Source organism: Sardina pilchardus, chromosome 13 (genome assembly GCF_963854185.1).
Source record: "Sardina pilchardus chromosome 13, fSarPil1.1, whole genome shotgun sequence".
NCBI classification, from domain to species: Eukaryota; Metazoa; Chordata; class Actinopteri; order Clupeiformes; family Clupeidae; genus Sardina; species Sardina pilchardus.
Genome location: NC_085006.1, coordinates 21,650,061 through 21,722,149, shown reverse-complemented (window position 1 = coordinate 21,722,149; position 72,089 = coordinate 21,650,061). Strand labels below are relative to the sequence as shown.

The 72,089-nt window shown below is 42.9% G+C and overlaps 5 protein-coding genes across 5 annotated transcripts; 4 read left to right on the top strand and 1 right to left on the bottom strand.

Moving 5' to 3' along the window:
- Positions 1-1,935: 1,935 nt before the first annotated feature.
- On the bottom strand, positions 1,936-2,931 carry LOC134099174 (olfactory receptor 8K1-like). Its single transcript, XM_062551965.1, has 3 exons — positions 2,715-2,931; positions 2,240-2,378; positions 1,936-1,954 (listed from the first exon to the last, which is right to left on the bottom strand). The coding sequence occupies exons 1-3, from the start codon at positions 2,929-2,931 to the stop codon at positions 1,936-1,938; spliced, it is 375 nt and encodes a 124-aa protein (XP_062407949.1).
- Positions 2,932-15,146: 12,215 nt separating this feature from the next.
- Positions 15,147-15,785, top strand: LOC134099173 (olfactory receptor 2K2-like). The gene has a single exon (XM_062551964.1). The coding sequence runs from the start codon at positions 15,147-15,149 to the stop codon at positions 15,783-15,785; it is 639 nt and encodes a 212-aa protein (XP_062407948.1).
- Positions 15,786-34,153: 18,368 nt separating this feature from the next.
- LOC134099172 (olfactory receptor 52K1-like) lies at positions 34,154-35,095 on the top strand. Its single transcript, XM_062551963.1, has one exon. The coding sequence runs from the start codon at positions 34,154-34,156 to the stop codon at positions 35,093-35,095; it is 942 nt and encodes a 313-aa protein (XP_062407947.1).
- A 4,681-nt stretch (positions 35,096-39,776) lies between these two features.
- On the top strand, positions 39,777-45,119 carry LOC134099170 (olfactory receptor 1N2-like). Its single transcript, XM_062551962.1, has 4 exons — positions 39,777-39,994; positions 40,175-40,513; positions 44,699-44,795; positions 45,045-45,119. The coding sequence occupies exons 1-4, from the start codon at positions 39,777-39,779 to the stop codon at positions 45,117-45,119; spliced, it is 729 nt and encodes a 242-aa protein (XP_062407946.1).
- A 10,740-nt stretch (positions 45,120-55,859) lies between these two features.
- On the top strand, positions 55,860-56,801 carry LOC134099169 (olfactory receptor 10J1-like). The gene has a single exon (XM_062551961.1). The coding sequence runs from the start codon at positions 55,860-55,862 to the stop codon at positions 56,799-56,801; it is 942 nt and encodes a 313-aa protein (XP_062407945.1).
- The last annotated feature ends 15,288 nt before the right edge of the window (positions 56,802-72,089 follow it).

Below are 72,089 nucleotides of genomic sequence, written 5' to 3'. Positions count from 1 at the left end.
TTTAAAAAGCTGAAATCCAGGATTTTATGACTGCTTTGCTTTCTTTTTTTAATATCATACTGTATATTTGACATGTTTTACAAAAACAAAAGTAAAAATTTAGCGATTTTGTTTTACACTCGCTAAAATGGAGGTGATGACAAAGTTTACAAGTTGCAAAAACATCTGGCTGTGCTAAACGTCTTCTCACGAAAAAAGCTAGTGGGCCCATGACGTCGGACTTAACAACTGACAGCAGTTCACCAAAGCACAATGACAAAACACACACACATATTCACAGTGCAGTTTCTGTGACATTTAAGTTTGCTGTATAGGTTATTGTAAGTTCTTCTGATATGATTATTCCTTCAATAGTTGTGCATCAACTCTCTCATTGAAATCCCAAAGTCCGTTTTGTTGCAGATATTGTTGTAGTGATCAGGTTGTTACCCTAACAGGGGAGCTACACCAGATGCGTAACTGAAGCATTCCGTTCGCGACGCGTAAAATCCATTTTAGAAGATGGGTCTATTTTTTTCAAATGTACGCGCGACTGTTGCGTCTGGTGTAGCTACTTCCATTGACTACAGTGATAATTAACTGCTGCGACCGGCTGCAACATACGCGTCGCGAACGGAACACTTCAGTTACGCGTCTGGTGTAGCTCCCCTGTAAGTGTAACCTCACCCTCTTTTTCAGTAGCCTAGTGTAAACTTCACTTGCATGACCTCCAAAGTATTATGATTCTCCCATGGCTAGCAGCAGGGCTGCTTCAGGCTGTCCTGTCACATTTGGCACACTCTCAATAATGGAAGAGATATAAAATAACTTAATTATGAAAGACAATGGTTAACAAAGAAGTTCCCAATAATGCCTTACTGTGTCTTGCCATTCAGATTCTTGGAAACTGATGAGCATGATTGTTGATTGCCTGATGTCACTGAGGTGCTGTTCAATGATGTTAATTTTCAATGGGAAGCTTTTTATGACGTTTGGCTTTTCTATGAAATTGTGGCAGAAGTGAACATTTTTAGAACAGAAGATCAGGGTCAAAAAGTCAATCTGGTGAGAAGAAATAAGTCTAGTTCATGATTTATTACAATAGCTCCACCTTCGGCTGCAGTACCCCAAATTTTGTTTTATGGGTAGTGGGGAATATTGGCAACCACACCTGAACGTTTGAAGTTTCTAGGACTTACATGTTAGCATTATGATTTTTACAGAATTTAGGGCGAAAATGAAGGTTACCGATACAATAAGGGACCTGCTACTGCGTTCCAGACGTGAGTAGCCTACTGATCACAGAGTTTTTTCTCAGCTTTCAGACAATATTAGCCTTCAGTTGCTGTGAATATTGAAAAATTCTTGAATTTAATCATATTCATACAGTTCCCCATCTCCCCACTCATTCACCTCAGTGGAATATTTCACAAACTCTTCATTCAGCACATGCCATATACAGTATCAGGATAAACAACAGACCTTACTGGACACTAAGGTGTAAAGCATTCCCATGTACAGTTAGCCGTTCCAAAGTAATCTGGAGATTGTACTTTATTAAAGTGTCATTAGATCTGGGTTAATATACATGAATCGAATAGAACAGAATATGTCCCTTTTTGATCCCGTGAGGGAAATTCAGTCTCTGCATTTAACCCAATTTAACTGAATCAGTGAACACACACAGCACACAGTGAACACACAGAGTGTTATGTGTGTTGATGCAACCCTATACACTGGCCATCGTGCTCATCATAATCATGGCTCAGCATAATCACCATGCTCTAATTGTGGCACTGAAGTGGTCATCATGAAGGATCAAATTATGAGAAAGAGGTAAATTATACAGTATATAAGTTCCAATGAGGCAAATAAACATGAAACGTGTTAGTGTAATTTAGTATTTAAGACTTGGGTACATGAGTGACTAAAGATGAGTGAAATCAGCCATCAGTATCAGAGTGTTTCTCCGGTGCTGCCAGACACAGACACACTGCTAGTGCACTCTCACTCTCATTCAAACAGTCTGGTACTGCCTGTTATGAGAAACTAGAATCTCACAAAAATAGTCCTTTTTCTTAACTTTGTGAACGTTTGTCTAATTTCTTGACTTTTAAAACCATATATCACTGGCTGGAGAAAGGGAGGGATCAGAATGTAATTTGGAGCAATAAAAAATGCTCTTATAACACTAGCTCTGGCTGGTATATCAGGATTGAGACGATTAAAAGCCACAGAGAAAAGAGACACAAATGAGAACATTATGAAAATGATTAAATGTGGAGAACATGTAGCAAAAGTTTTCCTTCTTGCGTCTGCTGACATTGTCAGGATTATCGATATGATTTTTAAATAAGACAGTATAATAAGAAACACAGGGAGGAAGCCCAGACAGAAAGCTGCACAAACACCAAACAAGCTGCACACAAGAGTATAATTATTATAACAAGACAGATCAACAATGGATAAGTTATCACAAAATATCCTATGTATTGTGTACCTGCACAGAGATAGCCTTAAAGTAAGGTACATTTGAGCAACAACAGCAATTACAGGAATCAAGTTGCCAATTAATACAAGTTTCCTCACCATGTGAGGGTTCATTATGGCATAGTATTGCAGAGGCTTAAAGATGAAGACAATTCTGTCATAAGCCATCACTGTCAGCATTGTGTAATTGCAACCCCCATAAACAGATGTAATGAAAGCTTGCATAAGACAGCCTGCATATGAGCCTGTGTTGTCATCGGTTATAAGAATGTTCATAACTCTGGGCCAAACAGCAGAACTTCCTATTACTCCATTTACAATTAAGCTAAATAGAAATATATACATTGGCTTATGTAGAGCATTATCCAGGTAAATCAACAACATAATAGCTGCACTAGCTATTATAGAGGCAATATAAATGGTGAATACTAAAGTGAAAAATACATTCTTAGCAGGGCCCATTTCTTTATAGGTTATATAAATTAGAGTGACAGTAATGGAGGATTCATTCATCCCTTGCACTTGTTGTAACCAGACATAGAGACAAAAAAAGACGTCTTAAATCATTGTTTCTCCTTGATAATTTAAGTCCAGTGTACTTTGTGACCATAAGTGTGAATACTTACATTGTACCTACCCGACATTAAGTGTATTTAGAGCGAAAGGTCATGGTAATATAACTTTAAGGTACAGAAGAGGTGCATTGCAGGTCATGAAAATCAGGCCATCACATTGAAATTCCCCCCATCTCAGTACTCTTCTCCCATTTTATAGTTTTGTTTTTCAACACAGCAAAATCTTACATCACTGTTAGGTGATCTCCAGAGCAAGATTTCTCTTAGGGGTGTTTGGGCTTTTGGCTAAAAATATTTATTGTGCCATGACTGTCTTTTAACTATGATGTTGAAGTAAACAACCTTTAAAGGTGAGTGAGTGATAACACAGGAAGTCACATTTCTTTATGTTTATGTTTATGTTTATATTTAAATTTATTAGCAGACACCTTTGTCCAAAATAACGTAGGCCTACACTATATTTTAACCAAGGACGAACGAAACACACCAGAGATTTAGCTCACCTACAGTACCTTCAGTATTCCTAGAGAAACTCCATACAGGGTTTTGTTTTTGTTGAAGGGACAGGCCCAGTTTGTTTGTATCCAGTTTTCGGTGCCTGGGCTGCTTTCACAGACCATGTTTTTGACAAAGTACTTTTTGTTGTTCAATGTAGCTAGCATATCATGAGGAGATGATTGCTGAATGTGACAAAAATATTATTCCCTTGAAACCATGTACCATGCACCTTTAAGAGGTAGAGGTAGAATTTGGAATGTACTGTACTGTACATCTGTATGAATTTTTACATTACTGTTAAAAGAGAACAAAGAAGGGAATGATAAGTTATAATAAAAAACTCTTTTTTATTGTTATTATTTTAATATTCAGACTATATACATAGGTTGTCCTTCCAGAAATTAATCTTCTGTTTTATTTTTTTATGATCTGCAGGTATGTTGGGCACAGGGCAGAAATGTACAGCATATTTTTGTCAGCAGAGTCAGACAACTTTTGGACAAATGGAATGCCCAGTTCAGTGTTCAGTCACTTGACCAGCTTGCAGTTCTGTAGGCCCATACATATCTTGGTCAATTGAGACTTAAAGGATTAAGAGTGCATGTTGATAGACAAATTTGTACAATGAATTAATCATGAGTTTAAAACACAATGTTTGTCTAATAATAGAGCTGATCTACTAGCGTTTGTTCACCTGGAGGTGGTATGCATCCTTTCCTTTGGGAAGAATCAGGTACTGTCCATCTGCACCTAATCTTTCGATGTCACCATTTGGCAGTGAATTCTTGAAGGAGCCCTTGATCTGATCTCAAGGGGTTGAGACCAACCAAGGATGGTCAGGGTACGTGATCGTGCCTTTCTTCTCCACAAAATTCCCTCTGCTCTCCATGAGTGTAATGACATGAACCGACACACCGCCCAATGATAAAAAAAAGTCTCTCCTCATGTTACTGTAATAAATGTGATTGGTTCCGATTGGCTGTTAGCTTTTTATCACTCTGAAAGTGATCCCCAACGATACTGTTCTTCATGACGTTATCATATTTGTTTATAGTTATCGTTATAGTTATAACGGCTCTTAACAGTGAAGTACTTTGCATCCTGGTGTCTTCCATCAGTGTAACCACTCAAAGTGCATGGGACACTTTGATGTCGACCTAATAAAAACTTTGTGCACTTTGGACAGGTTAGCGTTGTGCTGTGTTTAGTATGACAGGGTGTATTACTGTGGGCTGGATCACATTTGCTGGGGGCTGTCTCACTGCTGTCTACATTTACTAAGTCTGCAACTTAACTGTCAGGGATGTGAGGGTGACTGGACCTCTAAACAATTTCCCATCCTCACTTTTTTTGTGGGTTCCCCAAGTAGGACCTCGTCCCCTGCCTTGACCGAGCACTGGCACGCCCCTTTCTTTTTCTTGGCCTCAAAGGCCGTTCTTTTGTTTCACCTCCGCCTTTTCAATGTTGTTCAGTACCTTAAAGACTAGATGTACCGCAAAGCGATACACAATATGACCGCCGCTCAGTCCTGCACATTCTCTCCGCAAATATCAATCACGCTTTTGTTTCCATCGCCTACTCCATCCCCTACTGCAACTTTTATGTATATAAATGATTGTGTGCATGTGTGCGCTTGCTTTTCTGTATGAGTACTTCTCTGTCTATGAGTGTGTGTGTGTGTGTGTGTGTGTTTGTGTGTGTGTCACGGCCCTTTAACAATTGCAGGTAACAGTAATCCCCCAGACTCACAAACACATGAGGCTCATAAACAGTTAAGTCTTTTTATTAAATACAATGACTAAAAATTGACACAGGGATCACAACAGCCCAGCTACAAAAGCACAGTCGCATGCACAAGCACCCCCACTCACAAGCAGAACCAAATTAACAAATAGCGAGTAAATAGAATATTTAGGTGAATAAATTACAAATCCAATAGGCAAACATTACCCACAGCAAATCACCCACTGACAGTTCAAATATTGAAAAGAAAAGCACAGCAATTCATAATTCAACCCACACACACCGTCAGATTACTGCACACATTACATTTGGTTCGGCTCACCGGTGACGCTCCTTGTCCATTCGCTGAGTTTTCAGATGGGCCGACGTTTCACCCAGACAGTACAACACGCAACACGGAAGTGAGTCCACTGGTCGGCTTCACGCAAGCCGACCAGAATTAAAAGAAGAAATAATCCACTGGCTGCAAGACCGGCCGGTAGTATGACTGCACCGTTGTCGCGCTGTATAGTCAACGAAAAGTCCAAACCAGAGCGGATCCGAATCCCTGCAACAGACCTCTCAGACACCGCAGTTGACGTTGCCTCCGCCGGGGAAGTTAGTTGTTGACAGTTTCACTGCTCGCTCCAGTCGCGTTGTTATCCCCGTAGTCCCGAGCTGAAATTAACAATGAACATGAATCAGCCACCCCGCCACTTCGCCCCTCACTTACTAACACAAAGCAAGTAAGAGAGCAGAAATATAACTTCCCTTAACAGGGTACTTAGCTGGCGTTGGTGGTGGGCGCTCTGCCGCCGGACTCCTGCAGTCGCGTCTCCCTCTCCGGGTCTCCTGCCTCCTGGTTACCTCGCGCTCCCATAAAAGCACCGAGCCAGGTGAAAGAAGTGCTTAATCAACCAATGACAACGAACATCTCGCTCCCCACAGGTGCACATAATAATTGTCCATTCAATCACCCCATTAGTCCTCTACTGAAGTCAATCAGTCCAATACATGCAGCCCCCATAAAAGTCCAATTACTACAATAGCGCTGCAAACGCTCAACATGCAACACAATAAGGAAGTACACATAAAAATGCATAATATGAGCTGTACCTGCAACATGCATACACGACATTTCTCCCCCTTTAACGCATGGTCGTCCCGACCATCACATGCATACACGACATTTCTCCCCCCTTTAACCATGGTCGTCCCGACCATCATCCCTCATCCCTGTACCTTATTGGCGGGAGCCCCAAGTTGCTCCTCTGGGACCGGCGCGTCTCAGGATCCAGGGGGTGCACCGCAACTACACCTCCTGCTCCCTCTGGTTGTGAGTTGACATGAACGGCCTCCCCTGGGTCCTGCACCACCGGCCCCGCCTCTCTTGGTGGACCTGGGTGCACTGGAAGGGAAGACATTATAAGGGGCCAATAACCTGCGTTACCTACCTCCGGAGCATACCCCTGGGGGCCTCTACCCTCCGTCTCCGGAACCTCTGGTTCTTGCATCCACCCGTCGGGGCAGGGGCGCAGGTTATTCCGATGAATGGTTCGTGTCGGGCCTCCTCCTCCCTCAGGCCGGATCACATACACTGGTTGGTGGGGGGCGACCTGGGACAAAATGACAAAGGGCTGGGGAATCCAGTATGGGGCCAATTTACCCCGGCTTCTCCTCCGGAAGTTTCGTAAAAGGACCCGTTCCCCAGGGAGCAGCGGAAGGGCCCTGGCTCTGCGATTGTAGCGGCCCTGATCCCACCCCTGTCGCTGTTGTGTCTTGCGTCGCACCTGCTCATAGGCCGCGGTCAACCGCTGATGATGTCGCTAGACCCATTCATCCACGGTCCCTCGGTCCTGTGGCAGTGACACGTCGAGACGCACGTCTATTGGCATACGTGCGTGCCGTCCAAACACTACATAGAAGGGAGCCAGGCCTGTACTACTGTGTGGGGTGTTATTATATGCTTGAACTAAAGCTGGAAGCCACTCGCTCCACCTTTCCTGATCCGCCTGGCCCAAGGAGTTGAGGAGGGACAGGAGGGTTTGATTTAGCCTTTCACAGGCGCCGTTCCCTTGAGGGTGGTAAGGGGTCGTCCTGCTCTTAGTACAACCATATAGACCACACAGTTGCCTTACCACTTCAGACTCGAATGCGCCCCCCCTATCGGTCAGGATACGCTCAGGGCAACCCAGGGGCTGGATCCAATGGGACCACAGGGCCTTCACCGTAGTCCTGGCCGTCTGATCACGAGTGGGAACCGCCACCGCGTACCTGGAAAATAGGTCAGTCATGACTAGGATACATGGGTATGAATCATGTTGCCTTCCCAGGGATAGGTAATCTAGTGCTACCACCTCAAAAGGATACTGACAAACTATCGACTGGAGGGGCGCCCGTATTTCTGGACCAGACCGACCCAAGATGCACTCTCGGCACTCCAGGGACCAGTTCTGGGAGTCCTGGGCCATTCCCAGCCAATAGACCCGAGCCTTCAATGCATCCAAAAGTCTTCGCCCCCGAGCATGCCCTAAGGCCTGATGGTACTCTGCCCAGACCTCCTTCTGGTAGGGGGGTGGGATCACTATAGCTGCAGGGACTGACCCCGATTGACCCCCTGGCCCCCAGTGCATCAGCTTACCATCTTGAACTGTGAAATGCTCCCATTCTCCCAATAGCCTCCTTCCGGTCTGAGTGAGCGCCCGTTGATTATCGACAGAGGGCTGGACCTTCTCTAGCTTCCAACTCCGCAGCAACTGTAGGTCACAGTCTTGAGTCTGGCGTTCCGCCCAGTCCACAGTCTCTGAGCTTCCCTCCGCCTCCTGGGTTGGTGAAACCCCGACCATGGAAACAGTCACATCCCCATGCAGTCTGGAGAGGGCGTCTGCATTCTGGTTGGTGGACCCTGGCCTGTGACAGATGGTAAAATCAAAATTAGCCAGTTGAGCAGCCCACCTTTGCTCGGTGGCACCAAGCTTTGCTGTTTGCAGGTGTACAAGGGGGCGATTGTCTGTAAATACCTGGAACTTTGCCCCCCACTAGTAGTCTTTAAACTTGTCTGTAACAGCCCATTTAAGCCCCAACAACTCCAACTTAAATGAGCTATAATTCTGGTCATTACGCTCTGCCGGATGCAGGCTCCGGCTTGCATAAGCGATGACTCGTTCCTGGCCCCCCTGTACCTGCGCTAAAACTGCACCAAGTCCATGTAAACTGGCGTCTGTGTAAAGACGGAAAGGCAGACTAAAATCTGCGAACGCCAAGATAGGCGCCTGTAACAGCTCCTGTTTCAGCACCCGGAAAGCAGTCTCGCATGCCGGGGTCCAGGCCACTCGTGACGTCTTCACCCCCCCAGTCCCCTGCAATAAGCTGTGCAAGGGTGCGGCTATCTTGGCAAAGTTGGAAATGAACCGCCGGTAGTAGCCTGCGAACCCCAAGAACGAGCGCACCTCCCTTACCGTAGTTGGAGTGGCCCATTCCCGGACAGCCTCAATCTTAGCGGGGTCAGTGGCTACTCCATTCTGGCTTACCACATGCCCCAGATATTGAACAGACCTCCGGAACAGTCTCCACTTCTTTGGATGCAGTTTTAGTCCATGTTCCTGCAGCTTTTTAAAAACTTGCTCTAGATGCTCGAGGTGGAGGTCAAAAGTTGGAGAATAGACAATCACATCATCCAAATAAATCAGGAGGTAGTCGTGAACATGGCCGCCCAGGCACCGCTGCATGAGGCGCTGGAATGTGGCTGGGGCATTGCACAGGCCAAATGGCATCCCCTCGAATTCAAAGAGGCCCATAGGTGTCGTGAAGGCAGTCTTCTCCTTGTCGAGCGGATCCTCCCCCACCTGCCAATACCCGCTTGCCAAGTCCAGGGTTGAGTACCAGGCTGCCTGCCGCAAGTTCGTCAGGGACTCCTCAATGCGTGGCAGTGGAAAGGAGTCCTTGTGTGTCACCGCATTGAGCTTACGGTAGTCGACACAAAACCGCCATGACCCGTCTTTCTTGCGGACTAGAACCACCGGGGCTGCCCAGGGGCTGGAACTTTCTTTGACGATCCCACCATCAAGCATGCCCTGTAGGAGTGTTCGAAGTTCCGTATATAAGCTGGGCGGCACCGGTCGATACCGCTCACGTACTGGGTGCGCCTCTCCTGTGGGGATCTGGTGCAGGACTGCTGTGGTATGGCCATAATCCTCTTCATGTGCTGCAAATACTCCAGCCCACCTCTGCAACAGCTCTGCCAGTCTGGTCTGCTGGTGAGTAGTAAGCCCTTCCCCCTGCGATGACAAAGACAAATGGTTATTTTCAGGACACATACTCACTGTACAAACGTCGACCTCCACCTCATCATCTCCCATTCTCCTCAGCACTAGCTCCCTTCGGGCTTGTACGTCGCGGTGGTCCACACAGGTCACTCTGGCCAGTGGTCGTCTTGGAGGCAGCTCCACAGCGTATGGATGGGGGTTACAAATCCTCAGTGGAACTCTTCCTCCGCTCATCTGCAGCACGGCTCGAGCGACAAGCCACTCCTGTCCACTCTCTTGGTGGTCTTCGACCATCACACATTGGTCTGGCAGGCCTGTTGCTTGGGAAACCTGGGCCCACACCAGAGTCTCGGACAATGGGTCCAGTCTTACCGCTGCCTGCAGACGGGCCATTGCTTGGAATTCCTCTCTGCTCCCTCCCAGTTGGACCCGGCGGCAGGTGGTGAATGCCTGTTCCCAGGCAGCTCCTGCTTGTCTGGGGATACTAGCCTTGAATGCGGCCCAGCCAGGATGTTCCCCCTGAAACAGAGCCTCCCAACAATGGTTAATGACATTCATCCCCAATATCGCCTGTGAGGGGGGCAGGAATTTATCTTCTACTATCAGGACTCCCTTTGAGGGCACCTGAACCCCACTAACCTCAAAGTCTAGCAGGGCGTACCCTACATACGGCAGCTGCAGGCCATTGGCCGCCCGCAGTGAGAGCCAGGATATACCCCCCGTTTCCCTAACTGGCTCATTTTGGAAATGTTTCTGAAATAAGGCCCGGCTAAACAGAGTCACCTGGGAACCAGTGTCCAGGATACATAGGATGGGTTGCCCCTGTACAGTCACTTCTACAATTGGACAGTCCCCAACTAATGCGGGCTTAATTGGGACTTCAGTCTGAGTCCCCTCCTCAGTCACCTGCCCGGTGGTGACCGAGGAGGTCAAAAATCCTGAGAGCTGGCTTGACCACGGGGACAATTACGTTGCATGTGGCCAGCACGACTACACCTAAGACAAATTGGACGCCCCTGTTCATCCCATTGAGGGCCTCGCTCTGCATATCTATGGCGCTGCTGCCGGTTCCGTTCGGACCAGCCATTTGCTCTAGGGGTGGTACCTTGGGAGCGTGAGGGTTGCATTGGCTGGCCTTCCCTTTGTGACTGTAATTCACTCAGCAGCGCGTCCTTCATGGCAGACAGTTGAGAACCCACCTCAGTCATGATCTCTGTGCGTAGCGAGCTCCGCATCTCCTGCCAGTCTGTAGCCGGTCTCCCTGATGGGCGTGTTGATACTGGAGCTGTATATGCTAGGGTTGCACTTGCCTCTTCAGATGTTGGACGGTGCTCCCGCTCCACAGCCTTGGCTTCCTTACAGATGTCTTCGAACGATAGCCCTGGCTCCCTGCGCAGTAGCCTCTGCAGCTCCGTCTGGATAAGTCCTGGTCGCATTCCTAGCACCAGCTGGGACTTAAGCATTTCCGCATCTGATGCTGCTGCTCCTGCCTCCTTGGATCTCCATCTGTAAAGACATTCTCGAAGACGGAGGGTAAAAAGCCCCACCCCTTCATCGGCCTGTTGCCTACACGTAAAAAAAATGTGTTCGTAACTGAGCTAGAGAGCTACGTTCCCCATACAGTTTTTCTAAAGCTGCCAGAATTTTCTCTGCTGTATTCCTTTCTCCTTCAGCTAGAAGTATCATCTCCCGTCGTGCCTCCCCTTCTAAAGCATTAAGGACAAAATCTTTTGCTCATCATTTAGTTGCTGTGCTCGCAAGAATGTCTCCATTTGATTACGCCATTCGTTAAAAGGCTGCTTTTGATTTTGGCTACCACCAAATTTAGGCACCCAGGAGCCACCAAGAAACCATGGCAACATCAACATATTAGACATACCTGCTGGGGGCGCTGGCTCTTCGCCTTCCATGCTGTTTGTAAGTGTGAGGGACCCTGCTCGACTACGCCAAGAAAGATGTCACGGCCCTTTAACAATTGCAGGTAACAGTAATCCCCCAGACTCACAAACACATGAGGCTCATAAACAGTTAAGTCTTTTTATTAAATACAATGACTAAAAATTGACACAGGGATCACAACAGCCCAGCTACAAAAGCACAGTCGCATGCACAAGCACCCCCACTCACAAGCAGAACCAAATTAACAAATAGCGAGTAAATAGAATATTTAGGTGAATAAATTACAAATCCAATAGGCAAACATTACCCACAGCAAATCACCCACTGACAGTTCAAATATTGAAAAGAAAAGCACAGCAATTCATAATTCAACCCACACACACCATCGTCAGATTACTGCACACATTACATTTGGTTCGGCTCACCGGTGACACTCCTTGTCCATTCGCTGAGTTTTCAGATGGGCCGACGTTTCACCCAGACAGTACAACACGCAACACGGAAGTGAGTCCACTGGTCGGCTTCACGCAAGCCGACCAGAATTAAAAGAAGAAATAATCCACTGGCTGCAAGACCGGCCGGTAGTATGACTGCTCCGTTGTCGCGCTGTATAGTCCACGAAAAGTCCAAACCAGAGCGGATCCGAATCCCTGGAACAGACCTCTCAGACACCGCAGTTGACGTTGCCTCCGCCGGGGAAGTTAGTTGTTGACAGTTTCACTGCTCGCTCCAGTCGCGTTGTTATCCCCGTAGTCCCGAGCTGAAATTAACAATGAACATGAATCAGCCACCCCGCCACTTCGCCCCTCACTTACTAACACAAAGCAAGTAAGAGAGCAGAAATATAACTTCCCTTAACAGGGTACTTAGCTGGCGTTGGTGGTGGGCGCTCTGCCGCCGGACTCCTGCAGTCGCGTCTCCCTCTCCGGGTCTCCTGCCTCCTGGTTACCTCGCGCTCCCATAAAAGCACCGAGCCAGGTGAAAGAAGTGCTTAATCAACCAATGACAACGAACATCTCGCTCCCCACAGGTGCACATAATAATTGTCCATTCAATCACCCCATTAGTCCTCTACTGAAGTCAATCAGTCCAATACATGCAGCCCCCATAAAAGTCCAATTACTACAATAGCGCTGCAAACGCTCAACATGCAACACAATAAGGAAGTACACATAAACATGCATAATATGAGCTGTACCTGCAACATGCATACACGACATGTGTGCTGATGATGAATGGTTTTTGGGTGTCTAAAGGCCTATTCGGACGGGATTAGTTTTATGGGGGGACGTAGAGTAATGCAGGTTTATCATATGACCTCTGTAATATAAATGTCCAATTCGGACGGGACTAGACATCTCTGTCATTTTACTTGACATGGGAGGAGTAACTTAAGTTTACGTTCTGCCGTCACATCTTCGTCGCCGTGCACGTGATACTTTGCGTCAGGTACGTGCGGCATTTTCAGATTTGAAAGACTACACAAATTGGTTAAACTAGCAAACGTTAGCTTTATGTTATGCCATAAGTAGTTTTAAATGGCTAACAATATCAAGCTATTAGGCAAACTAGCTAACGTCCTATTAGAAGCTGCACAGCATGTTATGTTTTCATTCAGACTATGGTGGAATTGTTTTCAAATCAGGATGTGACGAAATATTACAGACATCTTTACAGAGGGTCGCGTTCGCACGGGATTAATATTACCCAAGGTAATTTCTCCGGACCGTTTTACGGAAGGTAAAAGTGTCTGTAAATGTCACCGACATACTCCGTTATGTTTACTGACATGGCGCGTCCGGACGGGACTACATTACCTGGTAATTATTACTTTACCTGATGTCACCCCATAAAACTAATCCCGTCCGAATAGGCCTTTAAGGTGCCTCTCATGTAAAGTTTATACGTCCTCCCTCACTCCTCGGGCCTCGATCCTCACTGATCTGCATAAAGAATGATGGGGCGGCAACAGCGATAGTCTATCCCTTCGTCTATCTTTCTTTATGTAGATCAGTGAGGATCGAGGCCCGAGGAGCGAGGGAGGACGTATTAACTTTACATGAGAGGCACCCCCAGTGCCATGTGATATTACTTGGGCATTAGCAGCAATAAGCTAACTATGCTAACAATCAAAAAGTTTGAAGGTGGACGCTTGTCTGAGTTTGTGCAATTGGGGCTAATGCTGCGTTCGAGTGCAATGGGATGTTGGACTTATCCTACCTGAAGTGTAGCTCCTACTTCAAAGCGTTCCAGGTAATTGAAGTGGAATGTAAACAGAAAGCATGGACGCACTGGGTAGCCTACTTGGTAAGTTGGCAGATAGCGATCTATTAACATATTCACCAACTGTTCTGGAGCTGTAAAAACGCTGCATATCGCTATGTAGGGTAACTGGGTATACTTTTACCCATATATTTTTCACTCTAACAGGTAATAATAATAACATTTCACGCTATAATATGAAAAAAACAAGTTGTATTAAAATTGCACTGTTTAAAACAACACTACACGTAGAGAAGTCACGTTTATAGCCGATTCGCTGAAGTTTTTATCTCTCATGATGTCTGACTCCATGGGTGCCGCCATTAACCTCCGATTTAATTGGGTGAGGTTGGGGTAGGTCCAGCTCCCCCGACTTCGCCGGTAGGAGGTTCCACTTCAACAGGCATTCCAGTGCACTTTTCTTAGTTGGAGGTATAAGTCCCATGTCCCATATGCATTCGAACGCAACATAAGCTGATGCGCTTGTTTGCATTTGATGGGCAGGGCTAGGGATCAGGCAATTTTCTCAGAGAAGAAGGGATGGATCTTATGGTTACCAAAACTAAGACCTCGTTCACACAAGTCTTAATGCTCAATTTAAAATTTGCTCAGATCCAACTTTTTGTTTTGCTGTTCACATTATATTTAAAAATGTGGCCTATATCAGATTCCAGTGTAAACTGTTTGCGGTTTCGAACTGACCTGCATGTGCAAAAGAACAATAACAATGACATCAAGCAACGCGCTGTTGTGTTTGTTTAAGTTATAAGCCTATTATAAACTAAACAAATCCATGGTTCATGGTTTGCAAGATTATCATGATACTGTATTATCGTGATAGCCTTTATATTTCCCCCCTATATGGTTCAGTCTTGTTTTAGACTATTTTGTTATTCTGTAAATTAATTGATACTGTATAACAACCTGTGTTCAGGCCTTGAGGTCCCTCCTCCTTCAGTTGCTATGGTTTCTGTCAATCTGTAAACCCTTTAAAATGGAAGCAGGCCAAGCAATGAAAGGAGGACAGCAAGGAAATGATAATCACAATCAGTAATGATGTTGTGCTGCTGTTTATTTATCCAACAAGGGATGTGTAATGTAAGTCTTTGTTTTAACCTAAGAGATGAATGTATCTTCATTCAGCGTCATCTTCATTTTTACACCTTATGATAATATGGGCCTATCTAAAAATATATTATTCACGCTTGTCTTCACTCTCTACCTTGCCTCTATCATAGCAAATGTAATTATGTTGTTGTTAATTTGTCTTGACAGTTCCCTCCATAAGCCAATGTATATATTTCTCTTCAGTTTACTTCTGAATGGCCTAATTTGTAGTTCAGCTGTTTGGCCAAAGGTCATAAATATCCTCTTGACTTATGACAATACAAGCTCATACGCAGGATGTATTGTCCAGATGTTTCTCATACGATGTTATGCAGGTTGCAACTATTCAATGCTAACTGTAATGTCTTATGACAGATATGTGTGTATCTTCAAACCTCTGCAGTACCATATCATTATGAACCCTTACATGATTCGACTACTTGTGTTTATTGGCAACCTATTGCCCTGTAGTTTTGCACTATTTGAGACATATCTCTTCATGCAGATACCTTTGTGCAGGTACACATTAGATAGAATTTTCTGTGATAACTTGTCAGTTTCAGATCTTTCCTGTGACAACTATTATAGTCAGGTAGCAAACACCTTTACTTTATGTGGGGTTATTTGTTTTGTCGTAGTTCCTGTGTTTCTTTTCATACTGTCTTATTTGAAAATAATATTGTTAGTCCTGAAGCTTTCAGCAGAAGCCAGAAAGAAAACATTTGCCACTTGTACCCCGCATTTAACTTTCTTTTCCACTGTTTTGTTTGCTGCTTTGTTTTCCATAATTTTTAATCGCGTTAATCCTCATGTACCAGCAAAGGTCGCCGTGATCAGAGTCTTCTTTCTGTCTACCAACTATATTCTTATACCCCCTTTAGTGCATCCATTGATATATGGCATTAAAAACAAAGACATTAGAACAGCCCTCCTTAAAATGAAAAGAAAGGCGATTTCTACTACTAAGCGATTTATAGTCCAGGCATAACTAACCTCTAATGGTGTTAACCATGGCGTTAGCAGTATATCTGAGTTTGAATCCTGAAATCCAGATATTGTTACACAGTGCAACAATGGTCTGCCATAGGGACCTGAGGCCCTGTTCATTTTCCTTAATATCTGTCTGTTGAGAAATATTACATGGCTGTCTTTATCATTATTGAAAAATAAATAATAACTCCTTTGGCATGTGCATGTTTTCAGAAACTGTATGTTGTAAAGAAATGTTTTAAAATAAACATTTTGATGTCAACTCATTTTGTTCACAAAATAAACACACACGGCCAATTGCTCTGTCAGTTAGCTGTGCTGCGCTTTAAAACCGTACTCCTCAAAACAGAGGTTTTTGGAGTTTAACACGCAGCTGTGCACAAGAGTGAATGTGATTGCTGTGTAACAACTCACACAGGATCAGCTGATTCCTAGTTAAGCACAGCTTAAACAGCCGGAAGTATTGAATTCGAGTTTTACCCCAGCAGATGAAGTCTTGAAGGAATAGTTCAGAATTTTGGACATAGGACCTCACTTCCAACTTTGCCGAGGTGATATCGGTCGGTGGAGACAGTTTTTATCGCGTTTAAAGCCTACCTTACATTGCCAGACTTTGCAAAGATTTGGAAAAGATTTTTGAAAGACTACAGTCTCACATCTAAAGACAATTCATTGAGTTTTTAGTCACAGACTAGTCACAAGCCAGTCTCAGATTAGGATTTTGCAAAGACTGTGGTCACTATTTACAAGACTGCTGCTAGATTCCTTCAAATTATTTCCATCGTGCACTAGGCTATACGTCATCATCAACAGGAACTCACATGATAGGCTACTCATATCAAAGTATTTTTTTCGCGTTTCTGCAGCATTGTTTGATAGTGTGACATCACTAACAGGCATACAGTTGTTCTGTCACGTAGAATAGCCGACTAATAAATGATAAGAAATGAAATAACAAGTAATCATACAGGCTACAGCTGTCGCCTATTTTGCCCCTTCCGTTTTCGTGTTCGTCGACCGAGGTCACTATTGGTTTTCAATGTTCACGTCACTATTTGCATGAGCCACGACTGAAAAGACTTACGATAATATCAAACATGTTTGATATTGTCGTAACGGCAAAACTAGAAAAAGACTGACTCCGACGGACTTAAAACCGATTAAAACGATTTTGGAAAAGTAGTCGCTGACTGTTAAAACAGACCAAAATCGTGCAATGTAAGCCAGCCTTAACCCCTTCCTTAAAGTGTAAGTTTGGCGGAAATTGAAAATAAAGCTATTTTCTGAATGAAAATACATCAACTAAGCCGTGGAGGAAGTAATTTTCGCTCATCACGCAGTACAGAGCTAGCACGGGCAGGAACGACAGCCCAAAATCGCAAACAGTGGGTGTGGATGGGGATTGGAGCCACACGCTTTCAAAATCGCATTTTTAAACCACTAACATTGCTCAAAACAGCGCCAAACCTCATCAGTAGCTTGCTCTAGGTGTCTACACATAAAACGAAGCACCAAACAGTCTGTAAACTTTGGAATAGTCAGTATACACGTAGAATCAATTCGAGACCGCAATTCCATCTGAAGCACAGAAATGTCTCGTGAGATCTCACACGGAAGCACGGGACCTATTCCTACAGGTAGTCAAAATCGCATTTTTAAACCACTAACATTGCTCAAAACAGCGCCAAACCTCGTCAGAAGCTTGCTCTAGGTGTCTACACATAAAACGAAGCACCAACAACTTGGCTCATGAACCCGACGTTTATAAAAGAAGACTGTTATGAATATAACCCCTTCCAGCTCCTCACGAAGGAAAGTCCACGACCTCTCGTGTGAGATCTCGCGAGACATGTCTGTGCTTCAGATGGGGTGTTGCGGTCTCGAATTGATTCTACGTGTATACTGACTATTCCAAAGTTTACAGACTGATTGGTGCTTCGTTTTATGTGTAGACACCTAGAGCAAGCTACTGATGAGGTTTGGCGCTGTTTTGAGCACTGTTAGTGGTTTAAAAATGCGATTTTGAAAGCGTGTGGCTCCAATCCCCATCCACACCCACTGTTTGCGATTTTGGGCTGTCGGTCCTGCCCGTGCTAGCTCTGTACTGCGTGATGAGCGAAAATTACTTCCTCCACGGCTTAGTTGATGTATTTTCATTCAGAAAATAGCTTTATTTTCAATTTCCGCCAAACTTACACTTTAAGTTGCAGCGTTCCCCTTTGCTACTGTAAGCTGGTTCTGAGCTAACGCATTTCAACGGTAACATCCAAAACAGTCTTACTCACTCCACAGCACACCCGAGACAAGTAAATTAAAATGTCAGACTATCGATGTACATGTCCGTGTTGATAGAATAATTTTAGAGATAAAACTAACCTTGCAACTCAATGATTTATTAAATTTTGAGGGACTAGTTTCTTAATATCAATCCGCTACATAGGCTATACAGGGAACAAAGTATAGGCTATTGCAATGTGATGTATAGTTAGTTTTATTTTATTATTATTATTATTATTATTATTATTTTATTTCTAACATTGTTCCATCAACACAGACATGTGCATCAATAGTCTGACGTTATAATTTATTTGTTTCGGGTGTTCTGTGGAGTGGATTAAGACTGTTTTCAGTGGATGTTACCGTTGACTTGTGTTATCTCGGCACCAGATGAACGCTGCAATTTAAGGAAGGGCAGAAATTCACTGAAAATGGTCTCCACCGACCTATATCACCCCGACTAAGTTGGAAATGAGGTCCTATGTCCAAAATTCCGAACTATTCCTTTAACTCAACAGTCATAATGCATTTCAGGATCTTGGGGGGAAACGTTTATGACTGTTGTGGCTAAATATGCTATAATTGCCAAAAAAACGTAGGACATGTGAAGCAGCCTAAATTTTAATAAAATGAAAATAATGTTGAAATATAATAGCCTAGTCTAGGCTAATTTGTGGAAATCTGGAGTCTGCATAATGCATTTTCAACAGCAGCCACCTAATAGTGTGAGAGCCTATGTATCCGATTTGGGGGCCTGTGGGATTTGGATGTTAATTTTTGGAGACATTCATATCTTCATTCTATAGGGTCTAAGGAATGAAAAAAAACATGTCTCCATTTTTTCTTTTGACTTTTAGTGCCTTAAACCCCTTAACATTCCTGATGATGTGCCTGAAAAAACGCCTGAAAAGCAATCCAAATTGAAATTGTAACTGCACCCCAGCCCTTTGTGCTATTGACAAAATAAGACCACTTTTGTAAAGCAGACATTCTCTATTTCCTTCATATATAGTCAGATTCACTGTAAATTGTTCTGGTGAAACCTGTAGATTAAGAATTATTGTAATTTTTTATCATTTTTGTCCCTCGCCTAAAAAAAATAAAATGTATATCTATTAAACAGACCTTTTACTGTGAGGAAAAAGGTTTTAGACATAATTAAACAAAGGCAACAAGTCCTAAGAACTTTAATTTCAAGTTTCATTACAATATCTCAAAATTTGTGCTCTCTACACCATTTTATATGTGGGCATGCCTAGGCGTTTTTGCAAAGTACCATTTGGAGTCTCCAGCTGGACACTTTGGGAGACTTATAGGTATGCTAATGGAAAACAAGCCACTTTAAAACTTCATCTAGCGACTTAAGCGTCTTTTTGGTTAATCTGACGACTTTTAAAAATATGCCTTTTCAGTGACAGAATCATTGTTTTTCAACATACCAGTAATTATAACTCTGTGCCACCGTCAGAAGCGTTTCCCACGGTTAAGCAGGGCTGCAGATTAGCTCTGATCTCCTAAAAATAACTAGCGCTGCCTGTTTGTATTATGAACGTAGACATGTGGGCATATTCGTGCTGTACGTGACTATGCGTAACGTCATGATGTCATCTAGCGACTTTTAGCGACTTTTCAGCGAGCAAATAGTGACTGATTTTTTTGCCAACACTGCCTGACTGCAATAAAATATCTTTTTATCCGACATTATAGATATTCATGTTTCATGTTTAGTCTACTATTACCAGTGTTCCAGTCATAATTGACCGACATGACGGGGTTTTTTTGCTGTTGATGGTTACACGTGGTTCAAAAAAAAAAGAGAATTGACTGATTATCCTTTTTCATGTTACGTTTTCATGTTAAGCATTTAACTTGCTTGGATTCATTCCATTAGTATATTTTTCTGTAGCTGTCTTACAACTCAGTCAGTTCAGTGCCTGTTTCGAGGTACAGTATTTGATATATAAAGGATTAGTGACTTCAGTTTGATGCATTGCATGTTTCGAGATGGCAAGCAAGATATTCTCTGAAGCAAGATCAGAAGTCGACTTTCAGCTATGTATCCAGTGTCAGAAAGCAGACATGTCTGAACTGGTACATCAGCCCTCACTGGAAACATATTCAAAATGTCTGTCTTTTGTCCATGAGAGAGGAAAATATGGAGATGCCGATTACCCACAGATAAGTAAACAGCTACAACCATACAGTGCAAGTGATCTGCAGCAGAATAGTGCTGTATGGCACAGGAACTGTTACAAATCAACCTGTAACAGTCAGCATCTGCAGCGTGCTAAGATTCGCTACCAAAGAGCATGTGAGGAGGGTAAGCTAGAGAATCTCCAGACACGGCGTGGTAGGCCATCGACAGGTCCAGCAGAAACAGCTGCAACGCCATCATGCTCATCCGGCGAGACTTTATACACTCGCTCAGCAGCAGCTGCAGCCATTAAGGAAATGTGTTTTTTTTGTCAGAAGCAGACCAAAGATAGTCTTCATGAGGTGTCCTCTTTTAATGCAGGCAAACAACTGAAAGAAGCTGTGCAAAAGAGCAACAACCAACAGTGGAAAGTACAGCTAAGTGCTGCCATCACTGCAGATGATGCACGCGCAATTGATGTCAAGTATCACCTAAAATGCTGGGTGCAGAATGTTCAACGAAATAAAAGGACATGTGATGAAAGTAAGGAGTTTGAAAAGGTGGAACATAATGTTGGGGTGGTAGCATCAGATATTGAGTTTATTGGCTTAGTTCGATGTGGCTTGCAGGCTGGAGAGGTCATCAATATGACTGACCTCAAGTCAGCCTATTCCACCATTCTTGAAACAAATGGTGTACATAATGTACAGACAACTACAAAGAACATTAAACAGAAACTTATCTCTCACATTCAGAATGTCCAGTTCATTAAGACAAAGGCTCGCAATGCTTCTGATCTTGTATGTTTGTCTAAAGTGTGTGATGCAGCGGTGGAAGAAGTGACAACTAAAACAACTCATGATGACATACACAAGTTGTTTGAGAGCGCATCTATTCTGCGAGATGCCATTGCTGCTCATATCAAACAACCTTGGAAATTTGAAGGAGAGCTTAGCACCGTTGATGCTGAAAACAGCGTCCCCAAAGAGTTGTACACATTTCTCCGCTGGGTACTTGAAGGACCAACTTCAAGCATTAGACAAGAGACTATGCGCACAGCCTCTGCTCACAGAGATGTCCTTGCTTTGAGTCAGAATCTCATGTACTCTTTCAAGACAAAGCGTCAAGTAATGTACACAGAAAAACATCCCAACGCACCATTCCGCCATCACCTAGAATGGCCACAGCAGCTAGCTGTAGGCATAGCAGTTCATCAATCAACAAGAAGTAAGAAGCTTCTTGACTTCCTCCATGGTTCTGGTTTGTCTGTTGATTATGATCGGATCCTCAGACTTGAGACACAGCTGGCTAACTCAGTCATGGAGCTGACCAGGGAGCAGGGTGCCTACTTGCCTGCAAACATGAGAGTGGGAACATTCATATTTTTTGCTGTGGACAACAGTGATTTCAATGAAGACACATCTGATGGTAAAAGGACTCTACATGCTACTGCTACTGCTCTTTACCAACGGCAAACAGTGTCCACAGACCTAGCCAGCAGGACCAGAACAAGGCTGCTTAACCAGAAAGCAAGAAATCGCTCCTTGAAGACACTGACAATGCCAGACTTTGTCCAGTGTTGTGCACCCAAGACACAGACAGTCAAAAGTAGCTCATTTCCTGACTTTAAGCCTGGTACAAGCTTGGATATAATCAAACCCTACTTTGCACAGGACATGGTCTGGCTTCTTTCACGTTCCATGATGCGAACAGATGAGGCAAAAGATGAACAGGAATTTAGAGCAGACCACATACTACCATCTGGGGGACTTGAGCCAGATCCTGCAGAAGGTTCAGTGGTCACAACTCCACAGTTGGCTGAAAATGAACAAATTCCTGTTTTAGAACCTGCTTCTGATACAGAGGCAACAGCTCCACAGCCACCATCTGATCATGACATTAAGCATCACAATATCCCTACCTGGTCAGCATACAACTCACTCATGAGAAGTCAATGTTATGCCTTTGATAGCTGCACCAGCACACGAATGGCAAACACTGATCACAGTTTTGAAGCAGACACAACAGATAAATTGCACAGTCATGGGTCCTGGCCGAAAGACTGTAATAACTCTGGATATGGCACTCTATGAACGTGCAAAGCAACTTGAAATGACCAGAGATGACTGCAAGGGAAAGTGGGTGCTGAGGCTGGGTGAAATGCACACTGTGATGGCAGCACTGAGGGCTGCTGGCAACATCATTGAAGATAGTGGGCTGGATGAAGCCTGGATTGAAGCAGACATCTATGGTCCTGCTACAACAAGGCAGATCCTAGAAGCAAAGCATATGAAGAGGGCTCTAGAAGCACACATGACTACAGTCCAAGCCCTGTTTGACCTCTATCTGGAGGAATTCTTTCAGGAATATTCAACACTGAAGAGTGTATGTGCAGAATCAGCAAAGCTAGCTGACGGAAGCTGTGTTGGACAGATTCATGCAAAAGTGCTGGAGGGGCAGCAGACCATGCTGGCTACATTAGTGTTGAACAAAGTACTTGAGGCTATGGCACAGTTTGACAAGAAGAAAGAATCCAGTCATCCACTTTTCAAGTTTGTTCGGCGCTACATGCACATGATCTTACTGATATATACATTCATCCGTGCTACGCGTGATGGCCTTTGGGAGCTTCATCTGTCCTCACTTGATGAGCTGTGCAAATACTTTTTTGCTCAGGACAAGCTCAAATATGCCAGGCTCGTTCCACTCTACCTGGCAGAAATGAAGGCATTGCAGACCACTGATCCTGACATATACCAAGAATTTATGGAAGGGAATTTTTCTGTCAATAAAAATGAAATCCCATTCTGTGCCATTGGGGTGGATCATGCACTTGAACATGTTAATCGCATTCTGAAGGTCACAGGAGGACTTGTGGGGATCACTCAAAATGCTAGTGCAAGGGAGAGATTCTTTCTCACTGCCCCTGAGTTGAGCAGGCTTGCTGAACAAGCACATCAAATTACTGGCACACCCACGACTAAACGGAATCAGCACCACGAGCTGTCCATGACTGTCTGGACAAGGCAGGAAAAGAATGTTGTACGACTCAAAGATGTGATCAGATCATCCTTGAATCCCATGACGTATGATGGTGAAGATCTGCCAAATGTTATAACAAAGGCTGTGATGCCACCTCATATTCAGAAAGATGTATGCAACCAAGATGAGATTGGGCAGCAGATGTATGCTACTTTTGTGGACGAGCGGATCAACAAAAGTGAAATTAGTGTCTGGGCCAGAATGAAGAAGGCTCAACTGAAGATGTGGAAGTGTGCGAGAAAAGTAGTAAAACAAAAACTAGCTGACCAGGTTGTAGAATTAAAGGATGAGAGGTCACTCTTTGCTCGTATGCTGATAGTTGCTCGATCACGACCAGAGATTGACCTGAAGGAAGCCATTGGGCAGCATGAGTTTACACCCCAACCACGTGCCCTGTTCTCAGTGACTGGAGACCTTCTGCCATGTACGGACAAGAGCAAGCTCATGACCATACTTGAGGAGCTGCCCAGTCAGACCATTTGTGATGACAGTGACCAAAATGATCAGGATGTTGTAACTCATAGTTGTCCATTGCCAACCAAGAAGGTCATTGTAATTGATGGAATGGCTGTAGTACAAGGAATGGGAAAGCCACCATTTATCACCACATGTGCCCAATGGGCCAGCCACTTCATAGCCACCCTGGCTGTAAAGACCAAAGATTATGATGAGATCCATGTAGTGTTTGATCGCTATGACCTTCCTTCTTCACTAAAGGAGGCCACACGAGAGAGACGCCAAGGTGGAAAGCAGCCAACTGCTTACCATGTGCAGGACAGCACCCCAATGGGGAAATTGTCTGCCAAACAGTTCCTATCAAGCATCAGGACCAAAGATGAGCTGACGGTCTACCTTGCCAGGAAAGCTCTTCAACACTTTACGGGAAAACCACAGGTTTTCATTGTCACATCAAGGCAAGATGTTCTCTCAAATTGTATGAATGTGCAACATCTTCACAGCTCCCAAGAAGAGGCTGACACAAGAATAATTCTTCATGGTCTGGATGCTGTTAAAAGGGGTGCAACAAAACTCTATATAGAGTCCCCTGACACCGATGTGTTTGTTCTTGCAATTCGACGGTACCATCAGCTATGTAAAGACACCTACTTTATCACTGGTGTGGGTAATAAAAAACGGATCATCTCTCTGGAACCAGTGGTTAATGCACTTGGTGAAGAAAGGACCGCAGCCTTGCCAGGCTTCCATGCTTTTTCTGGAGCTGACCAAACAGGTCGATTTGCTGGTAAGGGAAAGCTGACATGTTGGCAAGCATTTAACAGGAGTTCCCCAGATGTGTGGTCTGCATTTGCTGGTCTCGGAGATACAGAAAGAATAACTCCTGATATGGAAAAGAGCATCGAAGAATTTGTTTGCCAGCTGTATGAGCCTGGCACTACCCTGACAGATGTCAGTGAACTCAGGTGGAGGCTATTCACCAAACGACAGCTGGAAGCTCAAAAGCTGCCCCCGACACGAGGGGCATTGCATGAAGCCATTGCCCGTGCACATTTCCAGGCAATAATCTGGGATCAAGACCATGTAGCTCATCCGAAGTTACCATCACCAACGGATAATGGATGGGAAGAAGAGGGAGGCCAACTGGTACCAATAACAACTCGTGTTCCCCATGCCCCAGCCACCATTACACAGTTAATTAAATGTGGCTGCAAGAAGAGCAAATGTATGTCACACTGTTCTTGTAGGTCTCAGGGTATCAACTGTTCAGAGATGTGCTTGTGCGGAGCAGACGAAGAGGTTTGTGGAAATATGAGCCAGGGAGATATGGTAGGAATGGATGATGAGGAGGAGGATGGAGATACTTCTGTTTAATATGATTGCAAATCTGAAGTGTCATTGTAAACAGCAGCACATGAACCATGAACCATTCCAGAAAATGTTTTCTATATTTTGTTTTCATATTGTTGAAACTGGTTAAAACAAGTATTAAACAGAAAGTTTGGATGTTAAGTGCCCTGTGTTAAGCATTTATTTAGCTTGTATGTTAGAAAAAAAATAGAAAAAAAGATACAAAAAAATACCAAAAATAATGCAAAAAATATAATAAAAATACTAAAAAATAAAAAATATATATTTTTTAAATCCTAAAAACATATAAAATAATTATAAAACAATTATGCATGAAGAAAAACATAATATACTAACTCTTTTAATTAAAATAGTAATACAAGCCATATTTCAGGCGTCAATTGCAGTAAAATATCTAAATCGGGGGGGAAATGGTAAGAAACTGGGGAAAAAAATGGAGACATATTTTTTCTCGAAGTTCAATGACCCTAGAACACATTTCAAACAGTCTCCAAAAATTAACATTGAAATCCCACAGAAATACATAGGCTCTCACACTATAAAGGCTCTATTTGAAGAAGGGGCTTACCATGGAGTCTAACCATTTCAGTTAACTGTATAGCATGGCCAAATGACAATTTACCTTTTATGTTTCGATAATTAAAAAAAAAAAACTCAGTATAGGCTAGTAAGGTTTCATAGCGCACATTGAATGAATGAATGAATGAATGAAAGCGCCTCCCGCAAACAGCGAGTGGAAATCCCGACACTCTTTCAACAACATGAAATTTAAAAGTGAACTTTCAAATACCCCCCATATTTCAGTGCCCATCAGTCTCAACATTTAGCAACATCACCAAACAGTCCAAAAGTACATGAAATCCCAAACTAAACTGAAAACCTTCTGCTTTTGATAGACTACCGGTGCCGCTAGAAACTAAACGCATGTCTCTCTGGTCTCACAGTAAAACATAAGAAATAGGGCCTGCCTGGAAGTCTGCCTCACATAAAGGCCTGTGCTTTGCGCAGTCTAAGTAACCTAATTAAAGACCATAATTGAGGATTGACGGTATGATCTACCGTGCGTTATTTATTTTACAGATAATCTGTTCTTAATCATTTTTAGTGAAGCATTTGTTTATTTAAGCAACTCCTATTGTGTAGCCTTTAATGTAACCTACTGTGTATGTTGAAATAAGTCCAAACTAGCCAACAGTGTGTGTTTGTGTGTGTGTGTTAGTGTATGTGTGTGTGTGTGTGTGTGTGTGTGTGTGTGTGTGTGTGTGTGTGTGTGTGAGAGTGAGTGTGTCGGCTTATGGAGCGTAGGCTGTCTACCTATCCTGCAAAATATGGTTTAGTCTCTCATAAAACCATGTCCGTTTCGAGATTAGACTAACACACACTAAATGCGCCCTCTAGTGGGTGATTTGAATTTCCTTGAAGACACAGCAATTGAAGTCAAGGTAAAACACAGCAGCAGGTTAAACCACAGGTGCATATGACACAGCAATGGAGCTTAAGTCGTCACGTGACTTCTTGCGTCATGGAGGAGGTAAGTAAAAGCACAAAAAAAGGGCCTGTGAGGCACTGTTGAGACAATGTGTTGTCATACAAGCTGTTAGTGTAATGTCCATTGAGTCGGGGCTCGACATTAATGGTTTTCCAGTTGCCTCAGTTGCTACCAAATTGTTACATGTGGCAACCAAAACTCATGCCTGGTTGCCAAGCTGGCAAATACTTAACCCTTATGTTGTCCTTGGGGTCAATTTGACCCCAAGCAGTGTTTAACATCATAAAATATATGGTTCACTTTTTTTGTTTTGCTTCAAGTTTCATGACTTTTCCTTATTTGAAGGGTACAACAGAGTAAACATGAAATTTGCACAAAAATATGTTTCCAATGTCCTGTAAAAAAAAATAGTTACGTTGGTGGTATTGGGGTCAATTTGACCCCATTTTTATGAAACATGATGAAAATGAATATTTGACAAATTATGGATATTATTATTGTAATAGTATGAGAACATGTAGCTATTATCATTATTTCATATACAAGTACATATTACATATAAGTTATTTTGGCAGGTCTGAAAAAGTCCAAAAAGTCAGCCTTTGGGCTGTTGACACTGGATTGGCCATATTGCCAGTCAGGGTTCCAGGGTTCATAAAGGGGTGTGGGGGGGTGGGATTGTTTTGTAGGGCTTTTGATAGTGGTTATTACACTCTTGTTAAGTACCTACCACAAAATAATAATTTTAATCATTTTTGAGAGTTTTTTGTAGCTGGGGTCAGATTGACCCCAAGGACAACGAACGTCGTAAGATTTTAGGACAACATGAGGGTTAAAAAAGTTAATGCTGAACCCTGTGTTGTGTGTTAATTTAATGACCTGAAACAGAAACACAATAAACTTCAGTGACGCTTTGATACTCCTTTTTTTATGTCCTTAATAGTAATACAAGAAGAAGGCTAGTTGTTTCTAAGCACAGTACCTGCGTTGTCCCTCAAGGGTTAGCTCCTGGCATTAATGTTTGTTATTGTAGGAGACTTAGGTGCTCTCTAGTGAATGCCTCCAAATTGCCCATCAAGGAATTACGCCACATGCAGTGGACTAATGACCTACCCCATAGGCATCACTGTCTGGATAAACAGATTGGTGTTTACTCAGATGGATACAGTATGTCTATCATTGTGTTCTTGGCTGCAGTCCAGTAGCCTGGATGCCAGCCTAGTTTTTGATGACATCGAGCACACTCTTTGGTTTGATGACGCCACACGGTTGACACGGTTCAGGTTGACATGATTATTTTGATGAAGAACATGAGGATGACCAGATACAGTCATCACCAAGTCGTTTGGAATCAGCCCAGCAAACAATTTTCAGTTCAGGAAACATTCTGCAGATCTTCACTGAAAGTTTTCTTGATAAATAGTGCTGGAATATTCCTTCATGGTTAAATCCGGGAATGTGTGCGGAACATTCTTTCAACCATGTTTACATTTTGAGCAGAGAACAATTGTTGCCTAATAAGCAGGCACTGAGTATGATTTGGTTTGGGAGATATATTAGTCTATGATAGGAGAGAAACTTAATCTAAGCCTGACTGAGAAAGTGGGTTGGGTCGTCCAGAATCGTATGTGCCTCCCTGAGCACAGATTTTTCAATCAGTGACTGTAAGTAGCACTGTTCTTGGCAGCCTACAGTTTTAAAAGCTGTATTGATCAGCCGCCCCAACTTGGATTTAAACTGAACTGATAGATTACCATACCAGGTCTGCATGCTATAGTGTTGCACTCTCTGAAATCATTTGGAAAAACAGAAACAGTTTGCTGTGAAGTGGTAAGGTCTTTCTTAAAGTGTAACTGCACCCTAAAATATGTTTTTTGAGCTGTTGATTGATTAAAATTACTCATAAGTGGTGAACTACACTATTACCAGGGTTAATATTGACGAAAATCGTGTTTCCTGAGAAAAGTAACATTTCGTATGAGTTTGTATTGGAGATATAGCTCTTCGCGCCCTCTACAGGTTGAAACATGCCATGGCATTTTGGTCCAAAATGCTATTGGGCAGCAGGTTATGGAGGAGCTCACTGCAGAGTTGTGTGGCGTGCCACTGAGTTTTCAGCTCCAAAAGGCTCCTGTGCATTCGGCTGGAGAGACTTGTATGCCAGTTTGTGGGATTGAGCTCAGCATTCATGGGAATAGGGCCAGTGAAGGTTGCAGAGGCTTTGTGTACTGCAGACTGCAAAGAAAACCAACACAAACTCAGAGGAAGTGCAGTACATACAACGTCTACCTACCGTTATGTTGCTTGGCATCAAGATAGGAACTGATCATTTCAGGTGAAGATTTGTAAGGCGACATGTTTGAATTTTTGCAGCCCTTTCCTATCCAAGCTCTTTTTTTTCAACTCAATCTAAGCTCTTTAGTTTCATGTGACTTTACACTTTCCTGAGTATCTGGACAATGACAGCCAATGACAGATGGGCAGCCATCGACACATGGACAGTGACAGTGGGGAGGGAGCAGTTACAGGTGTGATACACCCAACTAATCAATATTCATTTGAAAGAGCCACTGGCTTCAGTTAGTCTGTCTGTTTTTCCAATTAGTAGTAAAACTACACACAATTTCTGAATGTTCTTTTTACTTTTTTGTAGTCAACACTTATGTTTACAATGTTCAAATGTCAACAGTCTTGGGCAGATATTTTAAAAGTGTGTGTTTTTTTACCAGGTTTGAAGACCTTTGAAAATAGGTTTTTGTCTAGTTTTGTTTCTACTAAATCTTAATAAAAAATCATTTTATTACATTCACTGTACTCTCATATTATTATTGTTGAGGTCTTCACTATATAATATATAACTATATATACTATAATATATGTCACTATATAACTATAATATATGTCACTTTTGTGTAGATGTTTTTAGTTCGATGAAGAACTTAAAAAGGTGTAGAAGATTGCCTCAAAGTGTCTGAAAAGCCCCGTAATTCTGAGTGGCACAAACGAGTTCTAACCATTTGGAGTCTATTGTTAGCCTGGCAAGCCAAAATATACAGAAATGTATAGTCTGGGGTCAGACCATTCACAGAACTGAAGCCTGTGGGTGGGATGAACAGTTGTCTTTCAAACTGCCTCTGCACGTAATAGTCCAGCATTTGTGACCAATCGTAGCCGGTCGGCGAAACGTCAAATACATCCTTCTTTAAAACGAATGACTTGAGTGCTTCTTTCTGCTCAACTTTCAAAGAAAAGCCCAAGTCTAACTCTTCCAAATCCGATTAAAACGAGCGCGCTTCGTTAGCCTCATCCATCTTTCGTTTTTCTCTATGGTTGTGCAACATGGTCTCACACCCAACTCGTCGAACGAGGACGCATGCAGAAGCCCAATGTGAGCGGGCTCAAGGCGGGCTCAAGGACTCCGCACACAGATAGAGCGTTCTGATTGGCTAGGCTGGCCTGGAGCCTAGCGCAGGCTTGGCCTCAACGGTGCGACCCTAGACCATCCCGCTAGGCAAAAATATTTTTGCCCGCCAGGGTGCGTCTAGATTTCTAGGCTAGTCTATTGTTCCTTCTGGGGAGACTGAGGACTGTTGCAAACACACATCTGAACCTCTGCGAGTTTTTGTCCTAGAAACATACAAGTGACACCATTAGAAACCTTGAATCTTCTAGTTTTCAAATACACTGACATTAAAGCATGCTTTACTCTTAGTATGTTAAGGGTATAATGTTGACATGGGTTATTTGAATTCCAAAGGCCATGGGGACTTTATCAGGGTGCATAGTGTCCTGGATCCATGAAATAACTGGCCTTTAAAAATAAAAATAAAAATAAAAATCCCCTATGGGAATTTAACATGGGCGTTCCAATACTTATGACCCCCTGTATTTTAAGGAAAACATTTATTTATTTACAATACATTATTCATTCACAAAGAAAATGAATGTCCTTAAAGGTTGAATAGTTACTCATTGTTTCATTTAAGGCATTAAGATACATTTCCAAAAGATGATTTTATATTTAACTTTAAGCATGCGTTCTAATACTTTTGGAGGGCACTGAGTGCGTTTACATGGACATTAATATTCCGATATTAACCTGGTTAAGACCATATTCAGAATAAGATACTCCCATGTAAACATAATTTTCCGATTGCCTTAACCAGAATAAGGTCATTTTCGGAATAAGCATAACCGGAATGAAATAGGTGGAGTATTCCGATCATATTCTGGTTATTTAGGTGCATTCTAGACATGTAAACACCTTATTCGGAATAATGACGTTCTATTGGAATATTCACGGTATTTCGCGACAATTAAACACAGCATTATGGCAAATAACAACAAACTGTTTGACAGCCCATGGTATTTTTCTGTCGCGACAGTAAAAGAAACGAAAAAGAACTTCTGGCGGCAAACTTTTCAAAGTTATTTATAAGCGGGGCCTCAGAAAAGATGTCGAGAATGAAGAAGAAGGTAGGCTACACTTTGAAGCGAGGAAGAAATACGTTAGACAGCATAGTAGCGACATACAGTAGGCTATGTGGCAGCATAGCTAATGATAAAGTTACTATGGAAACATTCAGGGAAGGCACGTTAGAACTTTCCTTAATCAGAGTATGCTGCGTGTCATGTAAACGGGAATATGAACGGAGTATTCTTTTAATAACTCATGTAAACACCTTATTCTGAATATTGTCAATATTCAGAATAAGGTCCATATTCGGAATATTAATGTCCATGTAAACGCACTCACTGTATATGTTTTTAGAACATGTAGCCTATCAATGGTATCAATCAATTGTAGTCAATAAAAGTGACAGTGACAGTGGGGTAGTTTAAGGATGAAGGAAGAGCAATCGAGCGCAGATATACAGGACTCCTTTTTGGCCAATCAGTGCCTAGGCCTACATCCTCAAGCACGAATAGGCCCCTCGAGATGATGGACTGTCTACGGGAAGAAAAACGTGGACTACTAGTGGTTTAATGTCACTGTAAACATGGTTTGTTTAAGCCCGCTGACAAAATGAAAATGTCTTTACAGGATGGTTATAACAACAACAAAAGAATGTTAGTGTATGTTAAATTACCTTATTAATCTCTGCCGAAGCCATGGTCGAGCCAGTCTCGTTTTTCTTTCCGTAGACAGTCCACCATTAAACTACCAGGTTTGGGGTGAGGTGTGCCTGTAGCGTCCTTACCATATTTGGCCGGGGTTAAAATCCCAAATCCCACCAAAATCCCAAATGGAAATCACCAAATCCCACTAAACCCCACCATATCTCTCTCCCACTCACTTCCTGTCGCTTTTAGCTGTCCGATCAAAAAAAATAAAGAGAAAATGACATGAATGAAATTAAATGAAACATCAAAAAACATCACAATTGAACAACATTCTTATTTTATTATATATACTATATATAATCATATTATACTCTTTTAATTAATTAATCTCATGATCTGAGCATTTTGGTATTACTTTTTAGACAATCACAGCCAGATAAATGGGTCATTATCTGTCATATAAAGTTAAAATAACAGAGTTGAATGCTCGGTGGGACCTACGTTGGTTGCTATTGGTACAGCGTTAGCTACGTTACCTCAACTGTAAGGAGCAATTCATATAAAAAGTTGAGGGAGGACACACACACACAAGACAGGAGAGTTTCAGTGTGAAGAAATGGTGGTCTTGTCATGAGCATTACAGGTACAGAGGTGCTGTTACTTGATTTCTTATGACATGTACAATAAATACGGTGCTGTTGCACTGTTACTTGAGAATCTTATGACTGTATACAAATTATACAGAGGAAAGGTAGGTAAAATTCAGAATAGGCTACTGTAGATTATTACATAATGCATACAGTGCCTATAGAAAGTTATCATACCCTTTTGAAATAGTTACTTTTTTTGTCTTACAGCCTGAAATCAAAACCCATTTTAAAAAAAATCTTTTCCAGTTTTATTTACAAATGTAGCTGTACAACATCAAAATAATGAAAAAAAAGTCAACAGTTCTGAAAATTAATAAAAAATTAAAAACTAGAATAACAGGGTTGGAAAAGTCATCATACCCCTGACTTAATACTTTGTCAAGCTTCCTTTTGCTTTCATTACAGCCATCAATCTGTTTGGATATGTCTCTATTATAGCTTTGTATACCTAGATAGGGGAATATTTGCCCAATTTTCCGTGCAGAATTGTTAAAATTTAGTCAAATTCTGTAGGGAATGGCGATGGACTGCTCTCTTCAAGTCAATCCACATATTTTCTATAGGATTTAAGTCAGGGCTCTGACTTTGCCACTCAAGGATATTCACCATCCTATCCTTAAGCCACTGCTTTGTTCTTTTGGCAGTATGTTTAGGATTTTTGTCGTGTTGGAAGGCGAATGACCTCCCCATCCTCAGCTGTTTAGGAGAGGGACGCAGGTTTTCCTCAAGAATTTTGGTGTACTTGGCAGCATCCATTTTCCCTTCTATCCTGACCAATTGCCCAGTCCCCGCTGAAGAGAAACATCCCCAAAACATAATGTTGCCCCCACCATGCTTCAAAGTAGGTATGGTGTGTTTTGGGTGTGTTTGGGTGTGTATACTGTGTTTGGTTAGCGCCTGGAGCTCAGTCCAAAAACTTCAATCTTAGTCTCCAAAAAGTTCGATCTTAGTCTCATCTGACCATATAAGCTTTTTCCACATGGTAGCAGAATATTCCAGATGTGTTTTTGCACTGAACTCCAAGCGCAATGTTTGGCGAAAACCAACACAGTACACCACCCAAAACACACCATACCTAGTGTGAAGCATGGTGGGGGCAACATTATGTTGTGGGGATGTTTCTTTTCAGCGGGAACTGGGCAATTGGTCAGGATAGAAGGGAAAATGGATGCTGCCAAGTACACCCACATTCTTAAGGAAAACCTGCGTCCCTCTCCTAGACAGCTGAGGATGGGGAGGTCATTCGCCTTCCAACACGACAATAATCCTAAACATACTGCCAAAAGAACAAAGCAGTGGCTTAAGGATAGGATGGTGAATATCCTTGAGTGGCAAAGTCAGAGCCCTGACTTAAATCCTATAGAAAATATGTGGATTGACTTGAAGATAGCAGTCCATCGCCATTCCCTACAGAATTTGACTAAATTTTAACATTTCTGTACGGAAAATTGGGCTAATTCCCCTATCTAGGTGTGCAAAGCTATAATAGAGACATATCCAAACAGATTGATGGCTGTAATGAAAGCAAAAGGGAGCTTTACAAAGAATTAAGTCAGGGGTATGATGACTTTTCCAACCCTGTTATTCTAGTTTTTCATTTTTTATTAATTTTCAGAACTGTTTACTTTTTTTTCATTATTTTGATGTTGTACAGCTAAATTTGTTAATAAAACTGGAAAATATTTTTTTTTAAATGGGTTTTGATTTCAGGCTGTAAGACAAAAAAAGTAACTATTTCAAAAGGGTATGATGACTTTCTATAGGCACTGTACATACTATTATGGTTATGAGTATGTCCTATAATATGGTACATTTGACCAGTGTTCTACAACAGCTGAAATGTTCTGACTTTCTGTTGACAGAAAGACAATTGAGCTGCAGAGATGAATGGGTCTTCCTTCAGGGCCACTTTAACCTTCACAGCATACAAGGACATGGATTCAACCAAAAATGTGTTTTTCACTGTAGTTTTCCTAATGTACACAGCATGTATAGTTACCAATGTAACCCTCATGTTGTTAATTTACTTGGACGCATCCTTGCATAAGCCAATGTATATATTTCTCTTCAGCTTGATTATAAATGGGTTGGTTGGAAGTACAGCTGTTTGGCCAAAGGTGATGGCCATGCTTTTATCATTTGTGAATACAACCTCATATGTTGGGTGTCTTATTCAAATTTGTTTCACTGTAACGTATGGGGTTTGTACCAACACATTGTTAACAGTGATGGCTTATGACAGACTTGTGTCCATATTCCAACCTTTACAGTATCACACCATAATGACTCCACAAAAAGTAAGGCAGTTACTGTTAGCTGCTGACCTTGTGCCAGTCCTTTGTGTAGTTGGTCAAGTATTCCTTACCTCCCGCATACCCATGTGCAAACATACTCTGCATAAGATACTTTGTGATAACATATCTGTCTCTGGCCTGTCGTGTGGTGACAGCATTCAGAGTCGTGTGGCCAACCTGTATGGATTATGTCTCATCATTGCTCTAGTAATTCTTCCACTGCTACTGGTTCTGTTGTCTTATGTCAAAATTATAATGTTCATTTTGAAAACTTCAGGAAAAGCTAGACAGAAAACATTTGAGACCTGCTCTCCACACATAATTGTTTTCGTTAATTTTTCCTTGGCCTCACTGTTTTCTGTCATCTATAACCGTGTCAATCGTTATTTGCCCAGTGAGGTTCATATTTTTTTTGCATGTATCTATTTCCTTGTCCCTCCACTGTTGCATCCAATCATATATGGCATAAAAAATCAGGAAATAAGACACAGCCTGTCAAAACTTCAGAAAAGAGTAATCCGGATAATTTAAGTGCCATTTCTACCTATTCATTCCATCAAAAGTGTTTTCAAGATATCAATGTCAACTGCAGTTAAACAGGTGTAGGAGCTAGCCATATGCATTGCAATAGCCACAAGCTATTTTGTTGATCATTTTCTTAAAAGTGAAATAGATTATGTATAGCACTGCATCACAACCAGTGGAGGCTAAATGCACATAACTGCTATTTACACACCGTTGATTTTTGCTACCCCAGAGCTAACCTGCAATGCAACTTACAGTATCATAGGTACAGTAGCTTTTAGGGGCATTTCAGAGGTCTGTAAACTACTACAGAAGTTTAATAAGTAAAATTCAGGATGTAAAGTCAGATAGATAACTTGTTATTACCTCTATGAAAGAGGTTATGTTTTCATCAAGGTTTATTTGTTTGTTCGTCTGTCTGTCCGTCTGTTTGTTTGTCTCTTAGCAAGATAACTCGAAAGGTATCGATGGATTTCGATTACATTTTCAGGAAAGGTCTAAAATGACCAAAGGAAGAAGCAAATTTTGGGAGTGATCCGGCTCACCATCTGGATCCAGGAGGCTAGGAATAGGTCTGCACTCTCTGAGTGCTTTTCTAGTTACTTAATGCATTCTCTGCCATTTAAGCCACTGAAAGTTAGTGACAACCTTCCTTTGCTAGACAGCTAGTTAACCACTGAAAGTTAGTGACAAGCTCCCTTTGCTAGACAGCAGTTAATGTTAGGCTATTATAATGTTAACCAACCACGGGAAAACGCGTTTGCGATGCAGCTTGAAATAAAGTTTAATTTCTCATAATTAGCCCACCAATGAAATACAATCTTGGGTATCTCATCACAGCTAACTGTGGATGATGCTACATTGCTTCACATTTCAGATATAATAAAGTCCTTAGAGGAATAACTGGGCAAGTTTACTCTGACAGGCTGGCATATGAAATGATAGAGGGGAAGTCCCGCCTCCCTTTTTCAAAATGCTACTTGCACAGAGACGTGTGAGTCAGGATTAAGTTAAAGGTGTAGGTAAGTAGCATTCAGATTAGACTCCTACACATTTAACGCATGCTAAATAAATTGTTATTTTATTTCGTTATAGTCTGGAAGAATTTTTTTTTTTTTTTTTACTTGTTATGTCTATTTGATACTGATTACATTCAGACATTTTTGTTCTCTCTTTATTGTGATTTAATAAACTTTATAAACTTCAACCGTATTTATTCCTTCTTATCTGGAGTTAACAATGTATTGTGTGGCCTATGAGGGAACACCAAGTGATACCCTTGGTACCATCAAATGGTGGCCTAAAGCGATGTGGTCAGGATGGGAGTCCACTAGAGCTGTTGCCCGTGAATTGAATGTTCATTTACGTATCTACACTGTTAGACATCAGCAATTTCTACAGTAGCCTACTTTACTTCATATCTCACAGTAAAATACTTTAAATTATTATTCCAGTAAGTTACTGTAAACATGTGAATTTTTGCCTGATAAGTGTGGTAAGTCACCAGGTTTTTTAAAATTGTGGTAAATTACCAGGTTTTTCAGAATTGCGGTAATCTACTGTAGCCTACGTCACCTGCGACCCCACACAAGTCAGTGCGCTTCCTCTACAACGGCTGCTTCCCCACTCCACTCGAGAGAGAACTGGACAAAAAGGTAACTGTACTTTAACAAAACAGCCACATGAAACTCTGACTCTGTCCATATGTCTTTTTTTTGGTAATGCTGTAAAACAGCAGCTATCGATAGTCTATTAAATGACACCGTCAACTTTCTGCCAACAGACATAATCACATTAACGTAAAGCTACAGTAGCTAATGTATCGGTAGATTCTAGGGTGACTAGCTTGTAGTGCTAAACGTGCCCGTTTTTGGGAGTCTGTCGTGTCCTGAAACTCAGTTGGTTTCCGATGTTTTGTTAAAATTGACAACTGCTATGACTGTCATCTTGTCAAGTTTAGCAGCTGGGCGTTTTATCATAGTAGGCTAGTTAGTATGGTGAGATAGCTAACGCTAGGTTTAGGTTAGCCCATTTGACAGGTTGTTATCAGAATTATACCTGTGGGCGTACGTGTAGCAGCTTGTGGTAGGCAATGTTTATTTTGTTCCATATTAAGTGATTATCACTGGTGATAAGTGTTTTTGACGGGATAGCGCCGAATAGTTTACAGTGTTGCATGTTAAGTTAGCCAGCAGCTAGCACTAGTAGAGGCTAGTTTGCAGGAGGGCGGGATCTCTCTGTAACGTTATCTTTGCTTCGATCTGTCTATGGTTGTAGCATGTCCAGTGTGGGTGTACAAAGCTTCACCTTTATCAAACTGATTATGTATCTAATGTTTTTTTTCCATCTGCTCTTGTCCAGATTCTTCTTGATGGAACGAAATATACCTCCAAAAACAGGAGGAAACCAGGATAGGTGGTGAAGAGCAAGCAGAGTGACTTTTTTCGTTTTTGTCAAGTCTGAAATAAACTTGTGATATTTTGCAAAGTTTGGCTGTGCTAATTTGATCAGCAGTAGTCTACTTCTATAAGATACATTTAAAAGGGCAAAGACATACAATGTCATAATAATGGGCTACACTTAATAATTATTAATAGTAATATTAACAATATAGTGCCCAGGGGATTTACAGTGCTGTTACTGTAAATAGTGTCTAGTACAGTACTGTATTTACCTGGTGGATTACAGTACCAGAGACGGTTCCTAAGGATCTTTTACAGTACTATTACTGTAAATTGAGATACAGTATTGATACTGTAAATCTGAATTACAGTAATTTACTGGCAAAAGTGTTGCCAGTTAGTTACTGTAAAAACCCACTGAAATGTCTAACACTGTACTGTAAACGATTTCTGAAGGCGTTTCAAATAATTTGCCAGCGCATCCAACCGGAATGACTTGAGTGCTTCTTTCTGCTCAAACTTCAAAGAAAAGCACAAGTCTAACTCTTCCAAAGCCGATTCAAACGAGTGCACTTCGTTAGCCTCATCCATCTTTTGTTTTTCTCTATGGTTGTGCGATACGGTCTCAAACCCAACTCGTCGAAGGAGGACGCATGGTCCAGCCCCCTGGCGTCTTATTGGAAGCCGAATGTGAGCTAAGGCGGGCTCAAGGACTCCGTACACAGATAGAGCGTTCTGATTGGCTAGGCTGAACTCGAGCCTAGCGCAGGCTTGGCCTCAACGGTGCGACCCTAGACCATCCCGCTAGGCAAAAATATTTTTGGCCGCTAGGGTGCGTCTAGATTTCTAGGCTATCAGACCCGTGCAGTTAGTAGCGGTTCTTATTGACTTTGCAAAGTGAAAAAGTGAAGGGGAAAGGAGTTGCAGCTAATGGCAATATTAGACACACTACATACCCGTGCGTTTTTGCTGTTATTGGGAAATTGCTGTTGTTGGGACATGGCCATGCCAGTGCTTAACTCAGAAGTGATGTTTGAATGAATGTTATAGCCGATGTCCAGATAGAGTCAAGAACGGCTGTTTTAAATGCAAATTGTAACAGAATGCTACCGACGTGGGTGTGTCGGCATATTTTTGCAAGATCAGCAACCTGATCAGGCAACCGAACCACTAGGGCAGTAGGCAAGCGCAGTTGTTGATGTAGTAGCCTAGGCCTTTGCAACATTACGTGACTTTAACAGCCTGCTTACCAACATGGGTGCATGTGAGTCGGACTGAGCATGTTTATCCAAGATCAACAATCTTGAAACGGTCCGTTGTTTCAGTGAGACATCGTAATTTCCATGAGTGGCAACACGTGAGTTTGTCAGCGAAATGGGCTTTTTTGTTTCTATGCTGGAGTGAAAGTGAGATGAGAAGGGAGAGTGCGGAGAGCGGTAGAATTGTGGGATTGCGGTAGAAGTGTATTTTGCTTAATTTAACGATATCTTTGTCATTTGTTGTCCGAACACAACCAAACTTTGCACTGCACTCAGCAATTCATTAGCAATACATGTGCCACATTTTAGGGCAGTCTGATGAGTGGTCCGAGAGCCACACACAGACAGACGTTCCTTGCATTAATAGATAGATTATCAAGTTCTAATAATAGAGTTGCTCAGTGGGACCTACGTTGGTTGTTATTGGTACAGCGTTAGCTGCGTTACCTCAACTGTCAGGAGCAATACATATAAAAGTAGAGGGAGGACACACACACACACACACGAGACAGGAGAGTTTCAGTGTGAAGAAATGGTGGTTTTATCATGAAACAATACAAATACAGGGGCAGAGGCATGGTTACTTGAGAATCCTATGACATGTACAATAATTACACAGGTTCAGTCACACTGTTATTTGAGAATCAAGACATGACTGATACATAAGACTAAAAAGAAAGGTAAGCAAAATTCAATGTAGGCTATATGTCATGCATTATGGTTATGAGTATGTTTGCCACATTTCTCCTCTAAGGTCATAATAATTCCTTTATGCGATTTATATGACACAATATGGTACATTTGAAAAGTGTTCTGCAAATGCTGAAACTTCCTGTTTTAGACAACTGAGCTGCAGACATGAATGGATCTTCTTTCAGGATCACCTTGACCTTCACAGCATACAAGGACATGGATTCAACCAAAAATGTGTTTTTCACGGTAGTTTTCATAATGTACATAGCATGTATAGTTGCAAATGTAACTCTAATGCTGGTAATTTACTTGGACGCGTCATTGCATAAGCCAATGTATATATTTCTCTTCAGCTTGATTATAAATGGGTTGGTTGGAAGCACAGCTGTTTGGCCAAAAGTGATGGCCTTACTTTTAACAGATGTGAATACAATCTCATATGTTGGGTGTCTTACTCAAATTTTTTTCACTGCAACCTATGGGGTTTGTACCAACACATTGTTAACAGTGATGGCTTATGACAGACTTGTGTCCATATTCCAACCTTTACAGTACCACACCATAATGACTCCACAAAAAGTAAAGCACTTACTGTTAGCTGCTGACCTTGTGCCTGTTCTTTGTATAGTTGGTCAAGTATTCCTTACCTCTCGTATGCCCCTGTGCAAACATACACTGCATAAGATACTTTGTGATAATTTATCTGTCTCTGGACTATCGTGTGGTGACAGCATTCAGAGTCGTGTGACCAACATGTATGCAATATGTCTCATTATTTCCCTATTAATCGTTCCTCTGCTTCTGGTTCTGTTGTCCTATGTCAAAATTATAATGTTCATTTTGAAGGCCTCAGGAAAGGCTAGACAGAAAACATTTGAGACTTGCTCTCCACACATAATTGTTTTTGTAAATTTTTCATTGGCCTCACTGTTTTCTGTCACCTATAACCGTGTCAATCGTTATTTACCCGGTGAGATTAATATATTTTTAACATTTACCTATTTCCTTGTCCCTCCACTGTTGCATCCAATCATATATGGCATAAAAAATCAGGAAATAAGGCACAGCCTGTCAAAACTTCGGAAAAGAGCAATTCGGATAATTTAATTGCCATTTCTAATAATTCCATCAAAAGTGTTTTTAAGATCTGTGACGTGTTTGTTGTGTGTAAGCAAATTGTATATTAGAGTGTCAGCTGCAATTGAAGGGTTGTGGTTAGGTGAAATAGAGTATGTGTAGCACTGCTTAACTCTCAGAAATGTAATAGTAGGTAACGTCTGAAGCATTTCTACTATATAACTTGAAACCATATTTACACCACAATACCAACCAATTGATTAAATGCTCTGACAATTGATTAAATGCTATGTGTGTGTGTGTGTGTGTGGGGGGGGGGTGTAAGTCACCTGTGGAAGTGTCAGTGTCTCTGATGTAGATGCCTTCAGTACAGAGTTTACTTTTTAAATAGCATCTCTCATGAGACAAAATCACCTTACTGTGCCGCCCTGTACACATATAGTACAGAGTAACATTAGCTTGAAACGCTAGTGTGTGTTAATAGCCAGTCCAGTTTTAATCCAGTATGAGCACTGTAACTACCCACTGGCTATAGCTTAAAATCAGTGACTCCACGTCTCGTACTGATGTCCAATATCCATTTATTTTGTCGTTGGAACACCGTGAAAACTAGGACAAACAAACGGACAAACATACAAAACAATTTTACGCATAACATCACAAAAAGCAACACATACTTAATCCTTAAAAGTATACATATACATAAAACAGTTCATTACCGTGTGCGCCTGATAACCAGCAGTAGAATTCGACACTTGAAATTCGCATTCATGCGGTCTCATACTTAGTCCATTGTTTAGTCCATGGCGAACGCTAATGCGTCCGGGTCAAATAAGCAAAGGTCACATGAAACACACCTTCCCAATTAAGAACATTACACATTATGAATTCATTCTTCCTTATCAAAATACATACATGATACATACATAATACAACGACCCAACTCTTACATACAATATATAATGAATTTGTTTAAAATATTTTATTGTTTCCCCATGCTCCTAATTGATCAGCATCAGCGTCAGCTACACTCCCACCAAATTACCTTGATTCAATGGAACACAAACATTAATTGCATATCAATGGTAATTTCCAGGCAAGGGCTCATAGCACGAGACATTGGGACTACAAGATTCACTAAACCAATAATGCATGTTCCCTATGCTCCTTGGTTAAAACTGACATGACATTACTATGCAACTACGAATGTCAGTAATTTAATAGTTTTATTGATAAGGCATGTATGTAGAATGAAACACTCGCTCAGTCTATAAAAAGGGGATCTTAACTTTTAGCCACAAGAACCACCAGCTTTTGAATAGGGCGTTCAATGCTTGAGGGCTTGGTGAGGCGCTCGCCCTTTTTCCCCAACATTCGTTCCCCAATCTGTACTGTGGCCTTTCGCACCAGTCCATCATCATCTTTGCTGACTTCAAGCACTCTGGCCAACTTCCATTCATTCCGAGGGACTTCATCCTTTACAATCACAACATCACCAACTTGGATGTTCCGTCTTGGAGTATGCCATTGTTGCCTTAGAGAGATATTGCCGAGATATTCTTTCCTCCACCTACTCCAGAATTGTTCACACAAATATTGCACTTGCCTCCATCGTTTCCGTGTGTAAAGGTCCTCCTTAACAAATGCACCTGGTGGGGGCAGGGGAACTGAGGATTTCATGGTGAGCAAGTGGTTAGGGGTTAGTGGTTCTAAACTTTTGGGATCACTGATGGCGTCTACAGTGAGAGGGCGGTTATTGACTATGGACATAGCTTCATAGAAAAATGTACGCAAGGAAACATCATTTAGTCTCCCGGCACATTGTGCCAAAACTGAAGTCATCACACCTCTCACTGTTCTAATCTGACGCTCCCAAATGCCCCCCGCATGGCTTGAACCAGGTGCATTGAAATGAAAATCACACTGCTTGGTTGTCAGATATGCAGCCACTCTCTCTTTACTGACACCTTTCATAGCTCTCTCCAGTTCATTTCTTGCTCCCACAAAGTTGGATCCTTGGTCTGATCTAATACGTCTGACTGCTCCACGGATGGCTATAAAACACCGCAATGCATTAATGAAGGCATCAGTTGTCATGTCTTCCAACATCTCAATGTGAACAGCTCTGGAACAAAGACATGTGGAAAGGAGGCCGTACCGTTTATACACCTTGCGACCTTGCTTGGTATGGAAAGGGCCAAAGCAGTCCATGCCACAATAGGTAAATGGCGGGGATGGATCGGTACGGTCAACAGGGAGGTCTGCCATTCGTTGCTCTTCTAGTGGTGCACGAGCTCTCCTACAGGGGACACACTGTCTGATATACTGGGCTACTGCCTTGCTGCCTCCAATTATCCAGTAACCATTAGCTCTTAATTCATTAAGGGTCTGCCCTCTACCTTGATGCTGAATTATTTCATGATGGTGTGCAAGAATTAGTTGAGTAACAACACTATCTTTAGGAAGGATTGCAGGGTGTCTCACTTCAAGTGGAGCAGATGCTCTTCTCAGTCGTCCTCCCACCCTCAATATCCCATCTTGCAGGAAAGGGTCAAGCTGGTGCAGTTGGTGGTTGCGAAGCAGCTTTCCAGACTTGTGGGTCAATACATCCAATTCTTCCTTGAAGGCATAGTTTTGTGCAATCTGGATAAGTGTGTATGAAGCTTTCCTTCTTTCCTCCACACTGAGAGGTTCTGATGTCTTAATTCTCCTTGCTAGTCGTTGAATCCGGGCAATTACATTCACAACCGTGGACCATTTCGAGAACCGTGACAGTTGCTTTTGAAAATCCACCTGCATTGTGGCCTCCGTTAACAATGTGTGAACCACCTTGACCTCAGGATCTCCCACCACTAGCTCTGATGTTTCTTGGTTGGCGACTATTTCTCTTTCCCAGAGGAATTGGGGTCCAGTAAGCCAAGTCGAATTGATAAGCTCCTCTACCTTCAAGCCCCGTGAAGCATGGTCCGCAGGGTTCTCCTCTGTCTTGATGTAATGCCACTGTCTTGGATCTGTAGATTCACGAATTCTCTGGACACGGTTAGCAACAAAGACATGAAATCTTCTGGCTTCATTGTTAATGTAGCCAAGAACTACTTGCGAATCTGTCCAAAAGTATTCCCTGTCAACTTCCACTTCCAATTCTTGATGCAGCATATTGCTTACAGCAGCAGAGACCACAGCTGCAGTTAGCTCCAGCCTTGGTATAGTGACAACCTTTGTGGGTGCAACTCTTGCCTTCCCCATGATCAAAGCACAGTGGATCTGATCCTCACTCACCAATCTGATGTATGAACACTGGCCATATCCATGACTGCTAGCATCAGAAAAATGATGCAGTTCTGTTAGCAAAACTTTCCCAAAATTTTGAGGCATAAAGCATCTTGGGATCTGTATCCGTTCAAGGTCTAGTAAGTCCTTCAGCCAGCTCTCCCACCTTGGCCTCAACTCACTGGGTAGTGGCTCATCCCAACTGGTTCCTTTTTGGCACATTTCTTGCAGCACCCTCTTTCCTAATAGGACAAATGGGGCCAGAAATCCCAGTGGATCGTAAATAGAGGCCACGATTGAGAGAATACCGCGTCGTGTGGACGGTTTATCAGTGAGCGAAACTTTGAAGGAGAAGTAGTCATGCTCTACATTCCAGCTCACTCCCAAAACACTTTGCACTGGAAGGCTGTCTTGATTCAGATCAACATTCTTAACTTCAGCAGCACGGTCCGCCACACAGATGGACTCCAGCACCTCTCTATTGTTTGAAATGAATTTATGAAGACGTAGCTTTCCCTTGGCACACACAGCTTGAGCTTCTTTCATCAGCTTAATTGCCACGTCAGTAGATTCCACACTTATTAACCCATCGTCCACATAAAAATGATTTCTGATGAATTTGGCAGCCAAGGGAAACTTTCCTTCATTTAAACTGGCAAGGTGCTTCATGGCGTAATTGGCACAGCCTGGAGATGAGGATGCACCGAAAAGGTGCACTCTCATGCGATATTCACTAGCTTCTATGCCCGTATCTCCATTTTCCCACCACATGAAACGCAGATAGTCTCGGTCTTCTTTGGTGACATGAAATCTGTGGAACATTTTTTCAACATCACACATGATGACAATTGGATGTTTGCGAAATCTGCAGAGTACCCCAGTCAGCCCGTTGGTAAGATCTGGCCCAGTCAAAAGATGGTCGTTCAAGGCTGTACCTTCATATTTAGCAGAGCAATCAAAAACTACCCTGATCTTTCCTGGCTTCTTCGGGTGGTAGACCCCTTGGTGTGGAATATACCACGTACGTCCCGCTTCTGGTTGCAACTCTGCTCTTTCTGCATCATTATCCTTGAAAACACCTTCCATGAATTTCACATAGTCATGTTTGAACTTAACGTCTCTATCCAATTTCCTCTTGAGATGCTTTAGACGGACTTGTGCAAGTTTTTTATTGTCTGGGAGGAAGGGTCTTGCTTTAAAGGGAAGGGGCATCTCTAGGTGGCCGCAATCATTTTGATGAATACCTCCCTTTAGAATCTCCAGGAACTGGATGTCCTCCTGAGAGATGCTCCTTTCACCTGGTCTGGTATCTGCAAAGTCCATCTCTAGCATTTTAATGGCAGCAGATGGCGTCATAGAAGGGAGTTCTCTGACTGACACTCTGTGGCACAGACCTGTTACATCCTTAGAGTTCACACCTTGTGATGTACTCCCTACAATACTCCAGCCCAGATCAGTTCTAATTGCATAAGGCTCATAGTCGCCACCGGTGATGACTTGCCGAGGCGCCAGTGCTCTGGAGCAATCATAACCAATTAAGAGCCCAACACCACAGTCCATCAACATGGGCATTTCATCAGCTATGGCTGCAAGATGTGTCCATTTTCTAGCTGTTTCACAGGTGGGGATATGTGCACGTTCAAGAGGAATAAAGTCCTTTGAATAAGCAGGGGGCAAATAAATAGAGTCATTTGAGGAGAATCCTCTAACTTTGAGTCCTTCAACTCTTTGGCTCGACACAATCGCTTCCTTTCCCATCATGGTGGAGAGTTTTAATTTGACAGGCTCCATTACTGCATGCAACACTTCACATATTTCCTGATCGACAAATGTATGGCTGCTTTGTGTATCTAATAGGGCATACACCAAGATTTCAGACTCTGTATTATGTGATGAGAGCCAGACTGGAACAATCATAGAGGTACTACCCCCTCCTCCCCCATTCACACAGCATGATGTGGAAGCACCTTCACCTTGTGAGACTCGTTGTAAAGCCAGCTTGTCTGCTACGGGACGTTCTTCATGCAAAAGGGTTGGGTGACGTCTCTTGCATAATGCACAAGTGGCTCGGTTTCTGCAGTCCTTGGAAGTATGTCCCCTCCTCAAGCATGCAAAACACAGTTTATTGTCAAAGACAAACTTTTTCCTTTCATCTGTAGATCTTTCTATCAATTTTTGACATTTATGTATGGAGTGGCTTTCTCCACAACACACACATTTGACAAAACTAGGATCATTTGTCTGGGAGGTCTTACATTCCCTCAAATCTCCAAAGTCATTGGCATCATTTGAGTCAACCGTAGCACATGCTGCATCTGAAGCCTTAACATTGGTGACGAATGTGTTTGCACGTGACTGTTTGGTTTCTCTTGACAGCCTTTCATCAGATGTCTTTAAAGCGTACAGTGATGATACTGGGTTGCATGCTATGCGTGCCTCCCTTGAGATGAAGGATGCAAACTCGCTGAAGTCAGGATATTCCTTGGCTTGGTCCAAGTGCTCTGTCACACGGCGGTTCCATCTACTCGTCACCCAGTCAGGGAGTTTGGCCAGCATCCTTTGGTTTTCCTCACAATCATTTAGCACTTGAAGACCCTTAACATGAGGCATAGCATCCCTGCATGACTGCAAGAAGTCACTAAATTCTCTTAACTTAATATACTCCTTTGCACCAATTTTTGTCCATCTATTAAGCCTTTCTCTGAAGGCGCGCTGCGTCACAAAGGAGTGACCATATCTTTCATTTAACTTATCCCAAGCTTGTTGATAGGCCTGATCATCTTTCCTGTAAAAACTGCCTTCCAGAGCCGATTTTGCATCGCCAGCAATATATTTCTGTAAATAGAACAGTCTATCCGCTGGGTCCGAGCACCGTCTTTCTATAAGAGCCTTGAAGCTTGTACTCCATTCAATAAACTTAAGAGGGTCCCCAGAAAATACAGAGGGTTCAGGAACAGGAAGACGTGTTAAAGACATTGACTCTTTGAGTGCTTGTAATAAAGAGGTTTCATTTTTTGTGACTTGCTCTTGCAGACTTGACATCGTATTGGCAAGCCGACTAGGTTCAGCTGTATCACTGTGTGTTTGACGACCTTGCACACTTTTAACCTTTGGCTCTTGCTGACAAGATTTATTATTGCCAGGCAGACTGGAATCAATTATATCACTACATGCTTGACTACATTGCACACTTTTAGCCTTTGACTCTTCTTCTGTATATACTTTTAGCTTGGCTTCCATAATCTCGATGTCTCTACGATTTTCAAGCTTTTTCAGTTGTTGCCGCTGTATCTCAATTTCTTCATCCATTCCAGCTTCCGCTTTCCTTGCCGCCAATTCTGCAGCAATCTCTGCCCTTCTAATGGAAATGCTTTCTGGCTCTGATAAAGGGTTGGAGTGATGACTAACAACTGTGGCTCTAGAAACTGTAGATCCAAATATGGACCTAGCATATTTGTTATCAAGCAGCATGCGTAATCTTGCCTTCTCTGCCTCAGGTTCAAAATCAATGTCATCTTCTGCTAAACGAACATTCATTAATTTAAATAGGTCTGCAGTCACCGCAACACATGCATCAATTTTCCTCCTGATATCTTGGTTTGGTGGTGCCTGGTCTCGCACATCGTTATATAAATCCTTCAATGCAGATTCTTGCTTCTCAACAATATCCATCATATTACACAGATCACTCTCTGAGCATTGTTGTTTTAAGTTTGAACGAACATTTCGGACTTCCATTTTCCATTTTTCATATGCAGACGTAAATTTTCTCTCCCTTTGACAATGTTCCTGCTCTTTCAATTCTTGCATCTTTGGTGTCAGACGTTTCTCACGGACTGATTTCCTGGTTTCATCATTTGTCTTAGCTAAAGCTAAATTGAGCTCCTTTTGCCTTGCTTCAGATTTTGCTGTGCATGATGTGCAAGATACATGGCGATCCCTCACAACACCATCTACATTCTCACTTTCTGGTACAATCTCAGGGTTAATTATTATGTCTTCAACTAATGGGGAATCATGTTGTCCTACTAGTTCACCATCCTGAGACGTTGATTCACGTACTGACATTTTACTACTTTAAAATTTAAATTGACTGGACTTTTCATACAATTGTAACAGACACTTAAGTGTAAACTAAACGTGCAGTAAAACAGTAAATGTCAGCAAAGTACTCTTAGATTGAATAATATTGAACCAATACCTCCACATTCAACCATAGCAGGCTACTGGAATGACAACATAATTTGTACCAACATTAAACAAAGAAAACGTATTCATTCACAATAACAATCTTCACAGCAATCAAGAAGCAGTTGCAATAAGAGCATTGACATTTAAGTTCTTATTTTCAGTTCGTATCACTTTCTAAGACACCATAAATCTTTTTATCAAAGTTGCATTTTTGTAAGACACAGACCTGGAAATCCACGGCACCGCCTGTTGTTAGTAGAGGAGACTCCCACCGCAGCTGTAGCGCAGCGGCACGCTGAACTTGAGAGTCCGATGTAAACGCAGACGATGAAGCTTGTAGTGTACCACGAATGAACACAGTCCGTAATCCACGAGAGCAGGGTGTAACGAGTGCGATAGTCTGTAGTTCACCACGAGGAGCAGCCAAGTCTTTTACGAAGGTCCAGGAGCAGCGCAGCAAGGGGGCACGTTGAGCTTGGTGGGCTTCGTCACAGAAGCGGAGCAGGGCAGGCCTCGCGGTAGGAAGGAGGTAGCCTAGGACGTTTCCGACGGCCTAGCTTTCCACATTCAGGCACGTTTTCACTGTAACTACCCACTGGCTATAGCTTAAAATCAGTGACTCCACGTCTCGTACTGATGTCCAATATCCATTTATTTTGTCGTTGGAACACCGTGAAAACTAGGACAAACAAACGGACAAACATACAAAACAATTTTACGCATAACATCACAAAAAGCAACACATACTTAATCCTTAAAAGTATACATATACATAAAACAGTTCATTACCGTGTGCGCCTGATAACCAGCAGTAGAATTCGACACTTGAAATTCGCATTCATGCGGTCTCATACTTAGTCCATTGTTTAGTCCATGGCGAACGCTAATGCGTCCGGGTCAAATAAGCAAAGGTCACATGAAACACACCTTCCCAATTAAGAACATTACACATTATGAATTCATTCTTCCTTATCAAAATACATACATGATACATACATAATACAACGACCCAACTCTTACATACAATATATAATGAATTTGTTTAAAATATTTTATTGTTTCCCCATGCTCCTAATTGATCAGCATCAGCGTCAGCTACAAGCACTAGTAGGCTTTCCTTTCCTCCTGCAACATACTGTACAGACGGAGATCTTATTTAGTGGCAAGTTCACTCAATCACCCCTGAGTCAGAGCGTGCTGTCAGCATGCATCCTAATTGGGTGCCTGGAGTGAGTTTAATCAGTGTGGGATTCCTTTGTTGGGTACTTTCAAAATCTATCTTCTCTGGCTGCATTTTCCGGGATCTCCAATTATACCTATATTCACTTTTCTATTTCTATATTGTTGTCTGTTTTGTTTTACTGTGTCAGGTTTATTGATTGATATGTAGAGGGTGTATAATTCTGTGAGACTGGTTATACATCAACAGAAAACATTATTCTGAAAGAAATAAATAATGAATAAAAAACTGTGTTTGATATAATACATTTTCTTTGGACTATGTACTCGAGCAGAGAAACTGTTTTTATAATGTCTTTAAAATCATTTCAGTCAACGCCTGATATCCTCTGCAATATGGAAAAGGTTTTTGTATGAATAAATAAACTTCTGCCAGTCAGCCATGGATCATACATTGACAGAGAGAGCGTGAATACTGGCAGAGAGTGGAAATTATGGAGAAATCTTATTATTATATTTTATGTGACTCTCCACTTCAAAACTGAGGCCAAAATAAATACCTGAAAATTTAGTAGTATGTCTTCTGGACCCCAATATGTCCTGACAGATCATGTTAGAATTGGGGAAAAAACTTCTTCAATATTATGGTCTTTTTTTTTTTCTAAGCAGGCCGGATTTGAGCCTTGGTCCCCATGGGCACTCGGACCCGTATATGGTGCAAGTGCTGTAGTCTTGTATTTCTTTCATTTTGGATTATTTTGTAAACACATAATTCATTTCACTGAAATCAGCAAAACTGTAAAGACGAGACAATAAATATTAAAACTAGATGCACCGCATAGCGGTACACAATATGACCGCCGCTCAGTTCTGCACATTCTCTCCAAAACGAATTACGCTTGTCAACTTTCCTGTATATCTCCGATTTGTGCAATATACTGTATGTATATCTCCTACTCTTGCAGCTCATGTGTATATGAGTGTGTGCATGTGTGAGTTTGCTTGTATAAAGATGTGTGTGTGAATGTGCATGTGTGCGTGTGTGTGTGTGGAATCCGTGGAAGTGTGTTAATCTGTGCGTGTGAATCTGTTGATGTGTGTGTGCGAACTTAGTTACTTTTTAAACTGAGCCCCCTGCCGGCTCAACATAAAAATGTCAATCGGTTTTGCCAATAGCCTACTCACTATATTGGAATTTAACAGTTACGCCATTTTAACAGTAACGTCAGAACGTATAGAAGACATCACAACCTGCAAAAAGTAATTTCAGGGAGGTATCTAAAAAATACTTTAACCTACTGAGATACTGAAATACAGATGAATAGCCTATGTTTGTTCAATAATGTCTAGTCAGTATACCAAATAAGAGAGGCCTATAGATAGAAACTGTGGTAATAAAATATGAAGATTTTGGTAGTTTGGGCTTTTCGTGTATCCTTCTACTGTAGCCATTTAGCCATCTACTATAGGCCTGAATTATATGCCAATGAAATTACACTTGTTAAACTCACCTCAATAAATATTTTGCAATCATTTAATCCACCATGGGCAATGCTAAAGTTACTGTTACAAACCAGCGGCAGAGTTGGCGGTCCAACGGCGGTAACCACCAGTGGCCCGCTGGAGTTTTGCTCATCAGTTCTCTGGCTGTCCACCGGCGGCTCAGGAGCGGCTCCAGATAAAGGGCCACCCTTTTGCCGCTTACTACCCACCAGCTTCTAATTGGCCTTATTTATGGCCATAATAATGAAAATGATGCACTAAAATAGCAATAATACATTACAGTATAACACTTTCCATTTGCCCTCAATCAGAACAATTTACAATTATTTACAGGACTTACCAAAGTTACCAAATTTACTAAGGTGAAGACAGTGCCTGCTGATGAGAAACCTATAAATGTATTCTGTAATTGAATAATCCAATATAAAAACATTTATCCTCAGCAACTATCACACAGACTCACCACACATAGTATTAGGTTCAATACATTTTGTTTATTTATTTATTTTACTTGCTTTTGTTTATTTATTTTACATGCTCATTTACATGCTTTATTTATTGTACATGCTTAAACAATTTGTTAAAATTATTTTTAATAATGATATGCAACACACTCTTCAGATGTAAGGAAAGTAAAGATGCAAAGAAGTTGTGACAGACATTCATGGCTTGTTTCTCCCTTGATATTGGTGCCAGATTAATGAAAATGCAGTTCTACCTTGCTGGGGTGTTACTGGCAGCATTGTGAGCGAATTTGACAGAGGCGAAGGCCTATGTCTGACTGGTAAACTCTGTTGAACAGATTAGAAATGAAAAGGCGTATTTAGTGAGATGATTACTGCAATGGCAGGGTTCATACAAAAAAATTGAGCTGAATGTACTACCTTTTCACTACCATCAACATGTTTTCTACTACAAAAGCAAAAGGTGAAGAGTAATGTAATGCAATACCTTTCCAAAACACAACAACACATTTAAGAACAACAGGGATTTAACAATGGACAAAGCTACTGGCATTTGAACAGGGGTGTGTAGGCTGTCAATAGGCACTGTATTTACCGGCATGGCTGGAGTTGATGAAGCTTGCTGGGTGGTGCTGCTGGCAAAGGTGTAGTGGTCTGACTGGCAAACTCTGTTGAACAGATTGGATATGAAAAGACGTGTTTAGTGAGATGATTACTGCAATGGTATGACACCTGGCACGCTAACTAGCGCCTAAAGTACAAACACTTCTAAAGGATATTTCCACTTAATTTTCAGACAAACCAAGCAAGGGACCACATGTACAGACTCTACAAATACTAACCATTATATCCATTTTTTATTTAAATGACTTGAAAGAGATCGTCAGGTATAAATTCACCATACAGTAGTGGCCAGTTCATTCATTAGATGCTGTTACATGCTAACTAGCGCCTAGAGTACAAACACTTCTAAAGGATATTTCTACTTAATTCTCAGACAAACCAGGGTAGGGACCACATGTACAGACTCTATAAATACTAACCATGATGTCAGTTTTTTATTCAAATAACTTGAAAGAGATCGTCAGGTATAAATGCACCATGCTAGTGGCCAGTTCATTCATTCACATGCTGTTACATGCTAACTGGCGCCTACAGTACAAACACTACTAAAGGATATTTCCACTTAATTTTCAGACAAACCAAGCTAGGGACCACATGTACAGACTCTATAAATACTAACCATGAGGTCCGTTTTTTATTTAAATTACTTGAAAGAGATCGTCAGGTATAAATGCACCATGCCAGTTCATTAATTCAGATGCTGTTACATGCTAACTAGCGCCTAAAGTAAACACTTCTAAAGGATATTTCCACTTAATTTTCGGGCAAACCAAGCTGGGGACCACATGTACAGACTCTATAAATACATTTTGGAAACAGGTGTTGGCTAGAATTACGCTTTACATACAGTTTTTAAAATGAAAATAGTAGAGATATAGAGAAGAGATGTTTTACTTACCTAGTCCTAAGCCTGCTACTGGTGGTTTGAGTAAGTAGACATTGTAGGCTATTCGCATCTGCTTGGATGAGTTTGCTTGATTACGTTAAGACGTAAAGACATTTACCAACTTCTTTATCAGTCTGACGGTTACACAGTTACGTGCAAGAACAACAAGTCACGAGATGAAATCGTTTAGCTTACTGCAACATGATAAATCAAGTAGTGTGAAACTAGCGACAGTAAAGAAAATTCCAATATGGCCGCCATTCGGAACTGAGAAATCACAACTCCATCTTCTTCGTTTGTCTTCTTCTCTCTGATCTGATCTATCATTCACTGAGCAGCGCCAGCGCCACACACCAGTGGCAGCAGGCTGCAGTGTTTGAACGTTGTTGCATTAGTTCTGCTTTTGACGTTCTCATATAAAATCGTAATAAATACATAATTGTTTTATTTGGTAAGCACAGGGTAGCCACGGGGGTGGCCAGTGACACAGCTACATGGGGCACGGGCCATTCTAGGCTTCAGTGTAGAGCAGCCACGTTGAGGGACCATTCACTAAATGCACACATAAATACATTTATTATAGCCCCCCATGGATGAAATTCCACAAAACTTGGCATACTCCCAAAGGGTGTCAGGTTAATCATACACATGAAATTTGGTGCAGTTCATAGCATCTCATCTGAAGATAGGGGCAATTAAAGCAATATTACATTACATTTTCAATTTTTACCATGGGGGTGCAATTCACAAATGACTGGTTATAAGCTAACTTGATCCGAGCTCTTGAGACCAACATACCATAAAAATTTTGTCATCCTCGGTGCCACGGTTCAGGTAGTTATATAGGAAAAACTGCAATTTTTGGCCTTCGGGCGGGGCCAGCGCGGGGGGGGAGTGACCCCCGGGGACGAAACGAAATTTTTCCGTAAAAGTCTACTGGGGCTACATGCCCACCAAGTTTCATGTGCCCCGGTGTTACGGTGTCCCGGGAATCGTTGACCAAAAATTCAGAACCGATGACGGAAAAAAAAAAAAAAAAACTTTGACAACAACTATATGACCGCTTCGCTAGCTATGCTAGCGGCGGTCATAATTAGAGATGCAATTTCTCTCTCAACAATGAACATATCCGCAGCCTCTCCAAAGTGTCAGACGCCATCGAATGTGAGCATTTGCCCACTTAAGTTGATTACGAAGACCAACTGCTGACCAGAAATGTTTTGATTATGCAAACCGATAGTTTCAGCAGCTGTCCGGGTGGAGGGACTCTTGGTGGTGAAGCTGCTGGATGTGGAGGTCCTGGGCTGGTGTGGTTACACCTGGTCTGCGGTTGTGAGGCCGGTTGGATGCGCTGGCAAATTATTTGAAACGCCTTCAGAAATCGTTAACAGTAGATACGTAAATGAACATTCAATTCACGGGCAACAGCTCTAGTGGACTCTCTTGAAACTTGCGACATCTGTGACATTGTGCTGTGAGATGGAACTGCACATTTTAGAGTGCCCTTTTATTGTGTCCAGCCTTAGGGACATGTGCAATAATCATGCTGTATAATCAGCCACTTATGAGGTGGATGACTTATCTTAAATTATCTTGTGTGCTCACTAACGAAGAACTGACATATCTGTCTACAATATTTGAGAGAAATAGGCCTTTTGTGTATATAAAGAAAGTCTAAGATCTTTGACTTCAGGTCAGGATAAATTGAGGCAAAAACAAAAGCTTTGCGTTAGTTATTTTGTTCGATGTAAATTTGGTACAGTAATTATCCATACTAGTGCAGTGCCCGTTCAAACAATGTTTTCAAAGAAACATGCGTTTTTGCTGTTGTTGGGAAATTGCTGTTGTTGGGACATGGCCATGCCAGTGCTTAACTCAGAAGTGATGTTTGAATGAATGTTATACCCGATGTCCAGATAGAGTCAAGAACGGCTGTTTTAAATGCAAGTTTTAACAGAATGCTACTGACGTGGGTGTGTCGGCATATTTTTGCAAGATCAGCAACCTGATCAGGCAACCAAACCGCTAGAGCATTAGGCAAGCGCAGTTGTTGATGTAGTAGCCTAGGCCTATAGCCTGGGTTTCCCATTCTGCCTTGCGCGGTGATTTCTTTCACGCTGCTAAGGCAGTCTGGAAACTAACACCCCCATTTTCGCCTGATGTTGGTGGCCAATCACAGAACAGGGGAGAAAGCAAGACCATGATGAGCTATGCAGAGACGCATTTGATTGACATCCGTGGCGCCCAATGAACGGATCTGGGCATTTTTTCAAATACGAGAAAATGAACGTCTGGTTGCCAGACCACGTCTCATTTGAGAAGTGGGAGGCGTAAGCCAGGCTACTTGGCCTATCCAACGTTACGTGACTTCAACAGCCTGTTTACCAACATGGGTGGATGTGTGTCGGACTCAGCATGTTTATCCAAGATCAACAATCTTGAAACAGTCCGTTATTTCAGTGAGACATCGTAATTTCCATGAATGGAAACCATGAATTGTTTCTATGCTGGAGTGAGAGTGAGATGAGAAGGGAGAGTGTATTTTGCTTAATTTAACGATATCTTTGCCATTTCTTGTCCGAACACAACCAAACTTTGCACTGCACTCAGCAATTCATTGGCAATACATGTGCCAACTTTTAGGGCAGTCTGATGAGTGGTCCGAGAGTTATGCATGCCACACACAGACAGTAAAACACAGACAGACGTTCCTTGCATTAATAGATAGATAGATTATCAAGTTCTAATAATAGAGTTGCTCAGTGGGACCTACGTTGGTTGTTATTGGTACAGCGTTAGCTGCGTTACCTCAACTGTCAGGAGCAATACATATAAAAGTAGAGGGAGGACACACACACACACACACACGAGACAGGAGAGTTTCAGTGTGAAGAAATGGTGGTTTAATCATGAAACAATACAAATACAGGGGCAGAGGCATGGTTACTTGAGAATCCTATGACATGTACAATTATTACACAGGTTCAGTCACACTGTTATTTGAGAATCAAGACGTGACTGATACAAAAGACTAAAAAGTAAGGTAAGCAAAATTCAATGTGGGCTATATTTCATGCATTATGGTTATGAGTATATGTTTGCCACATTTCTCCTCTAAGGTCCTAATTCCTTTATGCGAGTTATTTAAGACACAATATGGTACATTTGAAAAGTGTTCTGCAACTGCTGAAACTTCCTGTTTTAGACAACTGGGCTGCAGACATGAATGGGTCTTCTTTCAAGATCACCTTGACCTTCACAGCATACAAGGACATGGATTCAACCAAAAATGTGTTTTTCACGGTAGTTTTCATAATGTACATAGCATGTATAGTTGCAAATGTAACTCTAATGCTGGTAATTTACTTGGACGCGTCATTGCATAAGCCAATGTATATATTTCTCTTCAGCTTGATTATAAACGGGTTGGTTGGAAGCACAGCTGTTTGCCCAAAAGTGATGGCCATACTTTTAACAGATGTGAATACGATCTCATATGCTGGGTGTCTTACTCAAATTTTTTTCACTGCAACCTATGGGGTTTGTACAAACACATTGTTAACAGTGATGGCTTATGACAGACTTGTATCCATATTCCAACCTTTACAGTACCACACCATAATGACTCCACAAAAAGTAAAGCAGTTACTGTTAGCTGCTGACCTTGTGCCTGTTCTTTGTATAGTTGGTCAAGTATTCCTTACCTCTCGTATACCCCTGTGCAAACATACACTGCATAGGATACTTTGTGATAATTCATCTGTCTCTGGACTATCGTGTGGTGACAGCATTCAGAGTCGTGTGACCAACATGTATGCAATATGTCTCGTTATTTCACTATTAATCCTCCCTCTGCTTCTGGTTCTGTTGTCCTATGTCAAAATTATAATGTTCATTTTGAAGGCCTCAGGAAAGGCTAGACAGAAAACATTTGAGACTTGCTCTCCACACATAACTGTTTTTGTAAATTTTTCATTGGCCTCACTGTTTTCTGTCACCTATAACCGCGTCAATCGTTATTTACCCGGTGAGGTTAATATATTTTTTTTATTTACCTTTTTCCTTGTCCCTCCACTGTTGCATCCAATCATATATGGCATAAAAAATCAGGAAATAAGGCACAGCCTGTCAAAACTTCGGAAAAGAGCAATTCGGATCATTTAATTGCCATTTCTAATAATTCCATCAAAAGTGTTTTTAAGATCTGTGACGTGTTTGTTGTGTGTAAGCAAATTGTATATTAGAGTGTCAGCTGCAATTGAAGGGTTGTGGTTAGGTGAAATAGAGTATGTGTAGCACTGCATAACTCTCAGAAATGTAATAGTAGATAATGTCTGAAGCATTTCTACTATATAACTTGAAACTATATTTACACCACAATACCAACCAATTGATGAAATGCTGACAATTGATTAAATGCTCTGTGTGTGTGTGTGTGTGTGTGTGTGTGTGGGGGGGGGGGGTGTAAGTCACCTGTGGAAGACTGTCAGGGTCTCTGATGTAGATACCTTCAGTGCAGAGTTTCCATTTTTAATAGCATCTCATGAGGCAAAATCACCTTACTGTGCCGCCCTGTACAAGTATAGTACAGAGTACCGCTAGTGCGTGTTAATAGCCAGTCCAGTTTTAATCCAGTATGAGCACTAGTAGGCTTTCCTTTCCTCCTGCAACATACAGACGGAGATCTTATTTAGTGGCAAGTTCACTCAATCACCCTTGCGTCGGAGCGTGCTGTCAGCATGCATCCTAATTGAGTGCCTGGAACGAGTTTAATCAGTGTGGGATTCCTTTGTTGGGTACTTTCAAAATCTATCTTTTCTTTTTCGGTTCTTTTTACTGTGTCAGGTTTATAGAATGATTTGTAGAGGGTGTATAATTCTGTGAGACTGGTTACACATCAACAGAAAATATTATTCTGAAAGACATAAATAATGAATAAAAAACTGTGTTTGCTATAATACATTTTCTTTGGACTATGTTCTTGAGCAGAGAAACAGTTTTTATAATGTCTTTAAAATCATTTCAGTCAACGCCTTATATCCTCTGCAATATGGAAAAGGTTTTTGTATTTCATCTGAAGATAGGGGCAATTAAAGCAATATTATATTGCATTTTCATTTTTTACCATGGGGGTGCAAATCACAAATGATTTGTGATAAGCTAAGTCGATGCGGGCTCTTGAGACCAACATACCATAAACATTTTGTCATCGTCTGTGTCACTGTTCAGGTAGTTATTTAGGAAAAACAGTAGCGCCTTGATTATCAATACAGACTGCATGGTGCTTGATTAAAGCTGCCATCTTCAAACTGCAAGTCTTTAAAATTCCGAGTCTAAAGTCGGAAAATTCAAACTGATGACTTTCAGGTCCCCTCCCCCAACCTTTACCAAGCTCGGAGCTCCAAACCCCCCCCCCCCCCCCCCCCCCCCCAAACCGCTCCCCCTCAGGAGATCAGGTTGTGCACGTGCGCGCACACAAGCTGAGGGCTGGCATACGGTGTCTATAGCAACCATAGCAACTCACGCTCAGCATGGAATTCCACAATTCAATATAGTCCGAGGTAACTAAAGTCAACTAAACTCAATACAATAAGCACACACTGAGACATGCCTTGCATGGTCACTCACCACACATGCCTTACCTAGAGGACTGCAGGCTAAATCTCTAACTTTTTGTCGTTCTCCGCATAATTATGCAACCTATTAGCCTAGAAATCGAGACGCCCCTAGCGGCAGCAAAAGGTATTTGGCTGGCGGAGCAGTCTAGGCACGATCCGTCACTATGGTCTAAAAAGGAATGATCACCTTCGTTCTGCCTATCACTGAGACCATATGTCAAAATAGTCATGTCCATGACCTCCGGAAGCAGAACGACTTGCGTTAATAAATAGCAGAGAATGCTCCCGGGTCAGTCTCCTATCCCTGAACGCCTCAGAATGGTCCGAGTGACAAGGATAGTGACGGTCATCCCTCGGTCTCACAGATCCATAGTTACATTCGTAACCTACGATCTGTTTCGACCTCACTCTGACCGTCACTACGGTCTAAAAAGGAATGACACATACCAAAAGGGTCGCGAGGAACCCAGAATCAATGATTAAAACCTCGTTCGGTCACGGACATGAGGGCGGCATCGCCGACTGGAGGCGGGCGATTGACATCCACCCTGTAAAAACGGGTAAAAGTGCATGGCGTCGACCATGAGGCCACTGCACAGATATCGTCTGCTGCTACACCCCTAAGGGCAGCCCAAGACATACTCCTGGTAGAGTGAGCCCTCATACCAGAAGGAACCGGTATTCCCTGCGCCCTGTAAGCATGGGAAATAACCTCCACCAGCCAATGCGAGAGTCTCTGCTTGGAGAGTGGAAGCCCCTGCCTTGCTGCACCGTAACAGATGAAAGCTGAGGGTGCGCCTTCCGCAAGGACTGCGTACGGGCCAAAAAGGCCCTCAAGGCCCTGACTGGGCACAGGGTCAGCAACTTGTCTTGCTCTGCCTGTGAGGTGGAAGAAGGCTCGAATTGAGTCACATCCAGAACCTGGTTAATGGACTGCGGGTTAAGAACCTTCGGCAGGAAAGCTGGATTCGGCCAAAGTGACACGCTAGCACCTCCTGTCTGCCACCTAAGGCAGTCGTCACTGACGGAAAGAGCACACAGCTCACTGACACGTTTCGCCGAACAGAGCGCTAAGAGAAATGCAGTCTTAAGCGACAAGGAACGCAAATCTGCGTCTAAAATAGGCTCATATGGGCCCACAGTAAGTGACGTTAAAATCGTGGGCAGATCCCAGTCCGGTGCCCGCAAAGTGCGACCTGGACGCAACCGGCGGGCTCCCTTCAAGAACTGGCAAACCAAGGGATGCCTACCAAGTGGAACATTGTCCACACCCTGGTGAAAGGCCGAAATGGCCGAAGCATAGGCTTTCACGGCACTGGCCGCCTTGCCTTGATTCAATTCGGACTGCAAGAAATTCAAAACTTGTGGCACGGGGCAAGCCGCTGGCTCGAGGCCCATGCCAGCACACCAATCTGAAAGATCCCCCACCTGAGTGCATAGCAAGCTCTAGTGGATGGAGCCCTGGCGTTATTTAGCGTGTCCTGAACAGACACATCTACCTGCCCAACGACGGGTTGAGTTGATTGGAGGCACCTCTGGGACCTTGTTCCCCTTTGGTGATTGACACAGTACTCACGAGAAGGTGTTGGTGGAATCTCTGCAAGGCAAGATGGATGGCCTTCAGTTCGAGGACGTTGATGTGCTCCAACGTCCATGGGGGCTGCCACATGCCCCTCACCGTCAGGGACACGTCTGTCGAAATGACCGGTCTCCTGTGGGGAAGGCCCCCCAGTGGGACAACTCTGAGAAAGAACTCCCTGTCCCTCAAAGGGTGCAGGGCTCGAATGCAAGCCCGGGACACACGCAGCATCACCTGCCTGTCGCTCTTCGGGTGAAGACAGAAGGCATTGAACCAGCACTGCAGGGGGCGTGCCCTCAGCAGGCCAAGAGAAACTACCGCTGCTGCTGCAGACATCAAACCCAGCAGCTTCTGGACCCTGTGAGCGGTCACGAGACCGACCAAGCTGAAATGACCCAGCATGCCGAGCAAGCGGTCTGCTCTCCGTGGAGAGAGAGACGCCACCATGCCGACTGAGTCGAGAAGGACACCAAGGAACTTCGCCTGTTGGCGGGATTGCAGGTCGGCCTTCATATGGTTGACTGAAGCCCAAGAATTAAATGTGGGCCATCTTGAAGGGCAGCACCTTGAGATAACAATGCAAGGGCCTGAGGTTGAGAACGGGCCGAAGACCGCCGTCCCTCTCGGGAAGAATAAAAGAACCCAGAAGCAACTCTTGAACCTCTTTGGCAAATACTGACATTAAAAAAGGGTCTTGTAGGACGTTACCTTGACCCCTGAAAACACAGGGGGGCGCCGTCGAAATTGCAATCGGCAACCACGAGCCACCGTGGCTACGACCCAAAGGTCTGGGACAATCCCCTCCCAGGAGGTCCGTGACAACTGGGAAGGACAATCGACGGGCACCCATGGAATACTATGCGGGAATGCTATGCGGGACCACTACCGCGGCCCGCACCCCTACCTGTGCCTCGCCATTGACCCCCTCTACCCCTGGAATGGGAATATGGGGCCGATCTCTGGTCAGGTGGATGAAATTGCCGGTCACCGGAGGCCTGTGGGATATAACCCCTCGGCGAAGGCCAGGCCAGCAGCCGCAGCCTATAACCGCCTACAGACGGTTGACCAACGCTGACCGTTGAGGCAGGCCTACGGCACACATGCTGGACAACTTCCCTCGACGCTGCAGCACGTTCAGCGCGGTCGAGCACCTCCTGGGATCCTGGGTGGAAAACATGCCCAGGGACAACTGGGAGATTCAGCAGCTCCTGCTTGATAGGCTCTGGCAGGGAGGTCTGTGCCAGCCAAACCTGCCTGCGGCACAACACCGCGGAACCCATAGCATCTCCCACATCACGTGTCAACTGGGCATGGGATGACAGAGCTGCATCCAGCAGGGCCCTGGCGTCCTGGTCGTCCCGACTCAGCGTCTTGCGAAGCGACGCCAGCGTAATGGCCAGAGCGTTACCCATCCGGGCCGCTCGTGCTGCTGCATTAAAAGTACGAGTGGCCAGGCGGTCCGTCTTCGTGCACTCCTTACGGGGGCAGCGTGGATTGGGTGACACACCAGTGAGGCCCAGAGAGGTCAACGCGGCCATTGACTGCTCGACCGGTGGCATGTCCCCGAGTCCAGTCTTCACAGGGTACGTGGCTGTTGCTAGCTGGCAGCAGCCTGCATTGAACTGCGGGCGCTGCGTCAACTTACCCCATGACGACCTCAGCATTGCCGTGTAGTCAGGCGGCACTGGCACGGGGGGTGGTGGGGTAGCACAAGGGATGCCCTCCCAGATACCTCCCATGGGAGCCGGAGCAGGTGTGGGCGCCTCAAGGCCCATGATGTTCGCAGCGCTCAGCACCAGTGACATCAGGGAGCTGACGGGGACCTCTCCCGCCCCCACGGAGCTCTCACCCAGCACTGCAGAGCCCGTCTGCAGATCGCCCATGGGGTCGCCTCTTGTGTGGTCTGACTCCGTTCGGGGAGCATAGAGGGATAGCACATCCGCATCGCCCCGTTCCTCCTCCTCACCATGGCTCTCAGCAGGCCTGGATGAGAGGGTGCCCTCCTGGCCAGGGGGCAGGGTGTCTTGAGAAGAGGCCTGGCGATCTACCAGCCTGTCCATCTTCTGTGCCAGAGCCTGGAGAGCAGAGAGGATCTGGAGCGACTCCGCGCTCTCACTGCACAAGCAGGCTAGAGTGACACAATATTACAACAACGTAACTACTTACCATGTAATAATATAAACAAACAATAAACTACAGCGCTAGGTGGCCTGCAGCAAACTGACAGGCCAACACAAAATCCGGCTGCCCAATGCAGTAACACACAACAGATAACAGGCAGACTTACGAAAAACTTTGGCTGCAACGACAACAAAGCACAGAAGACCGCACGGCGGCCCACACCAGTGTGCGCACGCACCTAGTGGGCTCGCACAAAGCCCACGGCTGCGAACAGGCGTATAGGCACAGAAACAACACAAATAGCCCGGAAACTAGCGCTCAAAACAACAATCCAAGCTAAACAAAGAGCTAGCTTAGCTGAAAGAAAAACACACTACTCCAATCCTCGGGGGCAAAATATGCACCCGTACCACGTAGGTAGCGAATTACGTTAGTAGTGTAAAGTCTTACCTTTCGGAGTCTCTTCAATACTCACAACACAGGTCTCTGAGGCGAGAAGGAGAAAGAGACTGACCCGGGAGCATTCTCTGCTATTTATTAACGCAAGTCGTTCTGCTTCCGGAGGTCATGGACATGACTATTTTGACATATGGTCTCGGTGATAGGCAGAACGAATGTGATCATTCCTTTTTAGACCGTAGTGACGGTCAGAGTGAGGTCGAAACAGATCGCATCCTGCTATTTGAAAACAAGAAGATGATTTGTTTAGCGTCATCATATTGCGTGGAGAGGGAAGGTTATGCAGCCTGCTACTTGAAAACAAGAAGTTGATTCGTTTAGCATTATCCTATTGCGGAGATGGAATTTGAAAGACAACTGTTTATCCCACCCCTGAGCCCTGACTACGGTGAGTTCCAAGACCCAATCTTGATGTGGGTCTGGCTCGTCAGGCTAGCAACCTATAGCCTATTAGCGCAACGTAACCGGTGATATGCTCACCGTTTGGAGACACAAATGTATCTTCTGTATCCATACCGAGTACAGGCAAGTTTCAATTCATGCATGTCAGTTAAGAAATATAGCCAACACAGTACATAGTGAACGCCTAAACTCATCCAAAATAGCATATTTGGGCAGTTACTTCGCGGTGTAGCCCATGGTGAATTTAAGCCTGTAGGATTTGTGGATTTGAAAGTGGAAGTAAGCATTTGACCACCCTGCAAGACATTCACTGTGAAAGGGCACTTTCCCCGATGTCGTGCCATGCAAATTGACAATAGATGACCGATTTGTGCATGTAAAGCTCACAAAATGACTATCAATGACATGCTCACTTAGCCTGACGAGCCAGACCTACATTAAGATGTAGGGTCTGGACACTCACCGTAGACAGGGCTCAATCGGAGGGGTAGGATAAACAGTTGTCGTTCAAATTCCCTCCCCGCAATAGGATAATGCTAAACGAATCATCTTCTTGTTTTCAAGTAGCAGGATGCGTAACCTTCCCTCTCCACGCAATAGGATAACGCTAAACTAATCATCTTCTTGTTTTCAAATAACAGGATGCGTTACTGTCGCAACTTCTGGTCGCATGTCAGTCACCATTATGTTAAGCCCACCCACCGACTCTATACACGCTGTGATTGGCCCGCTGGTGTTTCGAGTTCTCAGCTCCCTGGCTCTATGGATCATGCCTAGACTGCCCCGCCAGCCAAATTACATTTGCTGCCGCTAGGGGCGTCTAGATTTCTAGGCTAATGCTCACTTACACCTGTATCTAATCTCTCTGCAATTTCGGTATAAGATGTAAAATGTAGTTTTACCTGACTTTAGCATTTCTATTAGGCCATGTCTCCAGTGTAGGCCAGTGTATTAATGGTTAATTAAATGGTTAATTTCGCGCACCCCCTAATGCACCCCTAAAACGTTTTGGTCGCGCGCTCATTGACACAATACCCCTGGGGCTAAGCCCAGGTTGTCCTTAAAGGCCCCGTACACACATAGCCGGGTATCTGCTTAACCGAAGGTATTTGTCTACGTTTGGACCTGTCATCCACATGACAACGCATATAACCGAATGTTTAAAAAAAACTCCGGGCAAAGTGAAGATCTGCAAATTCTCCGTTTATAAATTGCCGTGTAGCCAGAGATAACCGGAGATCTGCGGTTTCGAACGTCAGAGTATGCGCCAAAACCACAAAAAATCTGCTCTGACGTCAAACGTGCGACCTCTGTTCACTGCAGAAGCATGGATCTGAGTGCCTTGAAACTGCAGATGTTCGGTTATGTGTGGAAGGTTTTTCTTCCCCAAAACGAGGTAATGTGGATAAAAATATTTTATAAACGGAGGGGGGGGGGGAAATATTCGGTTTTAAAAATACCCGGCTACGTGTGTACATAGCCAAAGTCTAGAGACGCCCGTGTGATCTGCAAGCCTAACTATCAGTCATTCTCAGAACTCAGGAATGATGAATGTTAGCCAGATTGTAGGCCTTTACTTCCACTTTGGTTTCCACCAGAGGGAAATGTTAGTAGTTCTGAGTCATCAGCATGGCATAATTATGTGCCTTGGAACACTTCAAAACATTCTGAGGAAGAATAGGTTATATAGGAGGAAATATTTCACCGACATTCTCGATGTTGCCACTTTCATTAATCAACAGCTGGAATCCCTTGGGCAGATGGCCGGGTACAGAATGATGCACTTAAAGTGCATCCAGGAGGGTCTGATGGTGAAAAGGGAAACGGTGAGATTGCTCTTAAGCATACTAGACCCAGATGGAGTGGCACACCGGCGAGCACGGATCCTGCGTCGCAGGAGACATAATAACCCCGGCCCTAATTTCATGTGGCATCTGGATTCATATGATAAGCTAAAACGGCCTGAGTGTTTATGGTTGTGTGGACGGCTTTTCACGGCACGTCATGTGGCTGAAGGTGTATTCCACCAACAGTGATCCAAAGGTGATTGCGTCTTAAAGGAATAAGTTCGGTATTTTACACTTTAAGCCCGTTTTCTGTATTGCCTAGCATGAAAATGCATGAAACTTTGACGATTGAGCCTGTTTGTGGAATTTGGCAGATTTAGAATGGAGCTCTGTATGGCTTAACATTGCTCGCTTTGTGCATGGTCTATTCTGTCCTTAAAACACCCCTAAACGTTCATTTTTAAAAATGTGCAGCTCAATGAGTGGTTACTGGTCTTCAACGATCTTCTATAGCAAGTTTAGCAGCGAAATACATCTTTTATCAGGGATCTACGAAATCCCGAAAGTGCTTTTTCAGATACCTAACAACCGTGTGTGCCGTCCCTGCTGAAAAAAACAGCAAGAAACCAGCTTAGGCTGGTAGCTGGTTTTAGCTGGTCTTTGCTGGTCTTTGCCCAAAACAGAGTTATTATTGCTGGTCTTTGCTGGTGTAGCTGGTTAGGCCACCAGCTAGACATGCTGGCGTGACCATCTGAGGAAGCTGGTCGTGCTGGTGTGACCAGCCTGTCGTTTGGGATACAACTGGTTTAAGATGGTCATGCTGGTCGTGCTGGTGTGACCAGCCTGTCGTTTGGGATACAACTGGTTTAAGCCTGTCAAGCTTGACAAAGATGGTCAAGCTGGTTTTCTAGAATAACCAACATAAGCTGGCGTGGCCAGTAAAAACCAGCAATGTAGACCAGCAACACCAACTAAAATGACCAGCTTAAAGGAGAATTCCGGTGTGAAATTGAGCTTAACTGTACCGAAACATGTTAAGGTGTACTCACACGTGTTTTAGACGCACTTTCACTCACCCCCAGCATTCTGAACTCCTCCGTTTTCAGCCTAGCTTACAGTAGGCTTGAAGCTATTAGATTGGGCATTACGTAGCCTATGCAGCTAAATCGCTATTTTTAAACCATTAAAAAGGTCCCAAGTAACTCCACACTGCATTGGTAGACTTCTGAGGGTCCTGACATTTAAAACGAGATACTGAGAACTTTGGAAATGCACAGGAAGTTTATTTAAAAAAGACTGTTTACAAGCAGTGCCTTCATAGAATCTCTCCGCTGGGCGCCATCTTGGAATCAAGTCGCGATAAGCCGACTGACGAGCACGAACGAACAGGAAGGACAGGGGAACATATTGCTAAAGTAATTCCATAGGAAATATATAGTTATACTGTCTACATGAGCATGATGAGTAACAAAGCTCAAAATGTTTGCAATATGTCCCCCTGTCTTTCCTGTTCGTTTGTGCTCGTCAGTCGACTTATCGCGACTTCACCACAAGATGGCGCCCAGCGGAGAGATTCTATGAAGGTACTGCTTGAATAAACAGTCTTTTTTAATAAACTTCCTGTGCACTTCCAAAGTTCTAAGTATCTCGTTTTAAATGTCAGGACTCTCAGAAGTCAACCAATGCAGTGTGGAGTTACTTGGAACCTTTTTAATGGTTTAAAAATAGCGATTTAGCTGCATAGGCTACGTAATGCCCAATCTAATAGCTTCAAGCCTACTGTAAGCTAGGCTGAAAACGGAGGAGTTCGGAATGCTGGGGGTGAGTGAAAGTGCGTCTAAAACACGTGTGAGTACACCTTAACATGTTTCGGTACAGTTAAGCTCAATTTCACACCGGAATTCTCCTTTAAGGTGGTACGACAATCAAAACCAGCTGAATTACCATCATAAGCTGGGTAAACCAGCTGAAGGTGTGTTTTCGCGAGAGTTTTGCTGGTCTAGCTGGTTAACCATCAAAGGGTGGTCAAATAAGCTGGTTAACAAGCTGGTCAACCAGCAAACCACCTTTAGCTGGTCAGGCTGGTTTTTTCAGCAGGGGTGTTCAAACAGAATTTGAATTTCACTGCGGAACCTTTGTGGTACCTACAAATATAGAAGGAAAATTAAGAAAACAGTGTCATTCCAATATGTTGTCTACATATACTAACTGTGTCACACCACAAAAGCAAGTCAAACAGAACACAGCATTCACATTTCTCAAAACAGTTTGCAGAAATTCAGATTCTATCACTACCTGAAGTGCAGGTACAGTACTTTGGAACCTCGTGGAGCCAGCATTTATTCAGAATGATTTCTGACAAGGCTTTGTGTGCCACAGACCCCTTCTGGATCCAGTCTTTATCCATTTCATCGTCCAAGGGGCCGTGCTGACAGGCATCCAGGGCCCACTCATGTTCTCCAGTCACATGGTGCAAAAGGCCGATCCACATGTCCTGTGGGGAAAAAGGATAACAATTCCAAAAACTGCAATGTAAGTCAATTGATCAAATCAAGAGGGTGCTTGTCACACCCATACCTGCACCAATATTTACTATAGCAAAATTATAGTTCGTGTCAAACATCACTGTAGCGAAGAAGAAAACAATGTTGTAATTATTTAGATATTTGGGAGTACTAATACATCTCACAAAGAATTTGTCATAACTGTCAACAGATTTACAGCAGAACCAAAAATGATTGCAGATGTTCTTGCTCCATTGCAGAAGGACATAACACCCCTTACACTGACCTGACTGAAAAGAAAGAAAGAAAGCATAGAAGATATAAGATCATATCCGCATTGTCTATGAATTCCAAATCATCTCATAGGAATTGTTGTGAATACTTACAGCATGGATCTTCTTCCCAAGTTCTTCTTCTTCGATAGCAGCAAAAGCTGTGATTGACAGGTAGCGATTCCTCCCCTCTAACGTGATTGGTTAAACAAAACCGGGAGCGCTCGATTTTTGCAAGCATGATTACAGACTTTAGAGGGAGCTAGATTCGGGATTTTTCCTTAGTAGCCTATTTAATATTCTTCTTCCAGAATCCCATGACAGTTCCAGCTAATATGACTCAAAAAATCCAACGGGAGCTTTTAATACACCTGTGGAAAGGGACCTGACGAAACCCACAAATGATTTAAGCAAACAGAACTGTCCCAGTCCAGTGTTTTTATGGATGGATCGTACTACTTCCACCGGCTAAATTTCACTTCTTAAAGTGAAATTTAGCGCTGCCTGTGGTTAACTAATTAAGCTCCCATTTGTATGATCTGAAAATGAATGGGATGACAGTCAGAAGAGACAATTACAGTGCTGCTATCAACATCCTTGTTTATGTTTTATAATACAACAACATTCAAATTAGCCCCCAGCAATCAACCAAAGCTAACTTTCAAGTCATTTTACCTTTGGACTTAAAGGTATAATCCGGAGTGAAATGCACTTTAGATAAATTTTTCGGACTATTGGGAGTACATACGTTGAGTTGACACCAAAATCATGTCATTCGGATGTATTTTGAGAAAGTTCGAGCTCACCGTTTTTAGCCAAAACTCGTTAGCCTGGAAGTGACGCGGGCATGTCTTTCGCCGCTACAAAACGCTATTTTTATACCTCTTCTACTGTTCCAAATAACACTACACTTACGTGGTAGTGAGTAGAGGGTCCCTAAAGCCAAACCGAAGTATCCCCACGTCTTTATGTGGTCGGATAGAGAGTCCAGAATAAATTTAATCGAGTCAGTACCTTTCCGGAAATGTCGCAGCTGCAGCTAGCAACGTTTTAACAACACTTTATTAACATTTCCGGAAAGGTACGGACTCGATTAAATTCATTCTGGACTCTCTATCCGACCACATAAAGACGTGGGGATACTTCGGTTTTGCTTTAGGGATCCTCTACTTTCAAAATCACATTTTTAAACCACTAACATTGCTCAAAACAGCGCCAAACCAAGTCAGCAGCTTGCTCTAGGTGTCTACACATAAAATGAAGCACCAATCAGTCTGTAAACGTCGGAATAGTTTGTATACAGTTAGAATTAGTTCGACACAGCAACCCCACCTGAAGCACAGAAACGTCACGCGAGATCTCACACGGAAGCATTGCGTGATAATCAGAGTTTCCTTCATGAGGAGCTGGAAGGGGTAAGTGTTCATAACAGTTTTCTTTTATAAACGTCGGGTTCGTGAACCAAGTCATTGGTGCTTCGTTTTAAGTGTAGACACTGTTGCTGACGAGGTTTGCCGCTGTTTTGAGCAATGTTAGTGGTTTAAAAATGTGACTTTGTCTACCCTTAGTCCCTTCCGACAATAGTTCCCGTGCTTCCGTGTGAGATCTCGCGTGACATTTCTGTGCTTCAGATGGGGTTGCTGTCTCGAACTAATTCTAACTGTATACAAACTATTCCGACGTTTACAGACTGATTGGTGCTTCGTTTTTTTATTTGTAGACACCTAGAGCAAGCTGCTGACTTGGTTTGGCGCTGTTTTGAGCAATGTTAGTGGTTTACAAATGTGATTTTGAAAGCGTGTGGCTTCGAGCCCCATGCTAACCCACGGTTAGCGTTTTTGGACTGTAGCTGCTGCCTGTCCTAGCTCTGTACTGCATGATGAATGAAAATTACTTCCTCCACGGCTTAGTTGATGTATTTTCATTCAGAAAATAGCTTTATTTTCATTTTCCGCCAAACTTACGCTTTATTTTAGTAAATTTTACCAAAACGACTGGTTCCGCTTTACAGGGTCACATATCGACAACACTGGAACTGAAAATGAAGGATCAATATTCATGTTTCCTTTATTTAATTAAGAAATATTTATTGGCCGTTATAAATGCCAAATCTGATAGATTTGAAAATGTCTAACATCGGCGGATAATGTCAGGCCGCCGATATATCGGTCGGACTCTAGTCTTCCCCCAACATCATAGACCCACTTGCTTAGTTAACCTCACTTCTCTGTGTGAAGCCAATTTTCTCCTCATACTCATTAATGAGCAGGTCCTTGACGTAAGATGATTTCACATCACCCACTGCATAACCATTCTCACTGACAAAGCGTTTTTAGTCAGCTAGAAGAGACTAGTGAATGGATCTCACACTAAAGATGACAGAATCAACATGTCTAAAGAGCAAATGATTTGCTTCTGAGAGCAACACACTCTGGGAGATGCATTACATCATCTAGCCTGAAATGTATATGGTGGATGTGATTTATCCAACACAAATGGTGCAAAAGGATCTGACAGTGCTGATGTTGACTCAATAAGCCTTATGAACTGGTCCTCATCTTCTACAAGGACTTTGTGGTGCTTGAAAGTGTGTCATGCTAACTGTCTTAATTCTGAACAGCTTGGTTCGCACTCTATTTGGGTGTCTCATGTCCTCACCCTCCATGCACCACACACTGTCTTGTTGTGGAGAGGCCCACCCACAGATGAACGCAGACGCTTTGGTGACAGTCCCTCAGACTCTTTGTCACACAGCCTTTTGAGCTGGCATTTCAGAACATGAACACTGAGCAATGTCACTTTCTTTGTTTGTGCGCCATCTGACTTTTTCAAGCTTGTCTTGGAGATATGACTGATGTATGTAATGATTCCCTGGCCCATCTTGCCAGGAAGTGGTGGTGTTCTGACCAGTTTTTGGCTTTGGATTGTAAAGCTGTCCCATTTTACTAGGTTGATTTTAAGATGACTCACAAGGTTTCCCACATTTCAGCACACTTTCATAGGACATTGAGTCTTGTTTTTCTTGCTACATCTATCTATTAATGCAAGGAACGTCGGTCTGTGTGTCACTCTGTCTGTCTGTCTGTGTGTTCCACACTGAACCACTCATCCGACTGACCTAAATTTTCACACAGGTCTTGCTAATGGCATGCGTGACTGCAGTGCAAAGTTTGGACAAAAAATGACAAAGATATTGTTAAATTAAGCAAAATACAATTATACCGCTCTCTAGCCACTCTAACCACTCCCCTTCTCACTCTCACTTACTCCAGCATAGAAAAAACATTTCGCTGACGAACTCGCGTGTTGCCATTCATGGAAATTACGATGTCTCACTTAAACAACGGGCCGTTTCAAGGTTGTTTATCTTGGATAAACATGCTGAGTCCGACACACATGCACCCATGTTGGTAAGCAGGCTGTTAAAGTAACGTAACGTTGCATAAACTACTCTACATCAACAACCGCGGTTGCCTACCGCTCTAGCGGTTCTGTTGCCTGATCAGGTTGCTGATCTTGCAACAATATGCCGACACACACACACGTCGGTAACATTCTGTTAAAATTTGCATTTAAAACAGCCGCTCTTGACTCTATGTTGACATCGGCTATGGGCATAACATTCATTCAAACATCACTTCTGAGTTAATAGCACTGGCATGGCCATGGTCATGCGGTTAGCTTTATCATTTCCCAACAACAGCAAAAACGCACGGGTTTGGCACCTTGCATCTACAGTGGAACAATTCTAAGAACTTTTTTTTTTAAGTATATATTTTGGGCTTTTTATGCCTTTTATTGGATAGAACAGTAGAGATACAGACAGGAAGTGAGTGGGAGAGAGAGTCGGGATGGGATCCGGAAAGGACCACAGGGCGGGAATCGAGCCCGGGTCGCCGGTGTGCGGTCCCGGTGCCCCAGCCAGTCGCACCACGGCTGGAGCAGAACAACTCGAACTTAACTCATATCATCCTGTGTCAATGGCAATTAACACTGCATGTTTACTTTAGAATAATAATGAAACATGCCAAATAGACAACAGTCTGAGCTAGTTAAAAGCCTGATTTATTGGGGCACAGCAGTTTAATACTGGGGCATATATTGTGGTAAAAGGGGTCCAGTGATGCCCATGCCAAGAAGCAACCTGATTGTCATCTTCAATATTATACATTTATCCAGGATTAAATTGATGATTCCATCTCTGTCTTCCGAGTTTCTGGTAGACTTAGATTTTTGTTTCATACTGTATATGTCTGACTTGGGTTCACAGTGTTCAACATCATTACAACTTTACAATTCCAAGCCCAGGACAGTTCATGAATCAAAAACCATTTTAAAAAAAAATAAAAACATTCTCTTTGCAATCTTGTCTGTATAGTAGTTTTTCGGATTTGTGAGTTTTAGCTCAGAAGTGATTGGATTCAGTAGTGGAGGAAGAATCACAAATTGTACACATACAATGTATTAACTGCAACAATGATGTAATTTGGGGTCACAGTGTCAACACAGTTCATAAAGCTTTTCATGTGTACTTCTCTATCTAATTTCAGAGCAAGATGTCACTCACGGTTCATCACACAAGCAATCTAAGATGAGCAATCATTATTTCTAAGAGGATACATGATTTTGTTTTTACAACATTGTCTGCATAGTACTTTTCGAATCTGTGGAAGTTGTAGGCCATAAATGATTGGGTTCAGAAGTGGAGGA

Bases quoted from the DNA above. Each gene is read 5' to 3' on its own strand.
- LOC134099174 (XM_062551965.1), bottom strand. From the start codon at position 2,931: ATGGGCCCTGCTAAGAATGTATTTTTCACTTTAGTATTCACCATTTAT. The intron at 2,379-2,714 runs GCTCATATGCAG...GTGTTTGTGCAG, and splicing joins TATAACCGATGACAACACAG to CTTTCTGTCTGGGCTTCCTC.
- LOC134099173 (XM_062551964.1), top strand. From the start codon at position 15,147: ATGCTAACTGTAATGTCTTATGACAGATATGTGTGTATCTTCAAACCT.
- LOC134099172 (XM_062551963.1), top strand. From the start codon at position 34,154: ATGAATGGGTCTTCCTTCAGGGCCACTTTAACCTTCACAGCATACAAG.
- LOC134099170 (XM_062551962.1), top strand. From the start codon at position 39,777: ATGTATATATTTCTCTTCAGCTTGATTATAAATGGGTTGGTTGGAAGC. The intron at 40,514-44,698 runs GTCAAAACTTCG...GATCTGGCCCAG, and splicing joins CAGGAAATAAGGCACAGCCT to TCAAAAGATGGTCGTTCAAG. The intron at 44,796-45,044 runs GTGTGGAATATA...ACCTCCCTTTAG, and splicing joins TTCGGGTGGTAGACCCCTTG to AATCTCCAGGAACTGGATGT.
- LOC134099169 (XM_062551961.1), top strand. From the start codon at position 55,860: ATGAATGGGTCTTCTTTCAAGATCACCTTGACCTTCACAGCATACAAG.